The sequence below is a fragment of the Pseudophryne corroboree genome, unplaced genomic scaffold, assembly GCF_028390025.1.
Source record: "Pseudophryne corroboree isolate aPseCor3 unplaced genomic scaffold, aPseCor3.hap2 scaffold_813, whole genome shotgun sequence".
Lineage (NCBI taxonomy): Eukaryota > Metazoa > Chordata > Amphibia > Anura > Myobatrachidae > Pseudophryne > Pseudophryne corroboree.
The window spans coordinates 56,336-127,139 of NW_026970392.1; the positions used below are offsets into that span (position 1 = coordinate 56,336).

General features: G+C 46.6%; 15 non-coding genes across 15 annotated transcripts; 7 read left to right on the forward strand and 8 right to left on the reverse strand.

The window, feature by feature from the left end:
* Positions 1 to 19,113: 19,113 nt before the first annotated feature.
* LOC135042029 (U1 spliceosomal RNA) lies at positions 19,114 to 19,276 on the forward strand. The gene has a single exon (XR_010235369.1). It is a non-coding gene; the product is annotated as a U1 spliceosomal RNA (small nuclear RNA).
* A 671-nt stretch (positions 19,277 to 19,947) lies between these two features.
* On the forward strand, positions 19,948 to 20,111 carry LOC135042017 (U1 spliceosomal RNA). Its single transcript, XR_010235356.1, has one exon. It is a non-coding gene; the product is annotated as a U1 spliceosomal RNA (small nuclear RNA).
* Positions 20,112 to 20,263: 152 nt separating this feature from the next.
* Positions 20,264 to 20,426, forward strand: LOC135042021 (U1 spliceosomal RNA). Its single transcript, XR_010235361.1, has one exon. It is a non-coding gene; the product is annotated as a U1 spliceosomal RNA (small nuclear RNA).
* A 670-nt stretch (positions 20,427 to 21,096) lies between these two features.
* On the forward strand, positions 21,097 to 21,260 carry LOC135042020 (U1 spliceosomal RNA). Its single transcript, XR_010235360.1, has one exon. It is a non-coding gene; the product is annotated as a U1 spliceosomal RNA (small nuclear RNA).
* Positions 21,261 to 21,412: 152 nt separating this feature from the next.
* On the forward strand, positions 21,413 to 21,575 carry LOC135042022 (U1 spliceosomal RNA). The gene has a single exon (XR_010235362.1). It is a non-coding gene; the product is annotated as a U1 spliceosomal RNA (small nuclear RNA).
* A 671-nt stretch (positions 21,576 to 22,246) lies between these two features.
* LOC135042014 (U1 spliceosomal RNA) lies at positions 22,247 to 22,410 on the forward strand. Its single transcript, XR_010235353.1, has one exon. It is a non-coding gene; the product is annotated as a U1 spliceosomal RNA (small nuclear RNA).
* A 152-nt stretch (positions 22,411 to 22,562) lies between these two features.
* LOC135042028 (U1 spliceosomal RNA) lies at positions 22,563 to 22,725 on the forward strand. Its single transcript, XR_010235367.1, has one exon. It is a non-coding gene; the product is annotated as a U1 spliceosomal RNA (small nuclear RNA).
* A 10,469-nt stretch (positions 22,726 to 33,194) lies between these two features.
* On the reverse strand, positions 33,195 to 33,353 carry LOC135042025 (U1 spliceosomal RNA). The gene has a single exon (XR_010235364.1). It is a non-coding gene; the product is annotated as a U1 spliceosomal RNA (small nuclear RNA).
* Positions 33,354 to 33,505: 152 nt separating this feature from the next.
* LOC135042016 (U1 spliceosomal RNA) lies at positions 33,506 to 33,669 on the reverse strand. Its single transcript, XR_010235355.1, has one exon. It is a non-coding gene; the product is annotated as a U1 spliceosomal RNA (small nuclear RNA).
* Positions 33,670 to 34,339: 670 nt separating this feature from the next.
* On the reverse strand, positions 34,340 to 34,502 carry LOC135042027 (U1 spliceosomal RNA). The gene has a single exon (XR_010235366.1). It is a non-coding gene; the product is annotated as a U1 spliceosomal RNA (small nuclear RNA).
* A 152-nt stretch (positions 34,503 to 34,654) lies between these two features.
* Positions 34,655 to 34,818, reverse strand: LOC135042019 (U1 spliceosomal RNA). The gene has a single exon (XR_010235359.1). It is a non-coding gene; the product is annotated as a U1 spliceosomal RNA (small nuclear RNA).
* A 671-nt stretch (positions 34,819 to 35,489) lies between these two features.
* On the reverse strand, positions 35,490 to 35,652 carry LOC135042026 (U1 spliceosomal RNA). The gene has a single exon (XR_010235365.1). It is a non-coding gene; the product is annotated as a U1 spliceosomal RNA (small nuclear RNA).
* A 152-nt stretch (positions 35,653 to 35,804) lies between these two features.
* Positions 35,805 to 35,968, reverse strand: LOC135042015 (U1 spliceosomal RNA). Its single transcript, XR_010235354.1, has one exon. It is a non-coding gene; the product is annotated as a U1 spliceosomal RNA (small nuclear RNA).
* Positions 35,969 to 36,641: 673 nt separating this feature from the next.
* Positions 36,642 to 36,804, reverse strand: LOC135042023 (U1 spliceosomal RNA). The gene has a single exon (XR_010235363.1). It is a non-coding gene; the product is annotated as a U1 spliceosomal RNA (small nuclear RNA).
* Positions 36,805 to 36,956: 152 nt separating this feature from the next.
* LOC135042018 (U1 spliceosomal RNA) lies at positions 36,957 to 37,120 on the reverse strand. Its single transcript, XR_010235358.1, has one exon. It is a non-coding gene; the product is annotated as a U1 spliceosomal RNA (small nuclear RNA).
* Between the last annotated feature and the right edge of the window lie 33,684 nt (positions 37,121 to 70,804).

Genomic DNA, 70,804 nt, shown 5'->3' on the forward strand with positions numbered 1-70,804 from the left:
ACTTAACAGGGGGCTGCCTCAGGCAGCCTATTCTTAGCTATTAATTTTGGCAAGAAAAGAAGAACTTTTTTTATAAGAATCTACAAGGGCTGCAGCAGGCTAGGTCTAATAGACCTCTTTACTGCAGCTCCATCACTCCCAGTGGCGCAGTATACTCCCGTGCCCCGGTTGCTGGGTCACTGCAGCGGAGGCTCCGGTTTCTTCCTAAGGTCAGTCACACACACACCGCCCTCCGGGATCACGAGGCCGCTGATGGGGGCGGGCCGTGTGCGCACTGGCGTGGACACTGATTACTGGGCAGCCGCTCCACTAGCCACCAGGGACAGTTAAGGAGCACAGCTCTGGGGTTTTTTCTCCTATATTAACCCCATTTTGTACTACCCGCAGTGCATTGTGATAGGTAATGGGGCCTAATTCAGGTTGGATCGCAATCCAACTGCAAAAACTGCTAAGAGCATACGCATCCGCCTGCATTTTCTGCGGCACCCCGCAGATAATGCGATCACCTCTGCCTGTGAATCGGTGAAGGGGGGGGGGAGGGGGGTCAACAACACTCCATTTCCAAGTCGGAGATGGAGCGGTGCGGGGGCACGGTTTCAAAATGGGGTCGGCAACGGAGAAACAGGAGGCGTGGCCAGAGCAGCTGCATGACATCACATGGGCCGGACTCTGCCAGTGGAGCCCCAGCGTCATGAGGTAGATTTTGTAGAGGCCGGGGAGGACTTCTGTTCCTGGGAACTAGCTGTGTTGTGCAGCTTTATTCCTCTGCCCCTACCTCTGGCAAGAAAGGACGCACCTCGCACTTTCTTGTTTCTTTGTGACCGAAAGGACTGCATTTGATAATGCGGAGCTTTCTTATGCTGTGAGGGAACATAAGGTAAAAAATTTGATTTTCCAACTGTAGCTGTGCGTGTTAATGCTTTGTCCATCCTATGGGAGGATTTCCATCGTAACCTATCCGTTGATGGAAAAGGATACGCCATAAGAATCCTTTTGGAAATCTGCAGTCTTTTATCTGGAGATTCCCAAGCTTTTTCACATAACTCGTTCAGCTCGTGTGACCCCCTCAAAGGTTACCTCAGGCTTCTTTCCCTTGTACATATGTACCCTCTTGTCAGGGACAGGGGGTTCCTCTGTGATGTGCAAAACATCTTTTATTGCCATAATCATATATCGAATGGATTTTGCCAATTTTGGCTGTAACTTTGCATCATCGTAATCGACACTGGAGTCAGAATCCGTGTCGGTATCTGTGTCAACAATCTGGGATAGTGGGCGCTTATGAGACCCTGACAGTCCCTGCAACATAGGATCAGGCATGGGTTGAGTCCCTGACTGTCCCAAAGCTTCAGCCTTGTCTAATCTTTTGTACAATGAGTTTACACTAGCATTTAAAACATTCCACATATCCATCCAATCAGGTGTCAGCGGAGACACCACATTCATTTGCTCCCGCTCCTCTCTAATATAGCCTTCTTCCTCAGACATGTCGACACACGTGTACCGACACACCACACACACAGGGAATGCTTTTTCTGAAGACATTTTCCCCACAAGGCCCTTTGGAGAGACAGAGAGAGAGTATGCCAGCACACTCCCCAGCGCTATATAACCCAGGAATAACACAGTAACTTAATGTTTGTCCAGTAGCGCTGCTGTATGTAATTTGCGCCGAATTATGTGCCCCCCCTCTCTTTTCAACCCTCTTCTCTACCGTGGTATAAGCAGGGGAGAGTCCGGGGAGCTTCCTCTCAGCGGTGCTGTGGAGAAAAAATGGCGCTGGTGAGTGCTGAGGGAGAAGCCCCGCCCCCTCGGCGGCGGGCTTCTGTCCCGCTTAAACTGTAAAATTGGTGGGGGCTCATACATATATACAGTGCCCAGCTGTATATATGTTATATTTTTGCCAAAAAGAGGTTTATATTGCTGCCCAGGGCGCCCCCCCTGCGCCCTGCACCCTTACAGTGACCGGAGTATGTGAGGTGTATGGGAGCAATGGCGCACAGCTGTAGTGCTGTGCGCTACCTCAGTGAAGATCATGAACTCTGTGGAGCCCGTCTATCCCCATGGTCCTTACGGAGTCCCCAGCATCCTCTAGGACGTTAGAGAAACTAGGATTTTAATACCTACCGGTAAATCCTTTTCTCTTAGTCTGTTGAGGATGCTGGGCACCCGTCCCAGTGTGTACTGTGTCTGCAGTTATTAAATGGCCCTTAACTCCAGAACATTTATGTGGAGACAACTTTCCTGACTTGACCATCTTCCTTGGACGTTTTCCCCCTGTGTGACTGCTCCCCAGCCTCGGAGGGTTGCATCTGTGGTCCCTAGGATCCAGTCCTGGATCCCGAACCATCGCCCCTCTAGGAGGTGAGAACTGTGCAGCCACCAATGGAGTGAGATTCTGGTCTTGGAAGACAGGATTATCCTCCGGTGCATGTGTAGGTGGGATCCGGACCAATTGTCCAACAGGTCCCACTGGAACACTCTGGCATGGAACCTGCCAAACTGAATGGTCTCGTAGGCCACAACCATCTTCCCCAGCAACTGAATGCATTGATGGATTAACACTCTTGCTGGTTTCAGAATTTGTTTGACCAGACTCTGGATCTCCATAGCCTTTCCAGTGGAAGAAAACCTCTTCTGTGTCCAGTATGTGTTATGATTCCAGCACTCTGGTCAGAGAAGATCTTATGGCAAGGACCGGAGCACTGGAACGGAATGCTGGGGAAGGGAGCAGGACAGGAAAATAGCCCTTGGCGCCCTAACTCTGTTGTCTCACCCGTGTTGTCAGAAATCCCCTGCGAGACTATGGTTTCTTGAGCCCTTGGCAGCCGCGTTTGAAGGGCGGATTATGTCTGCCCAACTTCGATGCCCCCCGGTCTTAATGAGAGACAAAGGGAAACCCGAGACAGGGTGATAACAAGAGGCCCTCTAACTAAACAACCAGGCCAGGGGCTAAGCAAACTCAAAACTATAATATGTGCTGAGAAACCGCCAGGAAAAAGGACAACCAAAATATCCACTTGTCCAATTCTCCTACCCGGCACCGCCGAGTACCAGAGAGGACTTGTGGAAGCGGAACCCTCCGCAAATGCTCCAAACACAAAATATAAAAGGTAAAGCGGCTGAGCCGCAACACACGGCAGAGCCGCAACTCACGAACACCACTGGATATAAAACGGTGATCAGTCAGGACTCCAGGGAACCAAACGACCTCTTGGGATGAGATGACAACTCCCGAATACCGGACTTCTGCGGACTGGAATGACCGGATACAGCAGGACTGGAAACAGACTCTCAGCAAACAAAGGCAGCATGCAGGAAGCTATTACCGGCATCTGTGAGAAGCCCTGGGAGTGTATTTAACAAGGAGTCCTCCAATCAGCTGCTAAAGGCTGATTAGAATAAATGCCGTGCAGCTGCCTTGCTGCACGGCCAGAGAGCAGGTGAATATCTTAATTTCCTAAAGCCTAGCAACGGGGAACGCGGTCCACCAGTGGCGTCCCCGTTGCTAGGGTCCGTGCGGCTCAGCGCGCCCGGCGTCTAGCATTGCTAGGGAGCCGGCGGCTGTACGTGCATGGCATCTCTAGTTGATAGGCGGGCCGCGCAGACCATCAAGCGGACCCCGGCGCCTAACAGTACCCCCCCCTTGAGGAGGGGTCAAGGAACCCCTAAAGCCAGGTTTCTGAGGAAATTCCCGAAAAAATGCCCTCTTGAGCCTCGGGGCATGAAGATCCTTATCCAGGACCCAAGACCTTTCCTCCGGACCATAGCCTTTCCAGTGAACCAGAAAATACAGCCGATCCCGGGACAATTTGGAATCGAGAACCTTCTCTACCAAGAACTCCTGTTGTCCCTGTACATCCACTGGAGATCTACCCTGAGAGATCTTCCGAGGAAATCTACTGGAAGAAACGTATTGTTTCAACAGGGAACAATGAAACGTATTTCCAATCCTGAGAGATCTTGGTAAACGTAACCGAAAGGCAACTGGGTTGACTCTTTTAATAATAAGAAATGGCCCAATAAATTTGGGTCCCAGTCTAGCTGAGGATTGTCGAAGCCTGATGTTGCGAGTCGACAACCACACCCTATCTCCCACCTTAAAAGTGCAAGGACGTCGGAGCCTGTCAGAAAATTTCTTCTCTCGAAAGGCCGCTTTTCTGAGAGCAAGGTGCACCTTTTTCCAAATGGCTCTGAGATGGGAGGTTAAGGTAAGCGAGGAGACTGAGGAATGATGAAAAAAAGAATTAGATCTGGGGTGAAAACCAAAAACTGAAAAGAATGGAGACTCTTTAGTGGAGGAATGACAAGAATTATTGTAAGCAAATTCAGCCAACGGAAGAAACTCGGACCAATCATTCTGGAGTTTGGCTGAATACAAGCGCAAATATTGTTTCAATGATTGGTTAACTCGTTCGGTTTGCCCGTTGGATTGTGGGTGGTAACCGGATGTTAACGACAATTTCATCTTCAATGAGGCACAAAAACATTTCCAGAATTGTGCGATGAATTGTGGACCCCGATCAGAAACAATATCAGTAGGCAACCCATGAAGCCTGAATACATGGCGGAGAAACAAAACTGCCAACCCTTGGGCAGAAGGCAATCGGGGAAGAGCAATAAAATGAGCCATTTTACTAAAACGGTCCACTACCACCCATATGACTCGGAATCCGGCTGAAAGGGGAAGGTCAACCACAAAATCCATGGAAATATGAGACCACGGCCGGAGAGGAACATTTACGGGCATAAGTTGCCCGATGGGCAAGGAACGGGGAACCTTATGCTGTGCACAAACCTGACTTGAATAAACAAATTCCTTGACGTCTTTAGAAAGACCAGGCCACCATACTGAGCGAGAGACTAACTCCAATGTCTTAGAGACTCCTGGATGCCCTGAAACTTTGTTATCATGGAATTCCGTTAAAACAGTAACTCTCAAAAACTCAGGGACGTAAAGACGACCAGCAGGAGTAATTCTAGGAGCTTGGTGTTGAAGCTGTTTTAACTGGGTAAATAAATCTTGTGTGAGGCCCGCCCAGATGACCGAAGATGGAAGTATGGGGGTAACAGGATTGTTATTGTGAACCGGAAGAAAGCTATGTGACAGGGCATCAGCCTTAGTATTCTTGGAACCAGGCCTGAAAGTGATTATAAATTTGAAACGCGTAAAAAATAATGCCCAACGTGCCTGCCGGGCATTAAGCCGCTTAGCCGATTCAATCTATTGCAGGTTCTTATGGTCAGTCAATACCGAAATAGTATGTTTTGCTCCCTCCAGCCAATGCCTCCACTCCTCGAAAGCCCATTTTACCGCCAGTAACTCCCGATTACCAACGTCATAGTTGGATTCAGCGGAGGAGAATTTCCTGGACATAAAGGCACAAGGATGTAACTCCAGAGACTCCGGATCCTTTTGAGAAAGGATAGCCCCCACTCCAACCTCCGAGGCATCAACCTCCACCACAAAGGGCAATTCCGGATTAGGATGTCAGAGGACTGGAGCCGAGACAAAGGCTTGTTTCAAGGCCCGGAAGGACAACTCAGCTTCACGCGACCAGTTGGTAGGATCCGCTCCTTTCTTTGTCAGAGCTACAATGGGAGCAACCAGGTCAGAAAAAGAATGAATGAACCTCCTATAATAATTCGCAAACCCTAAAAAACGCTTAATTGCTTTTAAATTGGTGGGTTGCGCCCAACTAAGGATGGCCTGGAGTTTCTTTGGTTCCATGGAAAATTATGTACCCTAAAAAAGATACTTCCGTGACATGAAACTCACACTTCTCCAGCTTGGCATATAAATGATTCTCACATAACTTTTGAAGAACCAGACGCACCTGGGTAACATGTTGTTCCATTGATTTAGAAAAAATCAGGATGTCGTCTAAGTAAACGACCACGAATTTCCCTAGGAAGTCACGGAGCACATCGTTAATGAGGTCTTGAAAAACTGCCGGAGCATTGGACAGGCCGAACGGCATCACCAGGTATTCGTAGTGACCCGACTGAGTACTGAAGGCCGTTTTCCACTCATCTCCAGATTTAATTCGGATGAGGTTGTACGCTCCTCTAAGGTCAATTTTAGAAAAAATCACAGCAGAACGTAACTGATCAAAGAGTACAGAAATCAACGGCAAAGGATAGGTGTTTTTAACTGAGATCTTATTCAGGGCTCTAAAATCAATGCAAGGTCTAAGCGAGCCATCCTTTTTCTCCACAAAGAAGAAGCCTGCACTTAAAGGAGATTTTGATGGTCTAATAAATCCTTTCTCAAGGCTCTCCTTTACATAATCATTCATAGCCGCAGTTTCTGGCCCGGATAATGCATATAATCTTCCCTTTGGCAATGCGGCACCAGGAATTAACTCAATAGCACAATCATAAGGCCGATGGGGAGGCAGAATGTCCGCATTGCCTTTGGAGAAAACATCAGCAAACTCCTGGTATTCCACCGGAATGAGTTCTGGAATGATAGCTGCTACTCTGACTGGAAACGTGATACATTCCTTATCACAAAAAGTACCCCAATGTGAAATCTTCCCCGACCGCCAATCAATGGTGGGATTATGAAAGGCCAGCCAAGGGTGACCCAGAACAACTGGAACTGCTGGGCAATGTGTAAGAAAGAACTCGATTTTCTCGGAATGTAGAGCTCCTACTGTAAGTAGTACAGGGGGTGTACGGAGAGAAATAATCCCATTAGACAGCGGACTCCCATCTAAGCCATGCATGGTGACACACCTACCCTACAAGGTGAAAAAGCCTGAGGTAACCTTTGAGGGGGTCACATGAGCTGAACGAGTTATGTGAAAAAGCTTGGGAATCTCCAGATAAAAGACTGCAGATTTCCAAAAGGATTCTTATGGCGTATCCTTTCCCATCAATGGATAGGTTACGATGGGAATCCTACCCTAGGGTGGACAAAGCATTAACACGCTTATCCAAGAAGGTAGCCCTCCCGTCCCAGTATACGGCTACCCTCAAAGAGTCTGCTGACCGCAAACAGGAGATTACCCTGAAGTCCATTTATACACATTCAGGTACCTTACTCAGACCGGCAATTGCGTCGGCCTGGGTGTGTAGTGCTGTAGCGGCATGGACGGATACCTTATCTGAGGGGATGGATACCCTAGATAAGGATACTATTTTATTGACCCTGGGGCATATAAGAGATGCTGTCCTATATATGTGTGTATGCAAACTACAGGTGGTGCTGCAGGGCTCACACCCTTTTACTTGTCTTGTAGAGCAACTCTGGAGCTGTTTCTGGGTCCAGCTGCTGCAAGAAATCAGCTTGAATGCTTCAGGGGCTGGGGCATGGCCAACATGAGCCCACACTGATGGGGGGTGGGGGTGTATAAAGCGATTTAGGGGTCATCCAAGCGCAACCCCACAAAGGCCGCCATGCCCTGCGTGACCCTTTTCTCTTTTCATATGCAGACGAGGGTTGCAGCCAACTATGCCCACTGCTTGGATGACATCACTATATGCAAATCCATCTGCTGCAGGCCTTCCCCCAGGAATGCTTGCAGTAGTTGTTGCATTTGGTTTGTTGTTTGGGGGTGCTTCAGTATTAGGCAGCCTTCTGCCCTCCCACATTCGTCTGAAAATGTGTTCTCCCTGCAGTTGTTGTTCCCAGATGAGAGTTCCCTTGTGCTTCCTCAGTTGAATCTCCTTAACTTGACAGGGGTGTGCCCGAGCAGCCGCCCTCCACAGCCCTATCCCAACACATACTTATCTTGCATATGAGATCTCTTGATCATGAAGATAGTTCTCACAGGGTGAGGTTCATCCATTACATTTTAAAGTAGGAAGGTACAAATTACATATTCAAATTACATATATGTGCTGGATTCAAATGTTTTCCCCCCTTCCTTTCTCAATTGTGCCCATCAGCAGCTATTCTAATGTTGCTGCCAATGGGTGTGACGCATTCATTTCTTCTGTGGGGTACACTGGACTCCACAAGGATTCACATTGTATATGTACACCAGAGTAGGATCTTGATCTGAGGCACCAACAGGCTCAAAGCTTTTGACTGTTCCCAAGATGCTCAGCGCCCCCTCCTCTATAACCTCGCTTCCATGAACAGGGAGCTCAGTTTGTAGTTGGTGCCTTCAGTAGCAGGCCACTTAACAGGGGGCTGCCTCAGGCAGCCTATTCTTAGCTATTAATTTTGGCAAGAAAAGAAGAACTTTTTTTATAAGAATCTACAAGGGCTGCAGCAGGCTAGGTCTAATAGACCTCTTTACTGCAGCTCCATCACTCCCAGTGGCGCAGTATACTCCCGTGCCCCGGTTGCTGGGTCACTGCAGCGGAGGCTCCGGTTTCTTCCTAAGGTCAGTCACACACACACCGCCCTCCGGGATCACGAGGCCGCTGATGGGGGCGGGCCGTGTGCGCACTGGCGTGGACACTGATTACTGGGCAGCCGCTCCACTAGCCACCAGGGACAGTTAAGGAGCACAGCTCTGGGGTTTTTTCTCCTATATTAACCCCATTTTGTACTACCCGCAGTGCATTGTGATAGGTAATGGGGCCTAATTCAGGTTGGATCGCAATCCAACTGCAAAAACTGCTAAGAGCATACGCATCCGCCTGCATTTTCTGCGGCACCCCGCAGATAATGCGATCACCTCTGCCTGTGAATCGGTGAAGGGGGGGGGGAGGGGGGTCAACAACACTCCATTTCCAAGTCGGAGATGGAGCGGTGCGGGGGCACGGTTTCAAAATGGGGTCGGCAACGGAGAAACAGGAGGCGTGGCCAGAGCAGCTGCATGACATCACATGGGCCGGACTCTGCCAGTGGAGCCCCAGCGTCATGAGGTAGATTTTGTAGAGGCCGGGGAGGACTTCTGTTCCTGGGAACTAGCTGTGTTGTGCAGCTTTATTCCTCTGCCCCTACCTCTGGCAAGAAAGGACGCACCTCGCACTTTCTTGTTTCTTTGTGACCGAAAGGACTGCATTTGATAATGCGGAGCTTTCTTATGCTGTGAGGGAACATAAGGTAAAAAATTTGATTTTCCAACTGTAGCTGTGCGTGTTAATGCTTTGTCCATCCTACGGGAGGATTTCCATCGTAACCTATCCGTTGATGGAAAAGGATACGCCATAAGAATCCTTTTGGAAATCTGCAGTCTTTTATCTGGAGATTCCCAAGCTTTTTCACATAACTCGTTCAGCTCGTGTGACCCCCTCAAAGGTTACCTCAGGCTTCTTTCCCTTGTACATATGTACCCTCTTGTCAGGGACAGGGGGTTCCTCTGTGATGTGCAAAACATCTTTTATTGCCATAATCATATATCGAATGGATTTTGCCAATTTTGGCTGTAACTTTGCATCATCGTAATCGACACTGGAGTCAGAATCCGTGTCGGTATCTGTGTCAACAATCTGGGATAGTGGGCGCTTATGAGACCCTGACAGTCCCTGCAACATAGGATCAGGCATGGGTTGAGTCCCTGACTGTCCCAAAGCTTCAGCCTTGTCTAATCTTTTGTACAATGAGTTTACACTAGCATTTAAAACATTCCACATATCCATCCAATCAGGTGTCAGCGGAGACACCACATTCATTTGCTCCCGCTCCTCTCTAATATAGCCTTCTTCCTCAGACATGTCGACACACGAGTACCGACACACCACACACACAGGGAATACTTTTTCTGAAGACATTTTCCCCACAAGGCCCTTTGGAGAGACAGAGAGAGAGTATGCCAGCACACTCCCCAGCGCTATATAACCCAGGAATAACACAGTAACTTAATGTTTGTCCAGTAGCGCTGCTGTATGTAATTTGCGCCGAATTATGTGCCCCCCCTCTCTTTTCAACCCTCTTCTCTACCGTGGTATAAGCAGGGGAGAGTCCGGGGAGCTTCCTCTCAGCGGTGCTGTGGAGAAAAAATGGCGCTGGTGAGTGCTGAGGGAGAAGCCCCGCCCCCTCGGCGGCGGGCTTCTGTCCCGCTTAAACTGTAAAATTGGTGGGGGCTCATACATATATACAGTGCCCAGCTGTATATATGTTATATTTTTGCCAAAAAGAGGTTTATATTGCTGCCCAGGGCGCCCCCCCTGCGCCCTGCACCCTTACAGTGACCGGAGTATGTGAGGTGTATGGGAGCAATGGCGCACAGCTGCAGTGCTGTGCGCTACCTCAGTGAAGATCATGAACTCTGTGGAGCCCGTCTATCCCCATGGTCCTTACGGAGTCCCCAGCATCCTCTAGGACGTTAGAGAAACTAGGATTTTAATACCTACCGGTAAATCCTTTTCTCTTAGTCTGTTGAGGATGCTGGGCACCCGTCCCAGTGTGTACTGTGTCTGCAGTTATTAAATGGCCCTTAACTCCAGAACATTTATGTGGAGACAACTTTCCTGACTTGACCATCTTCCTTGGACGTTTTCCCCCTGTGTGACTGCTCCCCAGCCTCGGAGGGTTGCATCTGTGGTCCCTAGGATCCAGTCCTGGATCCCGAACCATCGCCCCTCTAGGAGGTGAGAACTGTGCAGCCACCAATGGAGTGAGATTCTGGTCTTGGAAGACAGGATTATCCTCCGGTGCATGTGTAGGTGGGATCCGGACCAATTGTCCAACAGGTCCCACTGGAACACTCTGGCATGGAACCTGCCAAACTGAATGGTCTCGTAGGCCACAACCATCTTCCCCAGCAACTGAATGCATTGATGGATTAACACTCTTGCTGGTTTCAGAATTTGTTTGACCAGACTCTGGATCTCCATAGCCTTTCCAGTGGAAGAAAACCTCTTCTGTGTCCAGTATGTGTTATGATTCCAGCACTCTGGTCAGAGAAGATCTTATGGCAATGACCGGAGCACTGGAACGGAATGCTGGGGAAGGGAGCAGGACAGGAAAATAGCCCTTGGCGCCCTAACTCTGTTGTCTCACCCGTGTTGTCAGAAATCCCCTGCGAGACTATGGTTTCTTGAGCCCTTGGCAACCGCGTTTGAAGGGCGGATTATGTCTGCCCAACTTCGATGCCCCCCGGTCTTAATGAGAGACAAAGGGAAACCCGAGACAGGGTGATAACAAGAGGCCCTCTAACTAAACAACCAGGCCAGGGGCTAAGCAAACTCAAAACTATAATATGTGCTGAGAAACCGCCAGGAAAAAGGACAACCAAAATATCCACTTGTCCAATTCTCCTACCCGGCACCGCCGAGTACCAGAGAGGACTTGTGGAAGCGGAACCCTCCGCAAATGCTCCAAACACAAAATATAAAAGGTAAAGCGGCTGAGCCGCAACACACGGCAGAGCCGCAACTCACGAACACCACTGGATATAAAACGGTGATCAGTCAGGACTCCAGGGAACCAAACGACCTCTTGGGATGAGATGACAACTCCCGAATACCGGACTTCTGCGGACTGGAATGACCGGATACAGCAGGACTGGAAACAGACTCTCAGCAAACAAAGGCAGCATGCAGGAAGCTATTACCGGCATCTGTGAGAAGCCCTGGGAGTGTATTTAACAAGGAGTCCTCCAATCAGCTGCTAAAGGCTGATTAGAATAAATGCCGTGCAGCTGCCTTGCTGCACGGCCAGAGAGCAGGTGAATATCTTAATTTCCTAAAGCCTAGCAACGGGGAACGCGGTCCACCAGTGGCGTCCCCGTTGCTAGGGTCCGTGCGGCTCAGCGCGCCCGGCGTCTAGCATTGCTAGGGAGCCGGCGGCTGTACGTGCATGGCATCTCTAGTTGCTAGGCGCCGGGCCGCGCAGACCATCAAGCGGACCCCGGCGCCTAACAGTACCCCCCCCTTGAGGAGGGGTCAAGGAACCCCTAAAGCCAGGTTTCTGAGGAAATTCCCGGAAAAATGCCCTCTTGAGCCTCGGGGCATGAAGATCCTTATCCAGGACCCAAGACCTTTCCTCCGGACCATAGCCTTTCCAGTGAACCAGAAAATACAGCCGATCCCGGGACAATTTGGAATCGAGAACCTTCTCTACCAAGAACTCCTGTTGTCCCTGTACATCCACTGGAGATCTACCCTGAGAGATCTTCCGAGGAAATCTACTGGAAGAAACGTATTGTTTCAACAGGGAACAATGAAACGTATTTCCAATCCTGAGAGATCTTGGTAAACGTAACCGAAAGGCAACTGGGTTGACTCTTTTAATAATAAGAAATGGCCCAATAAATTTGGGTCCCAGTCTAGCTGAGGATTGTCGAAGCCTGATGTTGCGAGTCGACAACCACACCCTATCTCCCACCTTAAAAGTGCAAGGACGTCGGAGCCTGTCAGAAAATTTCTTCTCTCGAAAGGCCGCTTTTCTGAGAGCAAGGTGCACCTTTTTCCAAATGGCTCTGAGATGGGAGGTTAAGGTAAGCGAGGAGACTGAGGAATGATGAAAAAAAGAATTAGCTCTGGGGTGAAAACCAAAAACTGAAAAGAATGGAGACTCTTTAGTGGAGGAATGACAAGAATTATTGTAAGCAAATTCAGCCAACGGAAGAAACTCGGACCAATCATTCTGGAGTTTGGCTGAATACAAGCGCAAATATTGTTTCAATGATTGGTTAACTCGTTCGGTTTGCCCGTTGGATTGTGGGTGGTAACCGGATGTTAACGACAATTTCATCTTCAATGAGGCACAAAAACATTTCCAGAATTGTGCGATGAATTGTGGACCCCGATCAGAAACAATATCAGTAGGCAACCCATGAAGCCTGAATACATGGCGGAGAAACAAAACTGCCAACCCTTGGGCAGAAGGCAATCGGGGAAGAGCAATAAAATGAGCCATTTTACTAAAACGGTCCACTACCACCCATATGACTCGGAATCCGGCTGAAAGGGGAAGGTCAACCACAAAATCCATGGAAATATGAGACCACGGCCGGAGAGGAACATTTACGGGCATAAGTTGCCCGATGGGCAAGGAACGGGGAACCTTATGCTGTGCACAAACCTGACTTGAATAAACAAATTCCTTGACGTCTTTAGAAAGACCAGGCCACCATACTGAGCGAGAGACTAACTCCAATGTCTTAGAGACTCCTGGATGCCCTGAAACTTTGTTATCATGGAATTCCGTTAAAACAGTAACTCTCAAAAACTCAGGGACGTAAAGACGACCAGCAGGAGTAATTCTAGGAGCTTGGTGTTGAAGCTGTTTTAACTGGGTAAATAAATCTTGTGTGAGGCCCGCCCAGATGACCGAAGATGGAAGTATGGGGGTAACAGGATTGTTATTGTGAACCGGAAGAAAGCTATGTGACAGGGCATCAGCCTTAGTATTCTTGGAACCAGGCCTGAAAGTGATTATAAATTTGAAACGCGTAAAAAATAATGCCCAACGTGCCTGCCGGGCATTAAGCCGCTTAGCCGATTCAATCTATTGCAGGTTCTTATGGTCAGTCAATACCGAAATAGTATGTTTTGCTCCCTCCAGCCAATGCCTCCACTCCTCGAAAGCCCATTTTACCGCCAGTAACTCCCGATTACCAACGTCATAGTTGGATTCAGCGGAGGAGAATTTCCTGGACATAAAGGCACAAGGATGTAACTCCAGAGACTCCGGATCCTTTTGAGAAAGGATAGCCCCCACTCCAACCTCCGAGGCATCAACCTCCACCACAAAGGGCAATTCCGGATTAGGATGTCAGAGGACTGGAGCCGAGACAAAGGCTTGTTTCAAGGCCCGGAAGGACAACTCAGCTTCACGCGACCAGTTGGTAGGATCCGCTCCTTTCTTTGTCAGAGCTACAATGGGAGCAACCAGGTCAGAAAAAGAATGAATAAACCTCCTATAATAATTCGCAAACCCTAAAAAACGCTTAATTGCTTTTAAATTGGTGGGTTGCGCCCAACTAAGGATGGCCTGGAGTTTCTTTGGTTCCATGGAAAATTATGTACCCTAAAAAAGATACTTCCGTGACATGAAACTCACACTTCTCCAGCTTGGCATATAAATGATTCTCACATAACTTTTGAAGAACCAGACGCACCTGGGTAACATGTTGTTCCATTGATTTAGAAAAAATCAGGATGTCGTCTAAGTAAACGACCACGAATTTCCCTAGGAAGTCACGGAGCACATCGTTAATGAGGTCTTGAAAAACTGCCGGAGCATTGGACAGGCCGAACGGCATCACCAGGTATTCGTAGTGACCCGACTGAGAACTGAAGGCCGTTTTCCACTCATCTCCAGATTTAATTCGGATGAGGTTGTACGCTCCTCTAAGGTCAATTTTAGAAAAAATCACAGCAGAACGTAACTGATCAAAGAGTACAGAAATCAACGGCAAAGGATAGGTGTTTTTAACTGAGATCTTATTCAGGGCTCTAAAATCAATGCAAGGTCTAAGCGAGCCATCCTTTTTCTCCACAAAGAAGAAGCCTGCACTTAAAGGAGATTTTGATGGTCTAATAAATCCTTTCTCAAGGCTCTCCTTTACATAATCATTCATAGCCGCAGTTTCTGGCCCGGATAATGCATATAATCTTCCCTTTGGCAATGCGGCACCAGGAATTAACTCAATAGCACAATCATAAGGCCGATGGGGAGGCAGAATGTCCGCATTGCCTTTGGAGAAAACATCAGCAAACTCCTGGTATTCCACCGGAATGAGTTCTGGAATGATAGCTGCTACTCTGACTGGAAACGTGATACATTCCTTATCACAAAAAGTACCCCAATGTGAAATCTTCCCCGACCGCCAATCAATGGTGGGATTATGAAAGGCCAGCCAAGGGTGACCCAGAACAACTGGAATTGCTGGGCAATGTGTAAGAAAGAACTCGATTTTCTCGGAATGTAGAGCTCCTACTGTAAGTAGTACAGGGGGTGTACGGAGAGAAATAATCCCATTAGACAGCGGACTCCCATCTAAGCCATGCATGGTGACACACCTACCCAAAGGTAACTGAGGAATGCCTAAGGCCTTAGCCCAAGTTAAATCCATAAAGTTTCCTGCAGCTCCACTGTCAACAAAAGCCGACACCAAAGAACTGAGGCTGCCAAAGGAAACTTTAACTGGGACTAAAAGGGAGTTATTCGAGGAGATAAGCTGCAGACCTAGGTGAACCCCCTCACAATTCACCTGGTCAAAGCGTTTCCCGACTTGTTCGGACAATTACGAGCAAAATGTCCCTTACCCCCACAGTACAGACAAAGACCAGAATTTTGCCTTCTGGCTCTTTCTTCAGGAGACAGCCGGGAGAGACCCATCTGCATGGTCTCCTCTACGTCTTCAGGAATGGAATATACACACGGACTTGTCCTTACAGGTGCTCCTTTTTCAGCCCTCCGCTCTCTGAGACGACGATCAATCTTAATAGAAAGCTCCATGAGTTTATCGAGAGTCTCAGGAGCAGGGTACTGAAGGAGACTGTCTTTTATAGACTCTGATAAGCCGAGGCGAAACTGACTGCGCAGGGCTGGGTCATTCCAGCCACAGTCGTTCGACCAACGGCGAAACTCCGTACAATAAACCTCTGCAGGATTTCTACCCTGTCTGAGAGGGCGCAACTGACTTTCAGCGGACGCCTCTCTATCAGGGTCATCATACAAGAGCCCTAAAGACTCAAAAAAAGCGTCAATTGACAACAATGCCGGATCCTCTGCTCTTAAACCAAATGCCCAGGTCTGAGGATCCCCCTGGAGCAAAGAAATAATAAACCCGACCCGCTGAGATTCAGTACCCGAGGAAGTCGGTCTTAAACGAAAATAAAGTTTACAGGATTCTTTAAAATTAAAAAACTCTTTTCTATCACCAGAAAAACGGTCAGGCAAATGCATCTTTGGTTCAGGGACTACCCTTGGGGAAGCTCGCAAAAGATCTTCCTGCGACTTCACCCGAAGAGAAAGATCCTGAACCATCTGAGTAAGTTCTTGAATCTGGCTGACTAAGAGCTGACCAGGATTTGGCCCTAAACCTGTTGGATTCATGAGGCCGATAAACTCTCACAAAACTGAATGAGAAAAAATTAAACCCCGTTTAATTTTAAGTTTTGGTATGGCCGGTAATAATGTTATGATTCCAGCACTCTGGTCAGAGAAGATCTTATGGCAAGGACTGGAGCACTGGAACGGAATGCTGGGGAAGGGAGCAGGACAGGAAAATAGCCCCTGGCGCCCTAACTCTGTTGTCTCACCCGTGTTGTCAGAAATCCCCTGCAAGACTATGGTTTCTTGAGCCCTTGGCAGCCGCGTTTGAAGGGCGGATTATGTCTGCCCAACTTCGATGCCCCCCCGGTCTTAATGAGAGACAAAGGGAAACCTGAGACAGGGTGATAACAAGAGGCCCTCTAACTAAACAACCAGGCCAGGGGCTAAGCAAACTCAAAACTATAATAAGTAGACAAGTCAAAATTTCAAACCCCCTGTTATGGTGTAGGGTACCTGGCCTTCTCTGATGTAATCAGAGTTAGATTTGATTCAGTGATTTTATAAAAACAGCTAGGAAGCACAATTTAGCAGTGGGTTGCAGAGAAAAAAAATATGCTGGCAGAAAAATCCAATTGAGTGATTAAACAGCTCTTCATTTTCTGGCTTTATTTTTATGCTAACAAATTTGTTCTCTGAAAAGTGTCCACAAAGCCAAGTCTCTGATTAACACCTTTGTAAGGATGGTTTTTCACCTATTACTAAATTAAACTTGCTTCATTGGAAAGGCAGCAAGATGCATCCTCATTTCAATGGTAAGTCAACCTTCTTGCCCTATGTTCCCTGTCAACGGATGAAGACGCATCATTATCTACCGCAGTCATTTTGGCCCAATAGATATGCAAGAAGTTTAGATTCCCCTTTCTTTGCAGGTAGAGGAAGGAAAAGGAAGAGGTCTGTAGCCTCTTCAAGATCGCAGGACCAGAGATTGTCCTCTGCTTCTGCCAAATCCACTGCATGACACTGGGGCTTTCTTGCAGGAGCCCACACCAGTGGGGGCACGTCTAAAACTCTTCAGTCAGTTCTGGATTCATTCGGACCTGGACTCGTGGGTTTTACAAATAGTGTCCCAAGGGTACAAACTGGGGTTTCAAGACGTTCCCCCTCACCGATTGTTCAAATTGGCCTTAGTCAGCAGGGAGAAGGTTTTTATTCAAGCCTCTTCGTGGTCCCGAAGCCGGACGGCTCAGTCAGACCAATCTTAAATCTGAAATCCCTCAATTTCTTCCTAAAGAAATTCAATTTCAAGATGGAATTTCTCAGGGCAGTGATCTCCAGTCCGGAGGACGGAGATTTCATGGTTTTGGTAGACATAAAGGATGCCTACTTACATGTTCCCATTTAGCCACTGCCTCAAGCTACCTAAGGTTTGCAATTCAGGATTGTCATTACCAATTTCAGACATTGCCGTTTGGTCTGTCCACGGCTCCGAGGATTTTCACCAGGGTGATGGCGGAAATTATGGTTCTCCTTCGCAAGCAAGGAGTCACAATTATCCCGTACTTGGATGATCTCCTGATAAAGGCGAGATCCAGGGACCAGTTGGTGCAAAACATTGCACTCTCCCTGACAGTTCTTCAACAACATGGTTGGCTCCTAAACTTGCCAAAATCGCAGTTGGTCCCAATGACGCGGTTGTTGTTTTTGGGAGTCATACTGTTAGGCGCCGGGGTCCGCTTGATGGTCTGCGCGGCCCGGCGCCTAGCAACTAGAGACGCCGTGCACGTACAGCCGCCGGCTCCCTAGCAACGCTAGACGCCGGGCGCGCTGAGCCGCACGGACCCTAGCAACGGGGACGCCACTGGCGGACCGCGTTCCCCGTTGCTAGGCTTTAGGAAATTAAGATATTCACCTGCTCTCTGGCCGTGCAGCAAGGCAGCTGCACGGCATTTATTCTAATCAGCCTTTAGCAGCTGATTGGAGGACTCCTTGTTAAATACACTCCCAGGGCTTCTCACAGACGCCGGTAATAGCTTCCTGCATGCTGCCTTTGTTTGCTGAGAGTCTGTTTCCAGTCCTGCTGTATCCGGTCATTCCAGTCCGCAGAAGTCCGGTATTCGGGAGTTGTCATCTCATCCCAAGAGTTCGTTTGGTTCCCTGGAGTCCTGACTGATCACCGTTTTATATCCAGTGGTGTTCGTGAGTTGCGGCTCTGCCGTGTGTTGCGGCTCAGCCGCTTTACCTTTTATATTTTGTGTTTGGAGCATTTGCGGAGGGTTCCGCTTCCACAAGTCCTCTCTGGTACTTGGCGGTGCCGGGTAGGAGAATTGGACAAGTGGATATTTTGGTTGTCCTTTTTCCTGGCGGTTTCTCCGCACATATTATAGTTTTGAGTTTGCTTAGCCCCTGGCCTGGTTGTTTAGTTAGAGGGCCTCTTGTTATCACCCTGTCTCAGGTTTCCCTTTGTCTCTCATTAAGACCGGGGGGCATCGAAGTTGGGCAGACATAATCCGCCCTTCAAACGCGGCTGCCAAGGGCTCAAGAAACCATAGTCTCGCAGGGGATTTCTGACAACATGGGTGAGACAACAGAGTTAGGGCGCCAGGGGCTATTTTCCTGTCCTGCTCCCTTCCCCAGCATTCCGTTCCAGTGCTCCAGTCCTTGCCATAAGATCTTCTCTGACCAGAGTGCTGGAATCATAACATTATTACCGGCCATACCAAAACTTAAAATTAAACGGGGTTTAATTTTTTCTCATTCAGTTTTGTGAGAGTTTATCGGCCTCATGAATCCAACAGGTTTAGGGCCAAATCCTGGTCAGCTCTTAGTCAGCCAGATTCAAGAACTTACTCAGATGGTTCAGGATCTTTCTCTTCGGGTGAAGTCGCAGGAAGATCTTTTGCGAGCTTCCCCAAGGGTAGTCCCTGAACCAAAGATGCATTTGCCTGACCGTTTTTCTGGTGATAGAAAAGAGTTTTTTAATTTTAAAGAATCCTGTAAACTTTATTTTCGTTTAAGACCGACTTCCTCGGGTACTGAATCTCAGCGGGTCGGGTTTATTATTTCTTTGCTCCAGGGGGATCCTCAGACCTGGGCATTTGGTTTAAGAGCAGAGGATCCGGCATTGTTGTCAATTGACGCTTTTTTTGAGTCTTTAGGGCTCTTGTATGATGACCCTGATAGAGAGGCGTCCGCTGAAAGTCAGTTGCGCGCTCTCAGACAGGGTAGAAATCCTGCAGAGGTTTGTTGTACGGAGTTTCGCCGTTGGTACCTGCCAGGTGAGATACTATGATCATGTTGGTGCTTCTCCCAGGGCAAGGCTCACCCATTGCACTCTGGGTGTGCTGCCCCTGTGATTTCCCCAAATGTGGGAAACTTGACTGCATAATTTGTGTTTCCCCTGGTCGGCTCTCGTATAATTCAGATCTCTTTGTCTCAGGTCTCTCTCCAGCCTAGTTTGCTGTCTGTTTCCACTTCTCTTTTCTTGAGCCGCTCCCTTCTATGCCCTTGCGCACTATCCTGACTTCTCCCGTCTGCTTACTTTGTGCCTTCCAACACACAATGCAAACTACAGGTAGTGCTGCAGGGCCCACACCCTTTTACTTGCCTCACAGAGCAGCTCTGGAGCTGTTACAGTGCCCAGCTGCTGCAAGAAATCAGCTTGAATGCTTCAGGGGCTGGGGCATTGCCAACATGAGCCCCACACCGAAGGAGGGTGGGGGTGTTTAATGCGAACTAAGGGTCACCCAAGCGCCGCAAAAGGCCGCCATGCCCTGCATGCCCCTTTTCTCTTTTCATATGCAGACGAGGGTTGAAGCCAACTTTGACCCACTGCTTGGATGGCATTACCATATGCAAATCAATCTGCTGCAGGCCTTCCCCCAGGAATGCTTGCACTAGTTGTTGCATTTGGTTTGTTGTTTGGGGGTGCTTCAGTATTAGGCAGCCTTCTGCCCTCCCATGTTCATCTGAAAATATGTGTTCTCCCTGCAGTTGTTGTCCCCAGATGAGAGTTCCCTTGTGCTGCCTCAGTTGAATCTCCTTTACTTGACAGAGATGTGCCTGAGCAGCGGCCCTCCCCAGCCCTATCCCAAATCATACTTATTTTGCATAGGAGATACCATGGTCATGAAGATTGTTCTCCCAGGTTGAGGTTCATTCATTGCATTCTGGGTATGCTGACCCCTGTGATTTCCCCAAATGTGGGAAACTCGACTGCATTATTTGTGGTAGTGGGGGACTGTGTTTGTGCTTTCCTCTGCTCAGCTCTGGTAAAAATCAGATTTCTATGTCTCAGATCTTCCTCTAGCCTTGTTCTTCTTTCGAGAGTTCCCTTGTGCTGCCTCAGTTGGATCTCCTTCACTTGACAGGGGGGTGCCCGAGCAGCGACCCTCCCCAGCTCTAGCCCAACTCCTACTTACCTGCCAGGTGAGATACTATGATCAGGAAGGTGCTTCTCCCAGGGCAAGGCTCACCCATTGCACTCTGGGTGTGCTGCTCCTGCGATTTCCCCAAATGTGGGAAACTTGACTGCATAATTTGTGTTTCCTCTGGTCGGCTCTCGTATAATTCAGATCTCTTTGTCTCAGGTCTTTCTCCAGCCGAGTTTGCTGTCTGTTTCCACTTCTCTTTTCTTGAGCCGCTCCCTTCTATGCCCTTGCACACTATACTGACCTCTCCCGTCTGCTTACTTGTGCCTTCCAACGCACAATGCATACTACAGGTAGTGCTGCAGGGCCCACACCCTTTTACATGCTTTTCAGAACAGCTCTGGAGCTGTTACAGTGCCCAGCTGCTGCAAGAAATCATCTTGAATGCTTCAGGGGCTGGGGCATAGCCAACATGAGACCCACACCGAAGGAGGGTGGAGATGTTTAATGTGAATTAGGGGTCATCCAAGCGCCACAAAAGGACGCCATGCCCTGCACATCCCTTTTTTCTTTTCATATGCAGACGAGGGTTGAAGCCAACTTTGACCCACTGCTTGGATGACATCACCATATGCAAATCCATCTGCTGTAGGCCTTCCCCCAGGAATGCTTGTACTAGTTGTTGCATTTGGTTTGTTGTTTGGGGGTGCTTCAGTATTAGGCAGCCTTCTGCCCTCCCATGTTCATCTGAAAATATGTGTTCTCCCAGCAGTTGTTGTCCCCAGATGAGAGTTCCCTTGTGCTGCCTCAGTTGAATCTCCTTTACTTGACAGAGATGTGCCTGAGCAGCGGCCCTCCCCAGCTCTATCCCAAATCATACTTATTTTGCATAGGAGATACCATGGTCATGAAGATTGTTCTCCCAGGGTGAGGTTCATTCATTGCATTCTGGGTATGCTGACTCCTATGATTTCCCCAAATGTGGGAAACTTGACTGCATTATTTGTGGTAGTGGGGGACTGTGTTTGTGCTTTCCTCTGGTCAGCTCTGGTAAAAGTCAGATTTATTTGTCTCAGATCTTCCTCTAGCCTTGTTCTTCTTTCGAGAGTTCCCTTGTGCTGCCTCAGTTGGATCTCCTTCAATTGACAGGGGGGTGCCCGAGCATCGACCCTCCCCAGCTCAAGCCCAACTCCTACTTACCTGCCAGGTGAGATATTATGATCATGAAGGTGCTTCTCCCAGGGCAAGGCTCACCCATTGCACTCTGGGTGTGCTGCTCCTGCGATTTCCCCAAATGTGGGAAACTTGACTGCATAATTTGTGTTTCCCCTGGTCAGCTCTCGTATAATTCAGATCTCTTTGTCTCAGGTCTCTCTCCAGCCTAGTTTGCTGTCTGTTTCAACTTCTCTTTTCTTGAGCCGCTCCCTTCTATGCCCTTGCGCACTATCTTGACTTCTCCCATCTGCTTACTTTGTGCCTTCCAACGCACAATGCGAACTACAGGTAGTGCTGCAGGGCCCACACCCTTTTACTTGCCTTACAGAGCAGCTCTGGAGCTATTACAGTGCCCAGCTGCTGCAAGTAATCAGCTTGAATGCTTCAGGGGCTGGGGCATAGCCAACATGAGCCCCACACCGAAGTAGGGTGGAGGTGTTTAATGCGAACTAGGGGTCATCCAAGCGCCGCAAAAGGCCGCCATGCCCTGCACGCCCCTTTTCTCTTTTCATATGCAGACGAGGGTTGAAGCCAACTTTGACCCACTGCTTGGATGACATCACCATATGCAAATCCATCTGCTGCAGGCCTTCCCCCAGGAATGCTTGTACTAGTTGTTGCATTTGGTTTGTTGTTTGGGGGTGCTTCAGTATTAGGCAGCCTTCTGCCCTCCCATGTTCATCTGAAAATATGTGTTCTCCCTGCAGTTGTTGTCCCCAGATGAGAGTTCCCTTGTGCTGCCTCAGTTGAATCTCCTTTACTTGACAGAGATGTGCCTGAGCAGCGGCCCTCCCCAGCCCTATCCCAAATCATACTTATTTTGCATAGGAGATACCATGGTCATGAAGATTGTTCTCCCAGGGTGAGGTTCATTCATTGCATTCTGGGTATGCTGACCCCTGTGATTTCCCCAAATGTGGGAAACTCGACTGCATAATTTGTGGTAGTGGGGGACTGTGTTTGTGCTTTCCTCTGGTCAGCTCTGGTAAAAGCCAGATTTCTGTGTCTCAGATCTTCCTCTAGCCTTGTTCTTCTTTCGAGAGTTCTCTTGTGCTGCCTCAGTTGGATCTCCTTCACTTGACAGGGGGGTGCCCGAGCAGCGACCCTCCTCAGCTCTTGCCCAACTCCTACTTACCTGCCAGGTGAGATACTATGATCATGAAGGTGCTTCTCCCAGGGCAAGGCTCACCCATTGCACTCTGTGTGTGCTGCTCCAGCTATTTCCCCAAATGTGGGAAACTCGACTGCATAATTTGTGTTTCCCCTGGTCGGCTCTCGTATAATTCAGATCTCTTTGTCTCTGGTCTCTCTCCAGCCTAGTTTGCTGTCTGTTTCCACTTCTCTTTTCTTGAGCCGCTCCCTTCTATGCCCTTGCGCACTATCCTGACTTCTCCCGTCTGCTTACTTTGTGCCTTCCAACGCACAATGCGAACTACAGGTAGTGCTGCAGGGCCCACACCCTTTTAGTTCCCTTACAGAGCAGCTCTGGAGCTGTTACAGTGCCCAGCTGCTGCAAGAAATCAGCTTGAATGTTCTTCGTTGATTGATGGAAGAAACATCTTACAAAAACTCTCCAGATTATTGACTTTTTAAAGTTTTTCTAGGAAACGTTCTAGATGAATGCTTATTAGCGTTTGTCAGAATGTACGTTTGCAAAGTGTCTCTGTGGCGCAATCAGTTAGCGTGTTCGGTTATTATCCAAAAGGTTGGTGGTTCAATCCCACCCAGGGACGTAATTTACCTTGTTATCAGATTTTGGTGATCTTTAAGTAGACAAGTCAAAATTTCAAACCCCCTCTTGTGGTGTAGGGTACCTGGCCTTCTCTGATGTAATCAGAGTTAGATTTGATTAAGTGATTTTATAAAAAAAACAGCTAGGAAGCACAATTTAGCAGTGGGTTGCAGAGAAAAAGAAATATGCTGGCAAAAAAATCCAATTGAGTGATTAAACAGCTCTTCATTTTCTTGCTTTATTTTTGTGCTAACAAATTTTTTCTCTGAAAAGTGTCCACAAAGCCAAGTCTCTGATTAACACCTTTGTAGGGATGGTTTTTCACCTATTACTAAATTAAACTTGCTTCATTGGAAAGGCAGCAAGATGCATCGTCATTTCAATATCTACTGAAATAATACAGGTTGACACCAGGAAACATTAACGCCACTGCATCCTTGCTGCTTTCTCATGTGGAAGTCTGTTTAATGTGAAAACAAGGTGATATCTAATTAGCACACAGGTAAGGAATTAAGAAAATCTTTATTTAAGGGTGAAGATGTTTCTCACAAAATCGTTGCCCCAATGCATCATTGAAATTCAAGCTGGAAAGATGATTTTAATATATCACTTGTACATTTTGTATTGCTCTTCTGGTGACAATGTAGTTTGTTTTTGTCAATTACCATTTTAATAATAGGGTAAAGAAAATTAAGTGGATTTTTGAAAGAAAACAATACTGTCAATATACTATTAAACAAATTAAAATGGTAAAAGTTATTGTACTTTAAGTAAAAATAAAAGAGCCAAAATATCAATCCCAATATTGGATTACTTTAATTAAAAAAAAATGCATATAGCAGAGGATAGTTTCAATCTGCCTACCTCTGGGTTATCGGCCCAGCATGCTTCCATTGCAGTACTCTGCTGCACATGTAAGTGCAAGAGATCCTGAAGCACTCACTCATCGTGGGAAAGTACCAATGTGTTTCTTCGTTGGTTGATGGAAGAAACATCTTACAAAAACTCTCCAGATTATTGACTTTTTAAAGTTTTTCTAGGAAACGTTCTAGATGAATGCTTATTAGCCTTTGTCAGTATGTACTTTTTGCAAAGTGTCTCTGTGGCGCAATCGGTTAGTGTGTTCGGCTATTAACCAAAAGGTTGGTGGTTCAATCCCATCCAGGGATGTAATTGACCTTGTGATCAGATTTTGGTGATATTTAAGTAGACAAGTCAAAATTTCAAACCCCCTGTTATGGTGTGGGTACCTGGCCTTCCCTGATGTAATCAGAGTTAGATTTGATTCAGTGATTTTATAAAAACAGCTAGGAAGCACAATTTAGCAGTAGGTTGCAGAGAAAAAAAATATGCTGGCAGAAAAATCCAATTGAGTGAATAAACAGCTCTTCATTTTCTGGCTTTATTTTTATGCTAACAAATTTGTTCTCTGAAAAGTGTCCACAAAGCCAAGTCTCTGATTAACACCTTTGTAAGGATGGTTTTTCACCTATTACTAAATTAAACTTGCTTCATTGGAAAGGCAGCAAGATGCATCCTCATTTCAATGTCTACTGAAATAATACAGGTTGACACCAGGAAACATTAACGCCACTGCATCCTTGCTGCTTTCTCATGTGGAAGTCTGTTTAATGTGAAAACAAGGTGATATCTAATTAGCACACAGGTAAGGAATTAAGAAAATCTTTTTTTAAGGGTGAAGATGTTTCTCACAAAATCGTTGCCCCAATGCATCATTGAAATTCAACCTGGAAAGATGATTTTAATATATCACTTGTACATTTTGTATTGCTCTTCTGGTGACAATGTAGTTTGTTTTTGTCAATTACCATTTTAATAATAGGGTAAAGAAAATTAAGTGGATTTTTGAAAGAAAACAATACTGTCAATATACTATTAAAACAAATTAAAATGGTAAAAGTTATTGTACTTTAAGTAAAAATAAAAGAGCAAAAATATCCATCCCAGTTTTGGATTACTTTAATTAACAAAAAAAATGCATATAACAAAGGATAGTTTCAATCTGCCTACCTCTGGGTTATGGGCCCAGCATGCTTCCATTGGAGTACTCTGCTGCACATGTAAGTGCAAGAGATCCTGAAGCACTCACTCATCATGGGAAAGTACCAATGTGTTTCTTTGTTGGTTGATGGAAGAAACATCTTACAAAAACTCTCCAGATTATTGACGTTTTAAAGTTTTTCTAGGAAACGTTCTAGATGAATGCTTATTAGCCTTTGTCAGTATGTACTTTTTGCAAAGTGTCTCTGTGGCGCAATTGGTTAGTGTGTACGGCTATTAACCAAAAGGTTGGTGGTTAAATTCTACCCAGGGACGTAATTGACCTTGTGATCAGATTTTGGTGATATTTAAGTAGACAAGTCAAAATTTCAAACCCCCTCTTATTGTGTAGGGTACCTAGCCTTCTCTGATGTAATCAGAGTTAGATTTGATTCAGTGATTTTATAAAAACAGCTAGGAAGCACAATTTAGCAGTGGGTTGCAGAGAAAAAGAAATATGCTGGCAAAAAAATCCAATTGAGTGATTAAACAGCTCTTCATTTCTGGCTTTATTTTTATGCTAACAAATTTGTTCTCTGAAAAGTGTCCACAAAGCCAAGTCTCTGATTAACACCTTTGTAGGGATGGTTTTTCACCTATTACTAAATTAAACTTGCTTCATTGGAAAGGCAGCAAGATGCATCCTCATTTCAATGTCTACTGAAATAATACAGGTTGACACCAGGAAACATTAACGCCACTGCATCCTTGCTGCTTTCTCATGTGGAAGTCTGTTTAATGTGAAAACAAGGTGATATCTAATTAGCACACAGGTAAGGAATTAAGAAAATCTTTATTTAAGGGTGAAGATGTTTCTCACAAAATCGTTGCCCCAATGCATCATTGAAATTCAAGCTGGAAAGATGATTTTAATATATCACTTGTACATTTTGTATTGCTCTTCTGGTGACAATGTAGTTTGTTTTTGTCAATTACCATTTTAATAATAGGGTAAAGAAAATTAAGTGGATTTTTGAAAGAAAACAATACTGTCAATATACTATCAAAACAAATTAAAATGGTAAAAGTTATTGTACTTTAAGTAAAAATAAAAGATCCAAAATATCAATCCCAGTTTTGGATTACTTTAATTAACAAAAAAAATGCATATAGCAAAGGATAGTTTCAATCTGCCTACCTCTGGGTTATGGGCCCAGCATGCTTCCATTGCAGTACTCTGCTGCACATGTAAGTGCAAGAGATCCTGAAGCACTCACTCATCATGGGAAAGTACCAATGTGTTTCTTCATTGGTTGATGGAGGAAACATCTTACAAAAACTCTCCAGATTATTGACTTTTTAAAGTTTTTCTAGGAAACGTTCTAGATGAATGCTTATTAGCCTTTGTCAGTATGTACTTTTGCAAAGTGTCTCTGTGGCGCAATTGGTTAGTGTGTAAGGCTATTAACCAAAAGGTTGGTGGTTCAATCCCACCCAGCGACGTAATTGACCTTGTGATCAGATTTTGGTGATATTTAAGTAGACAAGTCAAAATTTCAAACCCCATCTATTGTGTAGGGTACCTGGCCTTCTCTGATGTTATCAGAGTTAGATTTGATTCAGTGGTTTTATAAAAAACAGCTAGGAAGCACAATTTAGCAGTGGGTTGCAGAGAAAAAAAATATGCTGGCAAAAAAATCCAATTGAGTGATTAAACAGCTCTTCATTTTCTGGTTTATTTTTATGCTAACAAATTTGTTCTCTGAAAAGTGTCCACAAAGCCAAGTCTCTGATTAACACCTTTGTAGGGATGGTTTTTCACCTATTACTAAATTAAACTTGCTTCATTGGAAAGGCAGCAAGATGCATCCTCATTTCAATGTCTACTGAAATAATACAGGTTGACACCAGGAAACATTAACGCCACTGCATCCTTGCTGCTTTCTCATGTGGAAGTCTGTTTAATGTGAAAACAAGGTGATATCTAATTAGCACACAGGTAAGGAATTAAGAAAATCTTTATTTAAGGGTGAAGATGTTTCTCACAAAATCGTTGCCCCAATGCATCATTGAAATTCAAGCTGGAAAGATGATTTTAATATATCACTTGTACATTTTGTATTGCTCTTCTGGTGACAATGTAGTTTGTTTTTGTCAATTACCATTTTAATAATAGGGTAAAGAAAATGAAGTGGATTTTTGAAAGAAAACAATACTGTCAATATACTATTAAAACAAATTAAAATGGTAAAAGTTATTGTACTTTAAGTAAAAATAAAAGAGCAAAAATATCAATCCCAGTTTTGGATTACTTTAATTAACAAAAAAAAATGCATATAGCAAAGGATAATTTCAATCTGCCTACCTCTGGGTTATGGGCCCAGCATGCTTCCATTGCAGTACTCTGCTGCACATGTAAGTGCAAGAGATCCTGAAGCACTCACTCATCATGGGAAAGTACCAATGTGTTTCTTCGTTGGTTGATGGAAGAAACATCTTACAAAAACTCTCCAGATTATTGACTTTTTAAAGTTTTTCTAGGAAACGTTCTAGATGAATGCTTATTAGCCTTTGTCAGTATGTACTTTTGCAAAGTGTCTCTGTGGCGCAATTGGTTAGTGTGTAAGGCTATTAACAAAAGGTTGGTGGTTCAATCCCACCCAGGAATGTAATTGACCTTGTGATCAGATTTTGGTGATATTTAAGTAGACAAGTCAAAATTTCAAACCCCCTCTTATTGTGTAGGTTACCTGGCCTTCTCTGATGTAATCAGAGTTAGATTTGATTCAGTGATTTTATTAAAAACAGCTAGGAAGCACAATTTAGCAGTGGGTTGCAGATAAAAAAAATATGCTGGCAAAAAAATACAATTGAGTGATTAAACAGCTCTTCATTTTCTGGCTTTATTTTTATGCTAACAAATTTGTTCTCTGAAAAGTGTCCACAAAGCCAAGTCTCTGATTAACACCTTTGTAGGGATGGTTTTTCACCTATTACTAAATTAAACTTGCTTCATTGGAAAGGCAGCAAGATGCATCCTCATTTCAATGTCTACTGAAATAATACAGGTTGACACCAGGAAACATTAACGCCACTGCATCCTTGCTGCTTTCTCATGTGGAAGTCTGTTTAATGTGAAAACAAGGTGATATCTAATTAGCACACAGGTAAGGAATTAAGAAAATCTTTATTTAAGGGTGAAGATGTTTCTCACAAAATCGTTGCCCCAATGCATCATTGAAATTCAAGCTGGAAAGATGATTTTAATATATCACTTGTACATTTTGTATTGCTCTTCTGGTGACAATGTAGTTTGTTTTTGTCAATTACCATTTTTTTTAATAATAGGGTAAAGAAAATTAAGTGGATTTTTGAAAGAAAACAATACTGTCAATATACTATCAAAACAAATTAAAATGGTAAAAGTTATTGTACTTTAAGTAAAAATAAAAGAGCCAAAATATCAATCCCAGTTTTGGATTACTTTAATTAACAAAAAAAATGCATATAGCAAAGGATAGTTTCAATCTGCCTACCTCTGGGTTATGGGCCCAGCATGCTTCCATTGCAGTACTCTGCTGCACATGTAAGTGCAAGAGATCCTGAAGCACTCACTCATCATGGGAAAGTACCAATGTGTTTCTTCATTGGTTGATGTAAGAAACATCTTACAAAAACTCTCCAGATTATTGACTTTTTAAAGTTTTTCTAGGAAACGTTCTAGATGAATGCTTATTAGCCTTTGTCAGTATGTACTTTTGCAAAGTGTCTCTGTGGCGCAATTGGTTAGTGTATAAGGCTATTAACCAAAAGGTTGGTGGTTCAATCCCACCCAGGGACGTAATTGACCTTGTGATCAGATTTTGGTGATATTTAAGTAGACAAGTCAAAATTTCAAACCCCATCTTATTGTGTAGGGTACCTGGCCTTCTCTGATGTAATCAGAGTTAGATTTGATTCATTGATTTTATAAAAACAGCTAGGAAGCACAATTTAGCAGTGGTTTGCAGAGAAAAAAAAATATGCTGGCAGAAAAATCCAATTGAGTGATTAAACAGGTCTTCATTTTCTGGCTTTATTTTTATGCTAACAAATTTGTTCTCTGAAAAGTGTCCACAAAGCCAAGTCTCTGATTAACACCTTTGTAAGGATGGTTTTTCACCTATTACTAAATTAAACTTGCTTCATTGGAAAGGCAGCAAGATGCATCCTCATTTCAATGTCTACTGAAATAATACAAGTTGACACCAGGAAACATTAACGCCACTGCATCCTTGCTGCTTTCTCATGTGGAAGTCTGTTTAATGTGAAAACAAGGTGATATCTAATTATCACACAGGTAAGGAATTAAGAAAATCTTTATTTAAGGGTGAAGATGTTTCTCACAAAATCGTTGCCCTGATGCATCATTGAAATTCAAGCTGGAAAGATGATTTTAATATATCACTTGTACATTTTGTATTGCTCTTCTGGTGACAATGTAGTTTGTTTTTGTCAATTACCATTTTAATAATAGGGTAAAGAAAATTAAGTGGATTTTTGAAAGAAAACAATACTGTCAATATACTGTCAAAACAAATTAAAATGGTAAAAGTTATTGTACTTTAAGTAAAAATAAAAGAGCCAAAATATCAATCCCAGTTTTGGATTACTTTAATTAACAAAAAAAATGCATATAGCAAAGGATAGTTTCAATCTGCCTACCTCTGGGTTATGGGCCCAGCATGCTTCCATTGCAGTACTCTGCTGCACATGTAAGTGCAAAAGATCCTGAAGCACTCACTCATCATGGGAAAGTACCAATGTGTTTCTTCATTGGTTGATGGAAGAAACATCTTACAAAAACTCTCCAGATTATTGACTTTTTAAAGTTTTTCTAGGAAACGTTCTAGATGAATGCTTATTAGATTTTGTCAGTATGTACTTTGGCAAAGTGTCTCTGTGGCGCAATTGGTTAGTGTGTAAGGCTATTAACCAAAAGGTTGGTGGTTCAATCCCACCCAGGGACGTAATTGACCTTGTGTTCAGATTTTGGTGATCTTTAAGTAGACAAGTCAAAATTTCAAACCCCCTCTTATTGTGTAGGGTACCTGGCCTTCTCTGATGTTATCAGAGTTAGATTTGATTCAGTGATTTTATAAAAAAAACAGCTAGGAAGCACAATTTAGCAGTGGGTTGCAGAGAAAAAAAAAATATGCTGGCAAAAAAATCCAATTGAGTGATTAAACAGCTCTTCATTTTCTGGTTTATTTTTATGCTAACAAATTTGTTCTCTGAAAAGTGTCCACAAAGCCAAGTCTCTGATTAACACCTTTGTAGGGATGGTTTTTCACCTATTACTAAATTAAACTTGCTTCATTGGAAAGGCAGCAAGATGCATCCTCATTTCAATGTCTACTGAAATAATACAGGTTGACACCAGGAAACATTAACGCCACTGCATCCTTGCTGCTTTCTCATGTGGAAGTCTGTTTAATGTGAAAACAAGGTGATATCTAATTAGCACACAGGTAAGGAATTAAGAAAATCTTTATTTAAGGGTGAAGATGTTTCTCACAAAATCGTTGCCCCAATGCATCATTGAAATTCAAGCTGGAAAGATGATTTTAATATATCACTTGTACATTTTGTATTGCTCTTCTGGTGACAATGTAGTTTGTTTTTGTCAATTACCATTTTAATAATAGGGTAAAGAAAATTAAGTGGATTTTTGAAAGAAAACAATACTGTCAATATACTATCAAAACAAATTAAAATGGTAAAAGTTATTGTACTTTAAGTAAAAATAAAAGAGCCAAAATATCAATCCCAGTTTTGGATTACTTTAATTAACAAAAAAAATGCATATAGCAAAGGATAGTTTCAATCTGCCTACCTCTGGGTTATGGGCCCAGCATGCTTCCATTGCAGTACTCTGCTGCACATGTAAGTGCAAAAGATCCTGAAGCACTCACTCATCATGGGAAAGTACCAATGTGTTTCTTCATTGGTTGATGGAAGAAACATCTTACAAAAACTCTCCAGATTATTGACTTTTTAAAGTTTTTCTAGGAAACGTTCTAGATGAATGCTTATTAGATTTTGTCAGTATGTACTTTTGCAAAGTGTCTCTGTGGTGCAATTGGTTAGTGTGTAAGGCTATTAACCAAAAGGTTGGTGGTTCAATCCCACCCAGGGACGTAATTGACCTTGTGTTCAGATTTTGGTAATCTTTAAGTAGACAAGTCAAAATTTCAAACCCCCTCTTATTGTGTAGGGTACCTGGCCTTCTCTGATGTTATCAGAGTTAGATTTGATTCAGTGATTTTATAAAAAACAGCTAGGAAGCACAATTTAGCAGTGGGTTGCAGAGAAAAAAAATATGCTGGCAAAAAAATCCAATTGAGTGATTAAACAGCTCTTCATTTTCTGGTTTATTTTTATGCTAACAAATTTGTTCTCTGAAAAGTGTCCACAAAGCCAAGTCTCTGATTAACACCTTTGTAGGGATGGTTTTTCACCTATTACTAAATTAAACTTGCTTCATTGGAAAGGCAGCAAGATGCATCCTCATTTCAATGTCTACTGAAATAATACAGGTTGACACCAGGAAACATTAACGCCACTGCATCCTTGCTGCTTTCTCATGTGGAAGTCTGTTTAATGTGAAAACAAGGTGATATCTAATTAGCACACAGGTAAGGAATTAAGTAAATCTTTATTTAAGGGTGAAGATGTTTCTCACAAAATCGTTGCCCCAATGCATCATTGAAATTCAAGCTGGAAAGATGATTTTAATATATCACTTGTACATTTTGTATTGCTCTTCTGGTGACAATGTAGTTTGTTTTTGTCAATTACCATTTTAATAATAGGGTAAAGAAAATTAAGTGGATTTTTGAAAGAAAACAATACTGTCAATATACTATTAAAACAAATTAAAATGGTAAAAGTTATTGTACTTTAAGTAAAAATAAAAGAGCCAAAATATCAATCCCAGTTTTTTGATTACTTTAATTAACAAAAAAAAAGCATATAGCAGAGGATATTTTCAATCTGCCTACCTCTGGGTTATGGGCCCAGCATGCTTCCATTGCTGTACTCTGCTGCACATGTAAGTGCAAGAGATCCTGAAGCACTCACTCATCATGGGAAAGTACCAATGTGTTTCTTCGTTGGTTGATGGAAGAAACATCTTACAAAAACTCTCCAGATTATTGACTTTTTTAAGTTTTTCTAGGAAACGTTTTAGATGAATGCTTATTAGCATTTGTCAGTTTGTACTTTTGCAAAGTGTCTCTGTGGCGCAATCAGTTAGTGTGTACGGCTGTTAACCAAAAGGTTGGTGGTTCAATCCCACCCAGGGACGTAATTGACCTTGTGATCAGATTTTGGTGATATTTAAGTAGACAAGTCAAAATTTCAAACCCCATCTTATTGTGTAGGGTACCTGGCCTTCTCTGATGTAATCAGAGTTAGATTTGATTCATTGATTTTATAAAAACAGCTAGGAAGCACAATTTAGCAGTGGTTTGCAGAGAAAAAAAATATGCTGGCAGAAAAATCCAATTGAGTGATTAAACAGCTCTTCATTTTCTGGCTTTATTTTTATGCTAACAAATTTGTTCTCTGAAAAGTGTCCACAAAGCCAAGTCTCTGATTAACACCTTTGTAAGGATGGTTTTTCACCTATTACTAAATTAAACTTGCTTCATTGGAAAGGCAGCAAGATGCATCCTCATTTCAATGTCTACTGAAATAATACAAGTTGACACCAGGAAACATTAACGCCACTGCATCCTTGCTGTTTTCTCATGTGGAAGTCTGTTTAATGCGAAAACAAGGTGATATCTAATTATCACACAGGTAAGGAATTAAGAAAATCTTTATTTAAGGGTGAAGATGTTTCTCACAAAATCGTTGCCCTAATGCATCATTGAAATTCAAGCTGGAAAGATGATTTTAATATATCACTTGTACATTTTGTATTGCTCTTCTGGTGACAATGTAGTTTGTTTTTGTCAATTACCATTTTAATAATAGGGTAAAGAAAATTAAGTGGATTTTTGAAAGAAAACAAATTATGCAGTCAAGTTTCCCACATTTGGGGAAATCGCAGGAGCAGCACACCCAGAGTGCAATGGGTGAGCCTTGCCCTGGGAGAAGCACCTTCATGATCATAGTATCTCACCTGGCAGGTAAGTAGGAGTTGGGCTTGAGCTGGGGAGGGTCGATGCTCGGGCACCCCCCTGTCAAGTGAAGGAGATCCAACTGAGGCAGCACAAGGGAACTCTCGAAAGAAGAACAAGGCTAGAGGAAGATCTGAGACAAATAAATCTGACTTTTACCAGAGCTGACCAGAGGAAAGCACAAACACAGTCCCCCACTACCACAAATAATGCAGTCGAGTTTCCCACATTTGGGGAAATCATAGGAGTCAGCATACCCAGAATGCAATGAATGAACCTCACCCTGGGAGAACAATCTTCATGACCATGGTATCTCCTATGCAAAATAAGTATGATTTGGGATAGAGCTGGGGAGGGCCGCTGCTCAGGCACATCTCTGTCAAGTAAAGGAGATTCAACTGAGGCAGCACAAGGGAACTCTCATCTGGGGACAACAACTGCTGGGAGAACACATATTTTCAGATGAACATGGGAGGGCAGAAGGCTGCCTAATACTGAAGCACCCCCAAACAACAAACCAAATGCAACAACTAGTACAAGCATTCCTGGGGGAAGGCCTACAGCAGATGGATTTGCATATGGTGATGTCATCCAAGCAGTGGGTCAAAGTTGGCTTCAACCCTCGTCTGCATATGAAAAGAAAAAAGGGATGTGCAGGGCATGGCGTCCTTTTGTGGTGCTTGGATGACCCCTAATTCACATTAAACATCTCCACCCTCCTTCGGTGTGGGTCTCATGTTGGCTATGCCCCAGCCCCTGAAGCATTCAAGATGATTTCTTGCAGCAGCTGGGCACTGTAACAGCTCCAGAGCTGTTCTGTAAGGCATGTAAAAGGGTGTGGGCCCTGCAGCACTACCTGTAGTATGCATTGTGCGTTGGAAGGCACAAGTAAGCAGACGGGAGATGTCAGGATAGTGCGCAAGGGCATAGAAGGGAGCGGCTCAAGAAAAGAGAAGTGGAAACAGACAGCAAACTAGGCTGGAGAGAGACCTGAGACAAAGAGATCTGAATTATACGAGAGCCGACCAGGGGAAACACAAATTATGCAGTCAAGTTTCCCACATTTGGGGAAATCACAGGGGCAGCACACCCAGAGTGCAATGGGTGAGCCTTGCCCTGGGAGAAGCACCTACATGATCATAGTATCTCACCTGGCAGGTAAGTAGGAGTTGGGCTAGAGCTGCGAAGGGTCGCTGCTCGGGTACCCCCCTGTCAAGTGAAGGAGATCCAACTGAGGCAGCACAAGGGAACTCTCGAAAGAGGAACAAGGCTAGAGGAAGATCTGAGACAAAGAAATCTGATTTTTACCAGAGTTGACCAGAAGAAAGCACAAACACAGTCCCCCACTACCACAAATAATGCAGTTGAGTTTCCCACATTTGGTGAAATCACAGGGGTCAGCATACCCAGAATGCAATGAATGAACCTCACCCTGGGAGAACAATCTTCATGACCATGGTATCTCCTATGCAAAATAAGTATGATTTGGGATAGGGCTGGGGAGGGCCGCTGCTCAGGCACATCTCTGTCAAGTAAAGGAGATTCAACTGAGGCAGCACAAGGGAACTCTCATCTGGGGACAACAACTGCAGGGAGAACACATATTTTCAGATGAACATGGGAGGGCAGAAGGCTGCCTAATACTGAAGCACCCCCAAACAACAAACCAAATGCAACAACTAGTGCAAGCATTCCTGGGGGAAGGCCTGCAGCAGATGGATTTGCATATGGTGATGTCATCCAAGCAGTTGGTCAAAGTTGGCTTCAACCCTCGTCTGCATATGAAAAGAAAAAAGGGATGTGCAGGGCATGGCGTCCTTTTGTGGCGCTTGGATGACCCCTAATTCGCATTAAACATCTCCACCATCCTTCGGTGTGGGGCTCATGTTGGCTATGCCCCAGCCCCTGAAGCATTCAAGATGATTTCTTGCAGCAGCTGGGCACTGTAACAGCTCCAGAGCTGCTCTGTAAAGCATGTAAAAGGGTGTGGGCCCTGCAGCACTACCTGTAGTATGCATTGTGCGGTGGAAGGCACAAAGTAAGCAGACGGGAGAGGTCAGGATAGTGCGCAAGGGCATAGAAGGGAGCGGCTCAAGAAAAGAGAAGTGGAAACAGACAGCAAACTAGGCTGGAGAAAGACCTGAGACAAAGAGATCTGAATTATATGAGAGCCGACCAGAGGAAACACAAATTATGCAGTCAAGTGTCCCACATTTGGGGAAATCGCAGGAGCAGCACACCCAAAGTGCAATGGGTGAGCCTTGCCCTGGGAGAAGCACCTTCCTGATCATAGTATCTCACCTGGCAGGTAAATAGGAGTTGGGCTAGAGCTGGGGAGGGTCGCTGCTCGTGCACCCCCCTGTCAAGTGAAGGAGATCCAACTGAGGCAGCACAAGGGAACTCTCGAAAGAAGAACAAGGCTAGAGGAAGATCTGAGACAAAGAAATCTGACTTTTACCAGAGTTGACCAGAAGAAAGCACAAACACAGTCCCCCACTACCACAAATAATGCAGTCGAGTTTCCCACATTTGGGGAAATCACAGGGGTCAGCATACCCAGAATGCAATGAATGAACCTCACCCTGGGAGAACAATCTTCATGACCATGGTATCTCCTATGCAAAATAAGTATGATTTGGGATAGGGCTGGGGAGGGCCGCTGCTCAGGCACATCTCTGTCAAGTAAAGGAGATTCAACTGAGGCAGCACAAGGGAACTCTCATCTGGGGACAACAACTGCAGGGAGAACACATATTTTCAGATGAACATGGGAGGGCAGAAGGCTGCCTAATACTGAAGCACCCCCAAACAACAAACCAAATGCAACAACTAGTGCAAGCATTCCTGGGGGAAGGCCTGCAGCAGATTGATTTGCATATGGTAATGCCATCCAAGCAGTGGGTCAAAGTTGGCTTCAACCCTCGTCTGCATATCAAAAAAGAGAAAAGGGGCGTGCAGGGCATGGCGGCCTTTTGCGGCGCTTGGATGACCCCTAGTTCGCATTAAACACCTCCACCCTCCTTCGGTGTGGGGCTCATGTTGGCTATGCCCCAGCCCCTGAAGCATTCAAGCTGATTTCTTACAGCAGCTGGGCACTGTAACAGCTCCAGAGCTGCTCTGTAAGGCAAGTAAAAGGGTGTGGGCCCTGCAGCACTACCTGTAGTTTGCATTGTGCATTGGAAGGCACAAAGTAAGCAGACGGGAGAAGTCAGGATAGTGCGCAAGGGCATAGAAGGGAGCGGCTCAAGAAAAGAGAAGTGGAAACAGACAGCAAACTAGGCTGGAGAGAGACCTGAGACAAAGAGATCTGAATTATACGAGAGCCGACCAGGGGAAACACAAATTATGCAGTCAAGTGTCCCACATTTGGGGAAATTGCAGGAGCAGCACACCCAGAGTGCAATGGGTGAGCCTTGCCCTGGGAGAAGCACCTTCATGATCATAGTATCTCACCTGGCAGGTAAGTAGGAGTTGGGCTAGAGCTGGGGAGGGTCGCTGCTCGGGCACCCCCCTGTCAAGTGAAGGAGATCCAACTGAGGCAGCACAAGGGAACTCTTGAAAGAGGAACAAGGCTAGAGGAAGATCTGAGACAAATAAATCTGACTTTTACCAGAGCTGACCAGAGGAAAGCACAAACATAGTCCCCCTCTACCACAAATAATGCAGTCGAGTTTCCCACATTTGGGGAAATCACAGGGGTCAGCATACCCAGAATGCAATGAATGAACCTCACCCTGGGAGAACAATCTTCATGACCATGGTATCTCCTATGCAAAATAAGTATGATTTGGGATAGGGCTGGGGAGGGCCGCTGCTCAGGCACATCTCTGTCAAGTAAAGGAGATTCAACTGAGGCAGCACAAGGGAACTCTCATCTGGGGACAACAACTGCAGGGAGAACACATATTTTCAGATGAACATGGGAGGGCAGAAGGCTGCCTAATACTGAAGCACCCCCAAACAACAAACCAAATGCAACAACTAGTACAAGCATTCCTGGGGGAAGGCCTGCAGCAGATGGATTTGCATATGGTGATGTCATCCAAGCAGTGGGTCAAAGTTGGCTTCAACCCTCATCTGCATATGAAAAGAGAAAAGGGGCGTGCAGGGCATGGCGGCCTTTTGCGGCGCTTGGATGACCCCTAGTTCGCATTAAACACCTGCACCCTCATTCGGTGTGGGGCTCATGTTGGCTATGCCCCAGCCCCTGAAGCATTCAAGCTGATTTCTTGCAGCAGCTGGGCACTGTAACAGCTCCAGAGCTGCTCTGTAAGGCAAATAAAAGGGTGTGGGCCCTGCAGCACTACCTGTAGTTCGCATTGTGCGTTGGAAGGCACAAAGTAAGCAGACGGGAGAAGTCAGGATAGTGCGCAAGGGCATAGAAGGGAGCGGCTCAAGAAAAGAGAAGTGGAAACAGACAGCAAACTAGGCTGGAGAGAGACCTGAGACAAAGAGATCTGAATTATATGAGAGCCGACCAGGGGAAACACAAATTATGCAGTCAAGTATTGGAAAATTCAGGGCTATGTCGTGTAGATGATGGCCTAACAGGAGGCTTTAAAATTTTCTTTCTAGTGTCCTTCGTTTGGGAGAAAAATGCAAAGGTACAAGACAGCTTTTCCTTGCCAATATCTCTCTTTTGCAAAGAGCTGCGCATTGGAAAATTCAGGGCTATGTCGTGTAGATGATGGCCTAACAGGAGGCTTTAAAATTTTCTTTCTAGTGTCCTTCGTTTGGGAGAAAAATGCAAAGGTACAAGACAGCTTTTCCTTGCCAATATCTCTCTTTTGCAAAGAGCTACGCATTGGAAAATTCAGGGCTATGTCGTGTAGATGATGGCCTAACAGGAGGCTTTAAAATTTTCTTTCTAGTGACCTTCGTTTGGGAGAAAAATGCAAAGGTACAAGACAGCTTTTCCTTGCCAATATCTCTCTTTTGCAAAGAGCTGCGCATTGGAAAATTCAGGGCTATGTCGTGTAGATGATGGCCTAACAGGAGGCTTTAAAATGTTCTTTCTAGTGTCCTTCGTTTGGGAGAAAAATGCAATGGTACAAGAAAGCTTTTCCTTGCCAATATCTCTCTTTTGCAAAGAGCTGCGCATTGGAAAATTCAGGGCTATGTCGTGTAGATGATGGCCTAACAGGAGGCTTTAAAATTTTCTTTCTAGTGTCCTTCGTTTGGGAGAAAAATGCAAAGGTACAAGACAGCTTTTCCTTGCCAATATCTCTCTTTTGCAAAGAGCTACGCATTGGAAAATTCAGGGCTATGTCGTGTAGATGATGGCCTAACAGGAGGCTTTAAAATTTTCTTTCTAGTGACCTTCGTTTGGGAGAAAAATGCAAAGGTACAAGACAGCTTTTCCTTGCCAATATCTCTCTTTTGCAAAGAGCTGCGCATTGGAAAATTCAGGGCTATGTCGTGTAGATGATGGCCTAACAGGAGGCTTTAAAATTTTCTTTCTAGTGTCCTTCGTTTGGGAGAAAAATGCAAAGGTACAAGACAGCTTTTCCTTGCCAATATCTCTCTTTTGCAAAGAGCTACGCATTGGAAAATTTAGGGCTATGTCGTGTAGATGATGGCCTAACAGGAGGCTTTAAAATTTTCTTTCTAGTGTCCTTCGTTTGGGAGAAAAATGCAATGGTACAAGACAGCTTTTCCTTGCCAATATCTCTCTTTTGCAAAGAGCTGCGCATTGGAAAATTCAGGGCTATGTCGTGTAGATGATGGCCTAACAGGAGGCTTTAAAATTTTCTTTCTAGTGTCCTTCGTTTGGGAGAAAAATGCAAAGGTACAAGACAGCTTTTCCTTGCCAATATCTCTCTTTTGCAAAGAGCTGCGCATTGGAAAATTCAGGGCTATGTCGTGTAGATGATGGCCTAACAGGAGGCTTTAAAATTTTCTTTCTAGTGTCCTTCGTTTGGGAGAAAAATGCAATGGTACAAGACAGCTTTTCCTTGCCAATATCTCTCTTTTGCAAAGAGCTGCGCATTGGAAAATTCAGGGCTATGTCGTGTAGATGATGGCCTAACAGGAGGCTTTAAAATTCTCTTTCTAGTGTCCTTCGTTTGGGAGAAAAATGCAAAGGTACAAGACAGCTTTTCCTTGCCAATATCTCTCTTTTGCAAAGAGCTACGCATTGGAAAATTCAGGGCTATGTCGTGTAGATGATGGCCTAACAGGAGGCTTTAAAATTTTCTTTCTAGTGTCCTTCGTTTGGGAGAAAAATGCAAAGGTACAAGACAGCTTTTCCTTGCCAATATCTCTCTTTTGCAAAGAGCTGCGCATTGGAAAATTCAGGGCTATGTCGTGTAGATGATGGCCTAACAGGAGGCTTTAAAATTCTCTTTCTAGTGTCCTTCGTTTGGGAGAAAAATGCAAAGGTACAAGACAGCTTTTCCTTGCCAATATCTCTCTTTTGCAAAGAGCTACGCATTGGAAAATTCAGGGCTATGTCGTGTAGATGATGGCCTAACAGGAGGCTTTAAAATTTTCTTTCTAGTGTCCTTCGTTTGGGAGAAAAATGCAAAGGTACAAGACAGCTTTTCCTTGCCAATACTGAAGACAATTTCCCCACAAGGCCCTTTGGAGAGACAGAGAGAGAGTATGCCAGCACATACCCCAGCGCTATATAACCCAGGAATAGCACAGTAACTTAATGTTTGAACAATCGGTGAGGGGGAACATCTTGAAACCCCAGTTTGTACCCTTGGGACACTATTTGTAAAACACACGAGTCCATGTCCGAATGAATCCAGAACTGACTGAAGAGTTTTAGACGTGCCCCCACTGGTGCGGGCTCCTGCAAGAGAGCCCCAGCGTCATGCAGTGGATTTGGCAGAAGCAGAGGATGATCTCTGCTCCTGCGATCTTGAAGAGGATGCAGACCTCTTCTCTCTTCTCCTTCCTCTACCTGCAAAGAAAGGGGAATCTTAACTTCTTGCATATCTATTGGGCCGAAATGACTGCATCAGAGAATGATGCGTCTTCATCCGTTGGGAGGGAACATAGGGCAAGAAGGTTGACTTACCTGCGGGAGCTGCCGAGATCAAATTAACTAGGCAGTCACCAAACAAGGCTTCACCTTCATAGGGAAGAGACTCCCTTTCTTCTTGGAGTCAGCATCAGCATTCTCTTGGTGAATCCACAATGCCCTCCTATTCGACACTGCCATGAAATTGGCCCGTGAACTCAAGAGTCCTATATCCCTTGCAGTCTCACGTAAGTATGCTGCAGTGTCCTTGATATGATACAACGTAAGGAGTATCCCATCTCTCCAGGGTATCTATATCGGATGACAAGGTATTCGACCAATTCTTGAATACTACTACTCACCCATGCACATGTAATGGCAGGTCTAAGTAATGTACCCGTGGTTACATAACTAGAAATAATGTAGCTTCCTGCATACGATCCGCTGGATTTGTGACAGGGCCCCGTGCAGAACAGGGGGTGACTCCCACTTTATTCTGTCCGCGGCGGGAAATGAATAAACAACCAGAATCCTTTTGGGGATTTGAAACCATCTTGTCGAGCTGGCCCAGACTTTCTCAAACAGAGATGGAGGAACGTTACATCAGCTTTCATTATATATCTATATATACATACATATAGACCCCTTTGTCAGGAACAGCAGGGTCTTCAGTGATTTTAATATGTCCTTAATATCCACAATCATGTACTGAATGCTCCTTGCCAATATTGGATCTAATCAGGAAACATTATGGTCGACATAAGTATCAGTATCCGTGTCAGTATCAGTGTGTAGTAACTGGGCAAAATAACATTTTTGCGACCCAGCGGGGCCTGAGGGAAAAGAAACATAGCCATGAATATCACATCTATTCTCTACGTCTGTGTCTGGGACACAGATTTATCCAACCTTACTCTGATATTACTGAAACATTTACCCAGTCAGTTATTGGTGGTGCCAACAGGGCCACCATCATATGTCTGCATTCCTAATATAGTTTCCTCTTGGGAAAAACATTCAGCCACCGACATGTTGACACACATATACCAAGTACCCACAGACACACCGGCTTATGGGGGACAGACCGTCAGTAAATCTGTCAGAGGGACACAGAGGATTTTTCAGCTCACAATCCAGCGCCAAAAGTACACAGTCTGGGAAATAATAAACTCTATAGTGATAGACTTGTAATGCTCTAAAGATGTTCTGGTGAGGTGAGGAAGAAGCCCCGCCGCTGTAATGGCGCGTATCTGTCCCGCTCAGAAATAATTAATTACGCTATTGGGGTAAGGACAGTGCCCAGGCACTAATGTCCACTTTTTCCAGCCTTTTGTGAGGAATTTATGCTGCCCAGGGTGCCCCCCCCCCCCGTGCCCTGCACCCTGCAGTGCCTGTGTTTGTGTGTGAGCATGGCGCGCAGCGTTCCGCTCGCTGCTCGGTACCTCAGAATGCCGTCACTGAAGAAGAAGTCTTCTGTTCTTCTGCTACTCACCTGTCTTCTGGCTCTGTAAGGGGGTGACGGCAGGCTGCGGGAGTGTGCATCTAGGCGTACCCAGCGATCAGCACCCTCAGGAGCTAATGGTGTCCTGTCAGCCTGAAGCAGAGCCATTGAACTCACTAGAAGTTGGTCATACTTCTCTCCCCTAAGTCCAACGAAGCAGGGAGACTGTTGCCAGCAGCCTCCCTGAAAATAAAAAAAACTAACTAGTCTTTTCAGAGAAACTCAGTAGAGCTCCTCTGTAGTGCATCCAGTATCACTGCGCACAATACTAAAACTGGAGTCTGGAGGAGGGGCATAGAGGGAGGAGACAGTTCACACCCTTTGAAAGTCTTAAAGTGCCCATGTCTCCTGCGGATCCCGTCTATACCCCATGGTTCTTAATGTGACCCCAGCATCCTCTAGGACGTATGAGAAAACAAATAACGCACACACGAGGAGGAGAGAACTAAGGAAGTTATAAGGAGAAGAGGGGAGGGAGGGGGGGTTGAAAGGTAAGGTAGTAAAGGCATATTGGATAAACTACAACCTTATACATCAGGCATGTCCAAACTGCGGCCCTCCAGCTGTTGTGAAACTACATATCCCAGCATGCCCAGACACAGTTTTGCTGTCAGGGAATGCTAAAGCTGCGTCAGGGCATGCTGGGATGAGTAGTTTCTCAACAGCTGGAGGGCCGCAGTTTGGACATGCCTGTTATACATATTCGTTAATGTACCAGTAGTTAGAAGTAGAAGAGCTCTAACAGAAACCACAAAGCTTATCTAAAGCCACACCACACTGGATATGCCCAATCTCATTTGATTTTTGAAGCAAAGCAGTATTGGACTTTGTTAATACATGGATGGGAGACTGCTTGGTAGTATCAGATTCTTTAGGTGTTTTTAAACTACCAACACCATTTTCTTGGTACATTTAATTTTTACATGTATTCCTTTATGTACCAGAAGTTAGAAGTAGAAGAGCTGTAACAGAAACCACCAGCTCATCTACAGCCACAGCACACTGGATTTGCCCAATCTCTCCTGATCATGGAAGCTGAGCAGTGTTGGTCCTGGTTTTAGTACTTGGATGGGAGACCACAAGGAAATACCAGGAGCTGTGTGTATTTTTACAATACTAACACCGTTCTCTTGATACATTCCATTTTGAAACATTGGGGCAGATCTATTAAGCCTGGTGAACTGATAAAGTGCAATGTGATAAAGTACCAGCCAGTCAGCTCCTAACTGTCATTTTTCAAACCCAGCCTGTGACATGGCAATTAGGAGCTGATTGGCTGGTACTTTATCACCATGCAAATTATCATTTCACCAGGTTTAATAAATCGGCTGCTTACTCATTTATGTACGAGTAGTTAGAAGTAGAAGAACTCTAACAGAAACCACTAAGCTCATCTACAGCCACACCACACTGTATATGCCCAATATCACCTGATTTTAGGCCTGGTTTGTTCTTGGATGTGAGACCACCTGGGAATACCAGGTGCTGTAGGTAGTTTTATACTACCAACACCGTTCTCTTGATGCATTATATTTTGAAACTTATTCATTGATGTACCAGTAGTTAGAAGTAGAAGTTAGAAACAGCAAACATCATCTACAGCCGCATCACACTGGATATGTCCAATCTCATCTGATGTTGGAAGCTAAGCAGTGTTGTGCCTGGTTAGTTTTTGGATTTCAGGTCCTGCCTTCTGGTTTGGCCACGGCACCTCGGAAATTCACCAAGGTCATGGCCGTGATAACGACCCTTCACCATCGGTGGACCAGGGAGGAATCTCTCTTCCCGATAAACATTCTGGAATTGCGGGCAGTGTTCAATTCATTGACACTGGCCCTGCCTCTAGTACAGAACAGGCCTGTTCAAGTACAATCGGACAACGACACCACGGTAGCAGTGGTGGGATTCAGCCGGTTCGCACCGGTTCCATAGAACCGATACCTAATATTAGGTACAGTTCTGAGAACCGTTTGCTAATGAGCACTGCCAGGGATATATTTGCACCGGAAGCCCTCTATCCTAGCCTGAGCTGCCGCCCGCACACCAGCCCGCCAGCACAGACCGGTGACCGCAACAGGGCCGAGCGTCATTGTTTGTGTACCACTGCAGAGTTCCTCTGCGCCCGGCCCTGTCCTGCTGACTCCTCCTCTCCCTGGAGTCCTGACATGCGCAGTAAGCATGTCCAGACGCTGAGAGAGGGTGGACCGGGCGCGGAGGAACTCTGCAGTGCTACACAGACACAAGGCCCTGTTGCGGTCTGTGCGGGGGGGCGGGTGTGCGGACGGCAGCTCAGGTTAAGCAGGGGTGACAGAGGGCTCCACCACTGGTTCCGGAATGCCCGTTCCTATGAGGCACCATTTTCAGGAGCGGAGCGGTCACTCACCTATCACCACCTACCACCAGCGTGCAGCTGCATCGAGGAATCAAGTGCAGGACCTGTCCTGTGGTAAGGGCGACTGGCTGGGGGGGTATGTATGTAGTCCCTCTTTTCATCTACTTTTGTGTACCTCTTTTATTGTTCTTATTGGAGTATTAAATACGTGAATTATTAAACTACCTTTAGGTATGTCTTTTGGTATACTTAAAATGGTCATTAGGACATAGAACCGGTTGTTAATTTATTTGAATCCCACCACTGCACTGTAGTGTACACAAATCATCAAGGCGGCACTCGAAATTGCATGGCAAAGCTGGAAGTATCAAAAATCCTCAGTTGGGTAGAACGTCATCTGCCAGCAATATCGGCAGTGTTCATTCCCGGAGTCCTCAACTGGGAAGCGGATTTCCTCAGTCGTCAGTACGTTCACGCTGGAGAGTGGAGAGGCCGCAGCAGAAATGTCTGCACTGGTGTCAGTAGGTGACTGAGGCAGGGATGACTGGGAGATAGTGGGTGACTGAAGCATGTATGACTGGGAGATAGTGGGTGACTGAGGCCGGGGTGACTGGGAGATAGTCAGTGACTAAGGCAGGGGTGATAGGGATATAGTGGATGACTGTGGCAGGGGTGACAGGGACAGTAGGAGACTGAGGCAGGGGTGACAGGGATAGTGGGTGACTGAGGCAGGGGTGATAGGGTGACAGTGGGTGACTGAGGCAGAGGTGACAGGGATAGCGGGTGACTGAGGTAGGGGTGATATGGAGATAGTGGTTGACTGAGGCAGGGGTGACAGAGATAGTGGGTGACTAAAGCAGGGGTGACTGGTATAGTGGGTGACTGAGGCAGGGGTCGCAGGTATAGTGGTTAACTGAGGCAGCGGTGACTGGGAGATAGTGGGTAACTGGGGCAGGGGTGACAGGGAAAGTGTGTGACTCAGGCAGGGGTGATAGGGAGATAGTCGGCAGCAGATCACTGCCTTGCTGACAGCAGCACATCCCTGCTTCACTGACAGCAGCACATCCCTGCCTCATTGACAGCAGCACATACCTGCCTCACTTATAGCAGCACATCCCTGCCTCACTGGCAGCAGCAGATCCCTGCCTCACTGGCAGCAGCAGATCACTGCTTCACTGACAGCAGCACATCCCTGCCTCACTGGCAGCAGCAGATCCCTGCCTTACTGACAGCTGTATTCAGACCTGATCTCTGCTGTGCATATTCACACAACAGGAGATCAGGTCTGAAGTGTGTGTGTGTGTGTGTGTGTGTGTGTGTGTGCTGGTGCCGCAGTGCACCGGCACATGCCAGAGATGCGATCAGCATCTCTGCCCAGTGAGCGCCTCTGCCAACACATACTTATCTTGCATATGAGATCTCTTGATCATGAAGATAGTTCTCACAGGGTGAGGTTCATCCATTACATTTTAAAGTAGGAAGGTACAAATTACATATTCAAATTACATATATGTGCTGGATTCAAATGTTTTCCCCCCTTCCTTTCTCAATTGTGCCCATCAGCAGCTATTCTAATGTTGCTGCCAATGGGTGTGACACATTCATTTCTTCTGTGGGGTACACTGGACTCCACAAGGATTCACATTGTGGTGTAGAGTAGGATCTTGATCTGAGGCACCAACAGGCTCAAAGCTTTTGACTGTTCCCAAGATGCTCAGCGCCCCCTGCTCTATAACCTCGCTTCCATGAACAGGGAGCTAAGTTTGTAGTTGGTGCCTTCAGTAGCAGGACACTTAACAGGGGGCTGCCTCAGGCAGCCTATACTTAGCTATTAATTTTGACAAGAAAAGAAGAACTTTTTTTATAAGAATGTACAAGGGCTGCAGCAGGCTAGGTCTAATAGACATCTTTACTGCAGCTCCATCACTCCCAGCGGCGCAGTATTCTCCCGTGCCCTGGTTGCTGGGTCACTGCAGCGGAGGCTCCGGTTTCTTCCTAAGGTCAGTCACACACACACCGCCCTCCGGGATCACGAGGCCGCTGATGAAAGGGAGGTAAGGGGCTTCTGTGCCCACACTATACCGTGATCCAGCATGGCTGTAGGGGGCGGGCCGTGTGCGCACTGGCGTGGACACTGATTACTGGGCAGCCGCTCCACTAGCCACCAGGGACAGTTAAGGAGCACAGCTCTGGGGGGTTTTCTCCTATATTAACCCCATTTTATACTACCTGCAGTGCATTGTGATAGGTAATAGAGCCTGATTCAGGTTGGATTGCAATCACAATAAGCAATCCAACTGCAAAAATTGCTAAGAGCATACGCATGCGCCTGCATTTTCTGTTACTGTCAATCGGTGCGGGGGGGGGGGTCAGCAACACTCCATTTCAAAGTCGGAGATGGAGCGGTGCGGGGGCAGGGCTTCAACGGAGAAACAGGAGGCGTGGTCAGAGCGGCTGCATGACATCACATGCAGCCGTTGCGATCACAAAAATGGTGGCGGCTTCCTGCGCACACGTACAGTCTGCACCAACAGGAGGCTAACCCATTTTTTATGATCACGCTGAACTGCACTGAGACTGCAATTTCAGCGTGGTCAAGAAGGGAGGCAGCATGCTGGGTGGCCATGCCCTGTGATGGGTGGCCCCAGCATGCGAACCAAAGGATTGCAAATTCTGTTACTTAGCAGAATTTGCAATCCTTACTGAATTAGGCCATTGATTACAAAATTGTAAACAATATTTGAAGTTTTTCTTCAGGGACTAACACAAAAGATGCTTGGGGCTACTAACACATGGGTAAGCCACGTAAAGCTTCCCATGGGTCAGTGGCATCACAACGGGGTTGCGGCACACACCCGAGTGTCACCCGCCAAGTGGGGTGACACAAAAGTGCCGGCTCTTCTTCAGTGACAGAATATGGGTGTTTCACTGTGACATTACGTGCAATACCCAGTTTCTGTCACTGTGCAGGAGCCAGCACCACTCACACACTAGTCCCCGGGTACAGCCCCCAACCCCCGGGATACCTGCAGCAACAAAATGGTGATTCAGGCCACGCCCCTACCTATGAGACCATGCCTCCTTTTTACCATTGCGCTGCTTATCTGCGCGCACTGCATTACAATCTCCCTCGCCGCCTCTCTGGGTGTCACCAGTGATAGTGACACCTCTGCCATGCTTGTAGCAGCTGGTCCTAAGATCTACGCCTCCAGCCCTGAGTGTTTTCCCTTGTGACTTGTTGATCATCATAGCGAAGCAGATGCTTACAGAAAACTGCAGGGGTTTAGATTGAAAAGAAAAACATTGACGAACCCATCATTTCAGCGACAGGGTCTGCCACACGACTGAATGAAATGACTGGTTGGTTTGGGCCCCCACCAAAAAAGAATCAATCAATCTCTCCTTGCACAAACTGGCTCTACAGAGGCAAGATGTCCACCTCATCATCCTCCGATTCCTCACCCCTTTCACTGTGTACATCCCCCTCCTCACAGATTATTAATTCGTCCCCACTGGAATCCACCATCTCAGATCCCTGTGTACTTTCTGGAGGCAATTGCTGGTGAATGTCTCCACGGAGGAATTGATTATAATTAATTTTGATGATCATCATCTTCTCCACATTTTCTGGAAGTAACCTTGTACGCCGATTGCTGACAAGGTGAGCGGCCGCACTAAACACTCTTTCGGAGTACACACTGGAGGGAGGGCAACTTAGGTAGAATAAAGCCAGTTTGTGCAAGGGCCTCCAAATTGCCTCTTTTTCTCCACCATTCTTTCAAAGGTGACAGAATCATATGCAGTGACAGTAGACGACATGTCAGTAATCGTTGCCAGGTCCTTCAGTCTGGACCAGATGTCAGCACTCACTCCAGACTGCCCTGCATCACCGCCAGTGGGTGGGCTCGGAATTCTTAGCCTTTTCCTCGCACCCCCAGTTGCGGGAGAATGTGAAGGAGGAGCTGTTGACGGGTCACGTTCCGCTTGACTTGACAATTTTCTCACCAGCAGGTCTTTGAACCTCTGCAGACTTGTGTCTGCCGGAAAGAGAGATACAATGTAGGTTTTAAATCTAGGATCGAGCACGGCGGCCAAAATGTAGTGCTCTGATTTCAACAGATTGAATCCTGGTTAAGCAAATTAAGGGCTCCATCCACAAGTCCCACATGCCTAGTTGAATCGCTCTGTTTTAGCTCCTCCTTCAATGTCTCCAGCTTCTTCTGCAAAAGCCTGATGAGGGGAATGACCTGACTCAGGCTGGCAGTGTCTGAACTGACTTCACGTGTGGAAAGTTCAAAGGGTTGCAGAACCTTGCACAACGTTGAAATCATTCTCCACTGCGCTTGAGTCAGGTGCATTCCCCCTCCTTTGCCTATATCGTGGGCAGATGTATAGGCTTGAATGGCCTTTTGCTGCTCCTCCATCCTCTGAAGCATATAGAGGATTGAATTCCACCTCGTTACCACCTCTTGCTTCAGATGATGGCAGGGCAGGTTCAGGAATGTTTGGTGGTGCTCCAGTCTTCGGCATGCGGTGGCTGAAGGCAGAAAGTGGCCCGCAATTCTTCGGGCCACCGACAGCATCTCTTGCACGCCCCTGTCGTTTTTTAAATAATTCTGCACCACCAAGTTCAATGTATGTGCAAAACATGGGACGTGCTGGAATTTGCCCAGATGTAATGCACGCACAATATTGGTGGCGTTGTCCGATGTCACAAATCCCCAGGAGAGTTCAATTGGGGTAAGCCATTCTGCGATGATGTTCCTCAGTTTCCGTAAGAGGTTGTCAGCTGTGTGCCTCTTATGGAAAGCGGTGATACAAAGCGTAGCCTGCCTAGGAACGAGTTGGCAATTGCGAGATGCTGCTACTGGTGCCGCCGCTGCTGTTCTTGCTGCGGGAGGCAATACATCTACCCAGTGGGCTGTCACAGTCATATAGTCCTGAGTCTGCCCTGCTCCACTTAACCACAGACAAGTGGACATTGGGTACAACTGCATTTTTTAGGACACTGGTGACTCTTTTTCTGAGGTCTGTGTACATTTTCGGTATCGCCTGCCTAGAGAAATGGAACCTAGAGGGTATTTGGTACCGTGGACACAGTACCTCAATCAAGTCTCTAGTTGCCTCTAAATTAACGATGGATACCGGAACCACGTTTTTCACCACCCAGACCTGAGTTATCCGCTTTGCAGCAGGATGACTGCTGTGATATTTCATCTTCCTCGCAAAGGACTGTTGGACAGTCAATTGCTTACTGGAAGAAGTACAAGTGGTCTTCCGACTTCCCCTCTGGGATGACGATCGACTCCCAGCAGCAACAACAGCAGCGCCAGCAGCAGTAGGCGTTACACTCAAGGATGCATCGGAGGAATCCCAGGCAGGAGAGGACTCGTCAGACTTGCCAGTGACATGGCCTGCAGGACTATTGGCTCTCCTGTCTAAGGAGGAAATTGACACTGAGGGAGTTGGTGGTGTGGTTTGCAGGAGCTTGGTTACAAGAGGAAGGGATTTAGTGGTTAGTGGACTGCTTCCGCTGTCATCCAAAGTTTTTGAACTTGTCACTGACTTATGATGAATGCGCTGCAGGTGACGTATAAGGGAGGATGTTCCGAGGTGGTTAACGTCCTTATCCCTACTTATTACAGCTTGACAAAGGCAACACACGGCTTGACACCTGTTGTCCGCATTTGTGTACAGGATGCATACCTTCATGTCCCCATTTATCCACCTCATCAGGCGTAACTCAGATTTGCGGTACAGGACTGTCATTGCCAATTTCAGACGTTGCTGTTTGGTCTCTCCATGGCCCTGAGAATTTTCACCAAGGTAATGGCGGAAATGATGGTGCTCCTGTGCAAGCAAGGTGTCACAATTATCCCGTACTTGGGCGATCTCATAAAAGCGAGATCAAGAGAGCAGTTGCTGAACAGCGTATCACTTTCACTGAAAGTGTTACAGCAACACGGCTGGATTCTCAATATCCCGAAGTCGCAGTTGATTCCTACTACTCGTCTGTCTTTCTTGGGCATGATTCTGGACACAGACCAGAAGAAGGTTTATCTCCTGATAGAAAAGGCCCAGGAACTCATGACTCTTGTCAGGAACCTATTGAAACCAAAACAGGTGTCAGTGCATCACTGCACTCGAGTCCTGGGAAAGATGGTGGCATCATACGAGGCCATTCCATTCGGCAGGTTCCATGCGAGGACTTTCCAATGGGACCTACTGGACAAGTGGTCCGGGTCACATTTACAGATGCATTGGTTGATCACCCTGTCCCCCAGGGTCAGGGTATCACTCTTGTGGTGGCTGCAGAGTGCTCACCTTCTCGAGGGATGCAGATTCAGCATTCAGGGCTGGATCCTGGTGACCACAGACGCAAGCCTCCAAGGTTGGGGAGCAGTCACACAGGGAAGAAATTTCCAAGGTCTTTGGTCAAGTCAAGAGACTTGTCTTCACATCAACATCCTGGAACTAAGGGCCATATACAATGCCCTACGTCAAGCGGAGACCTTACTTTGCGACCAACCGGTTCTGATCCAGTCAGACAACGTCACCGCAGTGGCTCATGTAAACCGCCAAGGCGGCACAAGAAGCAGAGTGGCGATGGCACAAGCCACCAGAATTCTTCGCTGGGTGGAGAATCACGCAAGCGCACTGTCAGCAGTGTTCATTCCGGGAGTGGACAACTGGGAAGCAGACATCCTCAGCAGACACGACCTACATCCGGGAGAGTGGGGACTTCATCAGGAAGTCTTTGCACAGATTACAAGTCGGTGGGAACTGCCACAGATAGACATGATGCCGTCCCGGCTCAACAAAAAGCTACAGAGGTATTGCGCAAGGTCAAGAGACCCTCAGGCAGTAGCTGTAGACGCCCTAGTGACACCGTGGGTGTTCCGGTCGGTATTTCCTCCTCTTCCTCTCATACCCAAGGTGTTGAGGATAATAAGACAAAGAGGAGTGAGAACAATCCTCATTGTTCCAGATTGGCCACGGAGGACCTGGTATCCGGATCTGCAGGAAATGCTCACAGAAGATCTGTGGCCTCTCCCTCTAAGACAGGACCTGTTGCATCAGGGGCCCTGTCTGTTCCAAGACTTACCGCGGCTGCGTTTGACGGCATGGCGGTTGAATGCCGGATCCTAGCATTCCGGTTGAGGTCATCCCTACGCTGATAAAGGCTAGGAAGGATGTAACGTTAAAACATTACACCGTATATGGCGAAATTATGTTTCTTGGTGTGAGGCCAGGAATGCTCCTACGGAAGAATTCCATCTGGGCCGTTTCCTTCACTTCCTACAAACTGGAGTGAATTTGGGCCTAAAATTAGGCTCTATTAAGGTCCAGATTTCGGCCTTATCCATTTTCTTTCAAAAAGAATTGGCTTCTCTTCCAGAAGTTCAGACTTTTGTAAAAGGAGTGCTGCATATTCAGCCTCCTTTTGTGCCTCCGGTGGCACCTTGGGACCTTAACGTGGTGTTAAGTTTTCTAAAATTACACTGGTTTGAACCACTTAAAACAGTGGAGTTAAAATATCTCACATGGAAGGTGGTCATGTTATTAGCCTTGGCTTCGGCTAGGCGAGTGTCGGAATTAGCGGCTTTGTCACATAAAAGCCCATATTTGGTATTCCATGTGGATAGAGCGGAATTGCAGACCCGTCCTCAATTCCTACCAAAAGTGGTCTCATCTTTTCATATGAACCAACCTATTGTGGTGCCTGTGGCTACGCGTGACTTGGAGGATTCCGAGTTACTTGATGTGGTTAGGGCTTTGAAAATTTACGTGGCCAGGACGGCTAGAGTCAGGAAAACTGAAGCGCTGTTTGTCCTGTATGCAACCAACAAGATTGGTGCCCCTGCTTCAAAGCAGGCTATTGCTCGCCGGATTTGTAACACGATTTAGCAAGCGCATTCTATGGCTGGATTGCAGTTACTGAAATCGGTCAAGGCCCATTCCACGAGGAAAGTGGGCTCTTCTTGGGCGGCTGCCCGAGGGGTCTCGGCGCTACAGCTGTGTCAAGCTGCTACTTGGTCGGGTTCACACACCTTTGCAAAATACTATAAGTTTGATACCCTGGCTGAGGAGGAACTCATGTTTGCTCAATCGGTGCTGCAGAGTCATCCGCACTCTCCCGCCCGTTTTGGAGCATTGGTATAATCCCCATGGTCCTTACGGAGTCCCCAGCATCCTCTAGGACGTTAGAGAAAATAAGATTTTAAACCTACTGGTAAATATTTTTCTCGTAGTCCGTAGAGGATGCTGGGCGCCCGTCCCAAGTGCGGACTACTTCTGCAATACTTGTATATAGTTATTGCTTCAATAAGGGTTATGTTATAGTTGCATCGGTCCTGCACTGATGCTATGTTGTTTTTTCATACTGATAACTGGGTAGTTTATCACAAGTTATACGGTGTGATTGGTGTGGCTGGTATGAATCTTGCCCAGGATTAACAAAATCCTTTCCTCATACTGTCCGTCTCCTCTGGGCACAGTTTCTCTAACTGTGGCATAGAGGGAGGAGCCAGTGCACACCCAGAACTAAAGTCTTTCTTAAAGTGCCCATGTCTCCTGTGGAGCCCGTCTATCCCCATGGTCCTTACGGAGTCCCCAGCATCCTCTACGGACTACGAGAAAAAGATTTACCGGTAGGTTTAAAATCTTATTTTCTACTTTATTCTTTTCTATCCTAGTTTATTACGACCAACTCTCATCCAAGGAGTTTGATATTCTACTACCTGCATGCAATTTAAATTGCTTAAATTGTTTATATGGTTGATTTGTCCTTCACAATCCATAATCTGCAACTTGGATGTACTTGTGTCATTGAAAATCTTATAATAAAAATGTATATACAGATACTCAACCTGTATATTGAAAAAAAAAAAAGTTATAAGACATATGCATTCAATATTTGAAGAAACAAAATAAAATAAAGCTATCTATTGGGTTTCACTAACAAGCACATTGGAAGACTTGACTACTGTTAAAAGACATGCATTACATGGTATAGAGCCACAAACCACAATGTAGTAAAATAAAAACAAACTTACATGTGTATCAAACCTATGTGAGGCTTACATTGATAGTGCAAGATCAACACTCTATCAACTGTGCAAACTAGACTGCACATAAATGCCATAAAATTTATCTGAGATTTTAGTAAATAAGGCCCGTTGCTGTCCGGGTCACGCAGCCGTCACGGCCCGCCCCCATACGGTCCGGTCATGTCTGCGTTGTCCTGACTGTGCCCCCAAAATGGCGGCACAACGCCGCTGGCCCGACTCCTCCTGCCCAGTGACCGCCTCTGCCTGTCAATCAGGCAGAGGCGCTCACTGGGCAGAGATGCTGATCGCATCTCTGGCATGTGCCGGTGCACTGCGGCACCAGCACACACGCACTTCAGACCTGATCTCCTGTTGTGTGAATATGCACAGCAGGGATCAGGTCTGAATTAGGCCCTATATACAGCTGTCAGTAAGGCAAGGATGTGCTGCTGCCAGTGAGGCAGGGATGTGCTGCTGGTAGTGAAGCAGTGATGTGCTGCTGTCAGCGAAGCAGTGCTGTGCTGCTGTCAGCGAGACAGGGATGTGCTGCTGTCAGCGAGGCAGGGATGTGCTGCTGTCAGCGAAGCAGGGATGTGCTGCTGTCAGCGAAGCAGGGATGTGCTGCTGTCAGTGAAGCAGGGATGTGCTGCTGTCAGCGAGGCAGGGATGTGCTGCTGTCAGCGAGGCAGGGATGTGCTGCTGTCAGCGAGGCAGGGATGTGCTGCTATAAGTGAGGTAGGGATGTGCTGCTGTCATTGAAGCAGGTATGTGCTGCTGCAGTGAGGCAGAGATATGCAGCCCACTATCTCCCTATCACCCCTGCCTGAGTCACACACTTTCCCTGTCACCCCTGCCTCAGTTACCCACTATCTCCCAGTCACCGCTGCCTCAGTCAACCACTATATCTGCGATCCCTGCCTCAGTAACCCACTATACCAGTCACCCCTGCTTTAGTCACCCACTGTCACCCTATCACCCCTGCTTCAGTCACCCACTATCCCTGTCAACCCTGCCTCAGTCACCCACTATCTCCCAGTCACCCCTGCCTCAGTCAGCCACTATCCCTGTCACCCCTGCCTCAGTCTCTTACTGTCCCTGTCACCCCTGCCACAGTCATCCACTATCTCCCTATCACCCCTGCCTTAGTCATTTATTATACCTGTCACCCACTTTCTTCCCATACTTACCCAACCCCTTCCTATCACCCCTCCCTCAGTAACCCACTATCTCCCTGTCACCCACTATCTCCCAGTCACCCCGGCCTCAGTCACCCACTATCTCCCACTCATACATGCTTCAGTCACCCACTATCTCCCAGTCATCCCTGCCTCAGTCACCTACTGACACCAGTGTAGACATTTCTGCTGCGGCCTCTCCACTCTCCAGCGTGAACGTCCTGACGACTGAGGAAATCCGCTTCCTAGTTGAGGACTCCGGGAATGAACACTGCCGATATTGCTGTCAGATGACTTTCTACCCAACGGAGGATTTTTGATACTTCCAGCTTTGCCATGCAGTTTCGAGTGCCGCCTTGATGATTTGTGTACACTACCGTGGTGGCGTTGTCAGATTGTACTTGAACAGGCCTGTTTTGTACTAGAGGCAGGGCCAGTGTCAATTAATTGAACACTGCCTGCAATTCCAGAATGTATATCAGGAGGAGAGATTCCTCCCTGGTCCACCGACCCTGGAGAAAGTGTTGCTCCAACACCATGGCCCAGCCCAAAAGACTGGCATCCATTGTCAGGAGGACACAGTTGGAGATCCAGAAGGGATGGCCCCTGCTCAACTGTTGGTCCTGTAGCCACCAGCTCAGTGTCAGACAAACCTCCGGAGTCAAGGAGATCATTTGAGACATCATCCGATGAGGCAGGCCGTCCCACTTGGAGAGGATTAACCTCTGCAGAGGGCGGTAATGAAATTGAGCGTACTCTACCATATCGAAAGCCGACACCATGAGGTCTAGTACTTGCATCGCTGTGTGTATCAACACTCTTGGGCGAGAGAGGACGATACTGTCCTGAATTTTCAGGACTTTCTCTGGAGACAGAAACAATTGTTGGCTGTGTGTGTCCAGCAGTGCCCCTAGGTGCACAATGTTCCGAGCAGGGACCAGCGAGGACTTTTTTCAGTTGATGAGCCACCCGTGGACTTTTAGGAATTGGACCGCCAGTTCCAGATAACTGTGGAGAACCTCTTGGGAGTTCACCAGGATCAGCAAGTCGTCCAGATTTGGCAGGATCCTGATTCTCTGATGGTGAAGGGTCGTCATCACGGCCATGACCTTGGTGAATATCCGAGGTGCCGTGGCCAAACCAGAAGGCAGGACTTGAAATCCAAAAACAAACCAGGCACAACACTGCTTAGCTTCCATCATCAGATGAGATTGGACCAGTGGCGTAACTACTGCCCCCGCAGTCCTCGCGGTGGCTTGGGGGCGAGGGGCTGCGGGGGCGCCACTGATTTACAGCAGACTGACATGCGGACGAGCGTCCGCATGTCAGTCTGCAGTCTCCTTCCCTCCGCCGCTTTTTGGAGGGACACGGAGGGCACACAGCGCGCCTCCCTGTGTCCCTCCTGTTGCATCATCTCCGGCGGCCGCGGGTCTAATAGGGGGAAGTGCCGTCCGTGAGCTCTAATTGGCTCACGAACCGGCACTTCCCCCTATTAGACCCGCGGCCGCCGGAGATGATGCAGCAGGAGGGACACAGGAGAGACGAGCTGTGCCCTCCGTGTCCCTCCAAAAAGCGACGGCGGGGGGTGTGTGTAAATATCTGGCACTGGGGGCATATATGGCACGGGGGGGGGGGGGAAGGAATATCTGGCCACTGGGGGAGATATCTGGCACTGGGGCATATATGGCACTGGGGGGGAATATCTGGCACTGGGGGCATATATGGCACTGGGGGGGGGGTATCTGGCACTGGGGGCATATATGGCACGGGGGGCATATATGGCACTGGGGGGAATATCTGGCACTGGGGGCATATATGGCACTGGGGGGGAATATCTGGCACTGGGGGCATATGTGTACCTGGCACATGGGGGGGACGACTATATTTGGCACTGGGGCATGTAAGTACCTGGCACCGTGGGGGAATATCTGGCACTGGGGACATATGTGGCACTGGGAGCACAGCCCTAGCAACAAGGACTACCTCCTAGCAACGAGCATGACACCCAGTGCATGAAACATCTGGCAACGAGCATGACACCCAGTGCATGAAACACCTGGCAACGAGCATGACACCCAGTGCATGAAACCCCTGGCAACGAGCATGACACCCTGAGCATGAAAACCGCTGGCACCGTGCATGGAACCAAGAGCATGAAACCCCTGGCAACGAGCATGACACCCAGTGCATGAAACCCCTGACAACGAGCAGGTAATTGAAAAGTAATTAGAAGCCTTACTGTAGGACTTAATGTGTAATGGGCATTACGGTGTGTGGCATAATGTATCACGGACATTGCGGTGTGTGTCATAATGTGTCGCAGGCATTACGGTGTATGGTATACTATATCGCAGGCATTGTGATATGTGGTATAATGTCTCAGGGTCATTGCAGTGTGTGGCATAATGTATCACGGACATTGCGGTGTGTGTCATAATGTGTCAGGCATTACGGTGTGTGGTATACTATATCACGGGCATTGTGGTATGTGGTATAATGTCTCAGGGTCATTGCAGTGTGGCATAATACATAACGGGCATTGCGATGTGTGGCATAGGGTATAACGGGCAGGGCATTGCGGTATGTGTCACAGGCATTACGGTGTATGGTATACTATATCACGGGCATTGTGGTATAATGTCTCAAGGTCATTGCAGTGTGTGGCATAATGTGTCACAGGCATTGTATGTGCTATAATGTATCGGGCATTGCAGTGTGTGGCATAATGTATCACGGACATTGCGGTGTGTGTCATAATGTGTCACAGACATTGTATGTGCTATAATGTATCAGGGGCATTGCAGTGTGTAGCATAATGTATAACGGGCATTGCGATTCCTGTCATAATGTGTCACAGGCATTACGGTGTGTGGCATAATGTGTCACAGACATTACGGTGTGTGGCATAATGTGTCGGGGGCATTACAGTGTGTGCATATTGTGTCGTGCATTATTGTGTGCGGCATAATGTCTAAGGGCCATTGCAGTATGTGGCATAATGTATACTGGGCATTACTATAAGGAGGAAAAATGACAAATAATGTAAGGGGCATGAATCAGGATTATTTTTCTTTCCTGTGGTGGCCAACGTATGGGCGTGCAGGTTGCAAAACTGGGGTATAAGGTAGTCTTTTCCTGCAATGCCACGCCCCTTTATGCGAAACCACGCCCACTCCAACAAAACCACGCCCCTTTTTTGACGCGCGCACCTTAGGCGCGCGCATATTTATCCCTTTCTTGCTCCCAATTATGGAGCATGAAGGGGGGGGGGGGGGGGCGCCGAAGAATTTTTTGGCTTGGGGGAGAAAAATTTCTAGTTACGCCACTGGATTGGACATATCCAGTGTGATGCGGCTGTAGATGATTTTTGCTGTTTCTAACTTCTACATCAATGAATAAGTTTCAAAATAGAATGCATCAAGAGAACGGTGTTGGTAGTATAAAACTACCTACAGCACCTGGTATTCCCAGGTGGTCTCACATCCAAGAACAAACCAGGCCTAAGATCAGGTGATATTGGGCATATACAGTGTGGTGTGGCTGTAGATGAGCTTAGTGGTTTCTGTTAGAGTTCTTCTACTTCTAACTACTCGTACATAAATGAATAAGCGGACGATTTATTAAACCTGGTGAAATGATAATTTGCATGGTGATAAAGTACCAGCCAATCAGCTCCTAATTGCCATGTCACAGGCTGGGTTTGAAAAATGACAGTTAGGAGCTGACTGGCTGGTACTTTATCACCTTGCACTTTATCAGTTCACCAGGCTTAATAGATCTGCCCCAATGTTTCAAAATGGAATGCATCAAGAGAACGGTGTTGGTATTGTAAAAATACACACAGCTCCTGGTATTTCCTGGTGGTCTCCCATCCAAGTACTAAAACCAGGACCAACACTGCTCAGCTTCCATGATCAGGAGAGATTGGGCAAATCCAGTGTGCTGTAGCTGTAGATGAGCTCGTGGTTTCTGTTAGAGCTCTTCTACTTCTAACTTCTGGTACATAAAAGAATATGTGTAAAAATTAAATGTACAGTACCAAGAAAAGGGTGTTGGTAGTTTAAAAACACCTAAAGAATCTGATAATACATGGATGGGAGACTGCTTGGTAGTAACAAAGTCCAATACTGCTTTGCTTCAAAGATCAAATGAGATTGGGCATATCCAGTGTGGTGTGGCTTTAGATAAGCTTTGTGGTTTCTGTTAGAGCTCTTCTACTTCTAACTACTGGTACATTAATGAATATGTATAAGGTTGTAGTTTATCCAATATCCTTTTACTACATTACCTCCCCCCCCCCTCCCCTCCCCTCCCCTCCTTATAGCTTCCTTTGTTCTCTCCTCCTCGTGTGTGCGTTATTTGTTTTCTCATACGTCCTAGAGGATGCTGGGATCACATTAAGAACCATGGGGTATAGACGGGATCCGCAGGAGACATGGGCACTTTAAGACTTTCAAAGGGTGTGAACTGTCTCCTCCCTCTATGCCCCTCCTCCAGACTCCAGTTTTAGAATTGTGCCCAGTGAGACTGGATGCACTACAGGGGAGCTCTACTGAGTTTCTCTGAAAAGACTTATGTTAGTTTTTCTTATTTTCAGGGAGGCTGCTGGCAACAGTCTCCCTGCTTCGTGGAACTTAGGGGAGAGAAGTATGACCAACTTCTAGTGAGTTCAATGGCTCTGCTTCTGGCTGACAGGACACCATTAGCTCCTGAGGGTGCTGATCGCTGGGTACGCCTAGATGCCCACTCCCGTAGCCTGCCATCACCCCCTTACAGAGCCAGAAGTCAGAAGACAGGCGAGTAGCAGAAGAACAGAAGACTTCTTCTCCAGTGACGGCATTCTGAGGTACCACGCAGCGAGCGGAATGCTGTGCGCCATGCTTCCACACAAACACAGGCACTGCAGGGTGCAGGGCATGTGGGTGGGTGGGGGGGGGCACCCTGGGCAGCATAAATTCCTCACAAAAGGCTGGCAAAAGTGGACATTAGTGCCTGGGCACTGTCCTTACCCCGCCAGCGTAATTAATTATTTGTTTCTGAGCGGGACAGAAGCGTGCCATTACAGCGGCGGGGCTTCTTCCTCACCTCACCAGCACATCTATAGAGCGTTACAAGTCTATCACTATAGAGTTTATTATTTCCCAGACTGTGTACTTTTGGCGCTGGGTTGTGAGCTGAAAAATCCTCTCTGTCCCTCTGACAGATTTACTGTAGGTCTATCCCCGATAAGCCGATGTGTCTGTGGGTACTTGGTACATATGTGTCAACATGTCGGTGGCTGAATGTTTTTCCCAAGAGGAAACTATATTAGGAATGCAGACATATGATGGTGGCCCTGTTGGCACCACCAATAACTGACTGGGTGAAAGTTTCAATAATATCAGAGTGAGGTTGGATAAATCTGTGTCCCAGACACAGACGTAGAGAATAGATGTGATGTTCATGGCTATGCTTCTTTTCCCTCAGGCCCGCAAAAATGTTACTACACACTGATACTGACTCGGATACTGATTCCTATGTCGACCATAATATTTCCTGATTAGATCCAATATTGGCAAGGAGCATTCAGTACATGATTGTGGATATTAAGGACATATTAACATCACTGAGGACCCTGCTGTTCCTGACAAAGGGGTCTATATGTATGTATATATAGATATATAATGAAAGCTGATGTAACGTTCCTCCATCTCTGTTTGAGAAAGTCTGGGCCAGCTCGACAAGATGGTTTCAAATCCCCAAAAGGTTTCCGATTGTTTATTCATTTCCTGCTGCGGACAGAATAAAGTGGGAGTCACCCCCTGTTCTGCACGGGGCCCTGTCACAAATCCAGCGGATCATATGCAGGAAGCTACATTATTTCTAGTTATGTAACCACGGGTACATTACTTAGACCTGCCATTACATGCGCATGGGTGAGTAGTAGTATTCAAGAATTGGTCGAATACCTTGTCTTCCGATATAGATATCTTGGAGAGATGGGATACTCCTTACGTTGGATCATATCAAGGACACTGCAGCATACTTACGACTGCAAGGGATATAGGACTCTTGAGTTCACGGGCCAATTTCATGGCAGTCTCGGATAGGAGGGCATTGTGGATTCACCAAGGGAATGCTGATGCTGACTCCAAGAAGAAAGGGAGTCTCTTCCCTATGAAGGTGAAGCCTTGTTTGGCAACGGCCTAGTTAATTTGATCTCGGCAGCTCCCGCAGGTAAGTCAACCTTCTTGCCCTATGTTCCCTCTCAACGGATGAAGACGCATCATTGTCTAACGCAGTCATTTTGTCCCAATAGATATGCAAGAAGTTAAGATTCCCCTTTCTTTGCAGGTAGAGGAAGGAGAAGAGGGAAGAGGTCTGTAGCCTCTTCAAGATCGCAGGAGCAGAGATCGTCCTCTGCTTCTGCCAAATCCACTGCATGACGCTGGGGCTCTCTTGCAGGAGCCCACACCAGTGGGGGCACGTCTAAAACACTTCAGTCAGTTCTGGATTAATTTGGACCTGGACTCGTGGGTTTTACAAATAGTGTCACAAGGGTACAAACTGGGGTTTCAAGACGTTCCCCCTCACCGATTGTTCAAATCGGCCTTAGTCAGCAGGGAGAAGGTTTTTATTCAAGCCTCTTCGTGCTCCCGAAGCCGGACGGCTCAGTCAGACCAATCTTAAATCTGAAATCCCTCAATTTCTACCTGAAGAAATTCAATTTCAAGATGGAATCTCTCAGGGTAGGGATCTCCAGTCCGGAGGAAGGAGATTTCATGGTTTTGGTAGACATAAGGATGCCTAATTACATGTTCCCGTTTAGCCACTGCATCAAGCTACCTGAGGTTTGCAATTCAGGATTGTCATTACCAATTTCAGACGTTGCCGTTTGGTCTGTCCACGGCTCAGAGGATTTTCACCAGGGTTATGGTGGAAATGATGGTTCTCCTTCGCAAGCAAGGAGTCACAATTATGCCGTACTTGGATGATCTCCTGATAAAGGCGAGATCCAGGGACCAGTTGGTGCAAAACATCTACTCTCCCTGACAGTTCTTCAACAACATGGTTGGCTCCTAAACTTGCCAAAATCGCAGTTGGTCCCAATGACGCGGTTGTTGTTTCTGGGAGTCATACTGGACACAGAAGAGGCTTTCTTCAAAGTGGAAAGGCTATGGAGTTCCAGAGTCTGGTCAAACAAATTCTGAAACCAGCAAGAGTGTTAATCCATCAATGCATTCTGTTGCTGGGGAAGATGGTTGCGGCCTACGAGGCCATTCAGTTTGGCAGGTTCCATGCCAGAGTGTTCCAGTGGGACCTGTTGGACAAGTGGTCCGGATCCCACCTACACATGCACCGGAGGATAATCCAGTCTTCCAAGACCAGAATCTTACTCCATTGGTGGCTGCACAGTTCTCACCTCCTAGAGGGGCGATGGTTCGGGATCCAGGACTGGATCCTAGGGACCATGGATGCAACCCTCCGAGGCTGGGGAGCAGTCACACAGGGGGAAAACATCCAAGGAAGATGGTCAAGTCAGGAAAGTTTTCTCCACATAAATGTTCTGGAGTTAAGGGCCATTTAATAACTGCAGACACAGTACGCACTGGGACGGGTGCCCAGCATCCTCTACGGACTAAGAGAAAAGGATTTACCGGTAGGTATTAAAATCCTATTTTCTCTAACGTCCTAGAGGATGCTGGGGACTCCGTAAGGACCATGGGGATAGATAGGCTCCGCAGGAGACATGGGTACTTTAAGAAAGACTTCAGTTCTGGGTGTGCACTGGCTCCTCCCTCTATGCCCCTCCTCCAGACCTCAGTTTGATACTGTGCCCAGTGGAGACTGGGTGCTTTTCAGGAGCTCTCCTGAGCTTTCTGACAGAAAGTATTTTGTTAGGTTTTTAATTTTCAGGGAGCACTGCTGGCAACAGACTCCCTCATCGAGGGACTGAGGGGAGAGAAGCAGCCCTACTCTCTGAGTTGCACGGTCCTGCTTCTTAGGCTACTGGACACCATTAGCTCCAGAGGGATTGGTACGCAGGATTTCACCCTCGCCGTCCGTCCCAGAGCCGCGCCTCCGTCCCCCTTGCAGAGCCGGAAGATAGAAGCCGGGTGAGTATGAGAAGAAAAGAAGACTTCAGAGGCGGCAGAAGACTTCATGATCTTCACTGAAGTAACGCACAGCACTGCAGCTGTGCGCCATTGCTCCCATACACCTCACACACTCCGGTCACTGTAAGGGTGCAGGGCGCAGGGGGGGGGGGGGCACCCTGGGCAGCAATATAAACCTCTTTTTGGCAAAAATATAACACATATACAGCGGGGCACTGTATATATGTATGAGCCCCCGCCAATTTTACAGTTTAAGCGGGACAGAAGCCTGCCGCCGAGGGTGCGGGGCTTCTCCCTCAGCACTCACCAGCGCCTGGGCAAACATTAAGTTACTGTGTATTCCTGGGTTATATAGCGCTGGGGTGTGTGCTGGCATACTCTCTCTCTGTCTCTCCAAAGGGCCTTGTGGGGAAACTGTCTTCAGAAAAAGCATTCCCTGTGTGTGTGGTGTGTCGGTACACATGTGTCGACATGTCTGAGGAAGAAGGCTATATTAGAGAGGAGCAGGAGCAAATGAATGTGGTGTCTCCGCCGACAGCTGATTGGATGGATATGTGGAATGTTTTAAATGCTAGTGTAAACTCATTGCACAAAAGATTAGACAAGGCTGAAGCTTTGGGACAGTCAGGGTCTCAACCCATGCCTGATCCTATGTTGCAGGGACTGTCAGGGTCTCATAAGCGCCCACTATCCCAGATTGTTGACACAGATACAGACACGGATTCTGACTGCAGTGTCGATTACGATGATGCAAAGTTACAGCCAAAATTGGCAAAATCCATTCGATATATGATTATGGCAATAAACTGCAGGGAGAACACATTTTCAGACGAATGTGGGAGGGCAGAAGGCTGCCTAATACTGAAGCACCCCCAAACAACAAACCAAATGCAACAACTACTGCAAGCATTCCTGGGGGAAGGCCTGCAGCAGATGGATTTGCATATAGTGATGTCATCCAAGCAGTGGGCATAGTTGGCTGCAACCCTCGTCTGCATATGAAAAGAGAAAAGGGTCACGCAGGGCATGGCGGCCTTTGTGGGGTTGCGCTTGGATGACCCCTAAATCACTTTATACACCCCCACCCCCCATCAGTGTGGGCTCATGTTGGCCATGCCCCAGCCCCTGAAGCATTCAAGCTGATTTCTTGCAGCAGCTGGACCCAGAAACAGCTCCAGAGTTGCTCTACAAGACAAGTAAAAGGGTGTGAGCCCTGCAGCACCACCTGTAGTTTGCATACACACATATATAGGACAGCATCTCTTATATGCCCCAGGGTCAATAAAATAGTATCCTTATCTAGGGTATCCATCCCCTCAGATAAGGTATCCGTCCATGCCGCTACAGCACTACACACCCAGGCCGACGCAATTGCCGGTCTGAGTAAGGTACCTGAATGTGTATAAATGGACTTCAGGGTAATCTCCTGTTTGCGGTCAGCAGACTCTTTGAGGGTAGCCGTATACTGGGACGGGAGGGCTACCTTCTTGGATAAGCGTGTTAATGCTTTGTCCACCCTAGGGGAGGATTCCCATCGTAACCAATCCAATCCATTGATGGGAAAGGATACGCCATAAGAATCCATTTGGAAATCTGCAGTCTTTTATCTGGAGATTCCCAAGCTTTTTCACATAACTCGTTCAGCTCGTGTGACCCCCTCAAAGGTTACCTCAGGCTTCTTTCCCTTGTACATATGTAACCTCTTGTCAGGGACAGGGGGTTCCTCTGTGATGTGCAAAACATCTTTTATTGCCATAATCATATATCGAATGGATTTTGCCAATTTTGGCTGTAACTTTGCATCATCGTAATCGACACTGGAGTCAGAATACGTGTCGGTATCTGTGTCAACAATCTGGGATAGTGGGCGCTTATGAGACCCTGACAGTCCCTGCAACATAGGATCAGGCATGGGTTGAGTCCCTGACTGTCCCAAAGCTTCAGCCTTGTCTAATCTTTTGTACAATGAGTTTACACTAGCATTTAAAACATTCCACATATCCATCCAATCAGGTGTCAGCGGAGACACCACATTCATTTGCTCCCGCTCCTCTCTAATATAGCCTTCTTCCTCAGACATGTCGACACACGTGTACCGACACACCACACACACAGGGAATACTTTTTCTGAAGACAGTTTCCCTACAAGGCCCTTTGGAGAGACAGAGAGAGAGTATGCCAGCACACTCCCCAGCGCTATATAACCCAGGAATAACACAGTAACTTAATGTTTGTCCAGTAGCGCTGCTGTATGTAATTTGCGCCGAATTATGTGCCCCCCCTCTCTTTTCAACCCTCTTCTCTACCGTGGTATAAGCAGGGGAGAGTCCGGGGAGCTTCCACTCAGCGGTGCTGTGGAGAAAAAATGGCGCTGGTGAGTGCTGAGGGAGAAGCCCCGCCCCCTCGGCGGCGGGCTTCTGTCCCGCTTAAACTGTAAAATTGGTGGGGGCTCATACATATATACAGTGCCCAGCTGTATATATGTTATATTTTTGCCAAAAAGAGGTTTATATTGCTGCCCAGGGCGCCCCCCCTGCGCCCTGCACCCTTACAGTGACCGGAGTATGTGAGGTGTATGGGAGCAATGGCGCACAGCTGCAGTGCTGTGCGCTACCTCAGTGAAGATCATGAACTCTGTGGAGCCCGTCTATCCCCATGGTCCTTACGGAGTCCCCAGCATCCTCTAGGACGTTAGAGAAACTAGGATTTTAATACCTACCGGTAAATCCTTTTCTCTTAGTCTGTTGAGGATGCTGGGCACCCGTCCCAGTGTGTACTGTGTCTGCAGTTATTAAATGGCCCTTAACTCCAGAACATTTATGTGGAGACAACTTTCCTGACTTGACCATCTTCCTTGGACGTTTTCCCCCTGTGTGACTGCTCCCCAGCCTCGGAGGGTTGCATCCATGGTCCCTAGGATCCAGTCCTGGATCCCGAACCATCGCCCCTCTAGGAGGTGAGAACTGTGCAGCCACCAATGGAGTGAGATTCTGGTCTTGGAAGACAGGATTATCCTCCAGTGCATGTGTAGGTGGGATCCGGACCAATTGTCCAACAGGTCCCACTGGAACACTCTGGCATGGAACCTGCCAAACTGAATGGTCTCGTAGGCCACAACCATCTTCCCCAGCAACTGAATGCATTGATGGATTAACACTCTTGCTGGTTTCAGAATTTGTTTGACCAGACTCTGGATCTCCATAGCCTTTCCACTGGAAGAAAACCTCTTCTGTGTCCAGTATGTGTTATGATTCCAGCACTCTGGTCAGAGAAGATCTTTTGGCAAGGACCGGAGCACTGGAACGGAATGCTGGGGAAGGGAGCAGGACAGGAAAATAGCCCCTGGCGCCCTAACTCTGTTGTCAGAAATCTCCTGCGAGACTATGGTTTCTTGAGCCCTTGGCAGCCGCGTTTGAAGGGCGGATTATGTCTGCCCAACTTTGATGCCCCCCGGTCTTAATGAGAGACAAAGGGAAACCCGAGACAGGGTGATAACAAGAGGCCCTCTAACTAAACAACCAGGCCAGGTGCTAAGCAAACTCAAAACTATAATATGTGCGGAGAAACCGCCAGGAAAAAGGACAACCAAAATATCCACTTGTCCAATTCTCCTACCCGGCACCGCCGAGTACCAGAGAGGACTTGTGGAAGCGGAACCCTCCGCAAATGCTCCAAACACAAAATATAAAAGGTAAAGCGGCTGAGCCGCAACACACGGCAGAGCCGCAACTCACGAACACCACTGGATATAAAACGGTGATCAGTCAGGACTCCAGGGAACCAAACGACCTCTTGGGATGAGATGACAACTCCCGAATACCGGACTTCTGCGGACTGGAATGACCGGATACAGCAGGACTGGAAACAGACTCTCAGCAAACAAAGGCAGCATGCAGGAAGCTATTACCGGCATCTGTGAGAAGCCCTGGGAGTGTATTTAACAAGGAGTCCTCCAATCAGCTGCTAAAGGCTGATTAGAATAAATGCCGTGCAGCTGCCTTGCTGCACGGCCAGAGAGCAGGTGAATATCTTAATTTCCTAAAGCCTAGCAACGGGGAACGCGGTCCACCAGTGGCGTCCCCGTTGCTAGGGTCCGTGCGGCTCAGCGCGCCCGGCGTCTAGCGTTGCTAGGGAGCCGGCGGCTGTACGTGCACGGCATCTCTAGTTGCTAGGCGCCGGGCCACGCAGACCATCAAGTGGACCCCGGCGCCTAACAGTACCCCCCCCTTGAGGAGGGGTCAAGGAACCCCTAAAGCCAGGTTTCTGAGGAAATTCCCGAAAAAATGCCCTCTTGAGCCTCGGGGCATGAAGATCCTTATCCAGGACCCAAGACCTTTCCTCCGGACCATAGCCTTTCCAGTGACCCAGAAAATACAGCCGATCCCGGGACAATTTGGAATCGAGAACCTTCTCTACCAAGAACTCCTGTTGTCCCTGTACATCCACTGGAGATCTACCCTGAGAGATCTTCCGAGGAAATCTACTGGAAGAAACGTATTGTTTCAACAGGGAACAATGAAACGTATTTCCAATCCTGAGAGATCTTGGTAAACGTAACCGAAAGGCAACTGGGTTGACTCTTTTAATAATAAGAAATGGCCCAATAAATTTGGGTCCCAGTCTAGCTGAGGATTGTCGAAGCCTGATGTTGCGAGTTGACAACCACACCCTATCTCCCACCTTAAAAGTGCAAGGACGTCGGAGCCTGTCAGAAAATTTCTTCTCTCGAAAGGCCGCTTTTCTGAGAGCAAGGTGCACCTTTTTCCAAATGGCTCTGAGATGGGAGGTTAAGGTAAGCGAGGAGACTGAGGAATGATGAAAAAAAGAATTAGCTCTGGGGTGAAAACCAAAAACTGAAAAGAATGGAGACTCTTTAGTGGAGGAATGACAAGAATTATTGTAAGCAAATTCAGCCAACGGAAGAAACTCGGACCAATCATTCTGGAGTTTGGCTGAATACAAGCGCAAATATTGTTTCAATGATTGGTTAACTCGTTCGGTTTGCCCGTTGGATTGTGGGTGGTAACCGGATGTTAACGACAATTTCATCTTCAATGAGGCACAAAAACATTTCCAGAATTGTGCGATGAATTGTGGACCCCGATCAGAAACAATATCAGTAGGCAACCCATGAAGCCTGAATACATGGCGGAGAAACAAAACTGCCAACCCTTGGGCAGAAGGCAATCGGGGAAGAGCAATAAAATGAGCCATTTTACTAAAACGGTCCACTACCACCCATATGACTCGGAATCCGGCTGAAAGGGGAAGGTCAACCACAAAATCCATGGAAATATGAGACCACGGCCTGAGAGGAACATTTAAGGGCATAAGTTGCCCGATGGGCAAGGAACGGGGAACCTTATGCTGTGCACAAACCTGACATGAATAAACAAATTCCTTGACGTCTTTAGAAAGACCAGGCCACCATACTGAGCGAGAGACTAACTCCAATGTCTTAGAGACTCCTGGATGCCCTGAAACTTTGTTATCATGGAATTCCGTTAAAACAGTAACTCTCAAAAACTCAGGGACGTAAAGACGACCAGCAGGAGTAATTCTAGGAGCTTGGTGTTGAAGCTGTTTTAACTGGGTAAATAAATCTTGTTTGAGGCCCGCCCAGATGACCGAAGATGGAAGTATAGGGGTAACAGGATTGTTATTGTGAACCGGAAGAAAGCTATGTGACAGGGCATCAGCCTTAGTATTCTTGGAACCAGGCCTGAAAGTGATTATAAATTTGAAACGCGTAAAAAATAATGCCCAACGTGCCTGCCGGGCATTAAGCCGCTTAGCCGATTCAATCTATTGCAGGTTCTTATGGTCAGTCAATACCGAAATAGTATGTTTTGCTCCCTCCAGCCAATGCCTCCACTCCTCGAAAGCCCATTTTACCGCCAGTAACTCCCGATTACCAACGTCATAGTTGGATTCAGCGGAGGAGAATTTCCTGGACATAAAGGCACAAGGATGTAACTCCAGAGACTCCGGATCCTTTTGAGAAAGGATAGCCCCCACTCCAACCTCCGAGGCATCAACCTCCACCACAAAGGGCAATTCCGGATTAGGATGTCTGACTGGAGCCGAGACAAAGGCTTGTTTCAAGGCCCGAAAGGACAACTCAGCTTCACGCGACCAGTTGGTAGGATCCGCTCCTTTCTTTGTCAGAGCTACAATGGGAGCAACCAGGTCAGAAAAAGAATGAATGAACCTCCTATAATAATTCGCAAACCCTAAAAAACGCTTAATTGCTTTTAAATTGGTGGGTTGCGCCCAACTAAGGATGGCCTGGAGTTTCTTTGGTTCCATGGAAAATTATGTACCCTAAAAAAGATACTTCCGTGACATGAAACTCACACTTCTCCAGCTTGGCATATAAATGATTCTCACATAACTTTTGAAGAACCAGACGCACCTGGGTAACATGTTGTTCCATTGATTTAGAAAAAATCAGGATGTCGTCTAAGTAAACGACCACGAATTTCCCTAGGAAGTCACGGAGCACATCGTTAATGAGGTCTTGAAAAACTGCCGGAGCATTGGACAGGCCGAACGGCATCACCAGGTATTCGTAGTGACCCGACTGAGTACTGAAGGCCGTTTTCCACTCATCTCCAGATTTAATTCGGATGAGGTTGTACGCTCCTCTAAGGTCAATTTTAGAAAAAATCACAGCAGAACGTAACTGATCAAAGAGTACAGAAATCAACGGCAAAGGATAGGTGTTTTTAACTGAGATCTTATTCAGGGCTCTAAAATCAATGCAAGGTCTAAGCGAGCCATCCTTTTTCTCCACAAAGAAGAAGCCTGCACTTAAAGGAGATTTTGATGGTCTAATAAATCCTTTCTCAAGGCTCTCCTTTACATAATCATTCATAGCCGCAGTTTCTGGCCCGGATAATGCATATAATCTTCCCTTTGGCAATGCGGCACCAGGAATTAACTCAATAGCACAATCATAAGGCCGATGGGGAGGCAGAATGTCCGCATTGCCTTTGGAGAAAACATCAGCAAACTCCTGGTATTCCACCGGAATGAGTTCTGGAATGATAGCTGCTACTCTGACTGGAAACGTGATACATTCCTTATCACAAAAAGTACCCCAATGTGAAATCTCCCCCGACCGCCAATCAATGGTGGGATTATGAAAGGCCAGCCAAGGGTGACCCAGAACAACTGGAACTGCTGGGCAATGTGTAAGAAAGAACTCGATTTTCTCGGAATGTAGAGCTCCTACTGTAAGTGTACGGAGAGAAATAATCCCATTAGACAGCGGACTCCCATCTAAGCCATGCATGGTGACACACCTACCCAAAGGTAACTGAGGAATGCCTAAGGCCTTAGCCCAAGTTAAATCCATAAAGTTTCCTGCAGCTCCACTGTCAACAAAAGCCGACACCAAAGAACTGAGGCTGCCAAAGGAACCTTTAACTGGGACTAAAAGGGAGTTATTCGAGGAGATAAGCTGCAGACCTAGGTGAACCCCCTCACAATTCACCTGGTCAAAGCGTTTCCCGACTTGTTTGGACAATTACGAGCAAAATGTCCCTTACCCCCACAGTACAGACAAAGACCAGAATTTTGCCTTCTGGCTCTTTCTTCAGGAGACAGCCCGGAGAGACCCATCTGCATGGTCTCCTCTACGTCTTCAGGAATGGAATATACACACGGACTTGACCTTACAGGTGCTCCTTTTTCAGCCCTCCGCTCTCTGAGACGACGATCAATCTTAATAGAAAGCTCCATGAGTTTATCGAGAGTCTCAGGAGCGGGGTACTGAAGGAGACTGTCTTTTATAGACTCTGATAAGCCGAGGCGAAACTGACTGCGCAGGGCTGGGTCATTCCAGCCACAGTCGTTCGACCAACGGCGAAACTCCGTACAACAAACCTCTGCAGGATTTCTACCCTGTCTGAGAGCGCGCAACTGACTTTCAGCGGACGCCTCTCTATCAGGGTCATCATACAAGAGCCCTAAAGACTCAAAAAAAGCGTCAATTGACAACAATGCCGGATCCTCTGCTCTTAAACCAAATGCCCAGGTCTGAGGATCCCCCTGGAGCAAAGAAATAATAAACCCGACCCGCTGAGATTCAGTACCCGAGGAAGTCGGTCTTAAACGAAAATAAAGTTTACAGGATTCTTTAAAATTAAAAAACTCTTTTCTATCACCAGAAAAACGGTCAGGCAAATGCATCTTTGGTTCAGGGACTACCCTTGGGGAAGCTCGCAAAAGATCTTCCTGCGACTTCACCCGAAGAGAAAGATCCTGAACCATCTAAGTTCTTGAATCTGGCTGACTAAGAGCTGACCAGGATTTGGCCCTAAACCTGTTGGATTCATGA